Here is a 72089-nt window from a genome sequence, read left to right on the forward strand (position 1 = left end):
CAATAATGTGTGCATTTTCATGAGGGGTCTATCAAGACTGAAATATCCCATCCTTCTCAATTATGTTCCCTCACACAACAGTTCTTAACCCTTAAGTAGTAATTCTGATTTTATTTCCTATTTTATTTTCTGAAACTTACTTGTGCAATATATTATATGTCTTGTCATTAATTTTTGTAATGAAGCCTTGGAAACATTTGTCAGAATAATAAACTTAATCTAGTGTGGAGATGTGCCCCGCGGGTGAGGTTCCCGTGAAGAGGGCGAAGAAGGAAAAGGAATGAAGCTACTCACCATTCCAGCGGTAAGTATTCTTCTTCTTTACTTGCAGGTCCCGGTGGCTGCGGGTAAGTGAGCCAATCAGTGGCCGGACAGGCGAACTAATCCTGGCTCGCCTACGGCCATTTGAACTTTTGGCGCCGTCGCAGGCCAATCAGGGCTCGCGGCAACGGTTAATGACATCAGCGTGCCTGTGGCTTTATAAGCCACTGGGTACCGCCATTTATCTAGAACAGTCCGGCAGCGAAGCAAGATGGACATTGCTGGAGCTGTACCAGAAGAAAAGAAGACGCCGCAAGAGAAGCCCGCTGTAAAGAAGAAAGAAGACGCCGGGAAGTCAAAGAAGAGCTTGCCGGCAGGGAGCCCTTGTAGGGGCTAATAGCGCCCCCACAAAGAAGACAGCGGGGACACAAGCGCCAAAGCGGAGAAGAGGCGCCGTCGGCTGGAGGTTCTGGAAGACCCAAAGATGGCAAGGCAAGCAGAGTTTCCTGTGTGGAGCAGGTGAGTATAAAAATACTCAGTTAGGTCGGGCATAAGGCCTGTGTGCATGTTCCGGGCACTAGGGCAGCTGGCATCATTAGTGGGCACAAGGTCCTGGTGCAGTTATGGTGTAGGTAGAGTTTATTTGGGCACTAGGCCCTATAGATAGAGTCGGGGCACCAGGCCATTAGAAGCGTAGTGGGCACAAGAACCCCTGTTAGGAGATTAACACAGTGCACTAGGCCCCTAGGTGCCGTGTGGCATGAGAGAGTGAATCTCAGGCAAAAGGCCTGAGGTAACAGTTGAGCAGAAGGCTCCTGTGACCGTTCTGCATATCTGGCTTGTAAGCTAGTTGGTGCAAGTGCCTTCCATTCTCAGTCTAACACAGACAATAGTAAAGTGTTACTGAAATAGTGTTGTAATATTGCATTATGTATTGTGTATGCCTGTGCTGTAGAAGTTTCTTTCCAGGTCCAAGACGTCAGTCCCCCATTAAAGGTAGGCGCTTGATTCCTTACTGTACTCCTGTAATTCTCTGTGTCTGTGGGGACAAGGGGTTAGTTAGAGCACACACAGTTAGGGTAGGACACATGGTAGTTTTCCCGTCCCGTAGGTCTCTGGAGTTATGCAGGATTCCTGAGGCAGTGATTGGGCACCTCACTGGCAGTGCAGCACATCTTTTTGAGTTCCAAGGGTGCGTCCTGTGGTTCAAAGTGGGTGTCCATGTCTGAGTTCTGGCTGGGTCCCTGACGGTTCCAGATTGGGACGGTGTTACCACTCAGGTGAATGCAACTGACTCAAGTTCCGTTAGTGGCCCCTGACGGTATCTGAGCGGATGTTGCCACCCCGGTGGTGCGTTGTTCCAATGAGCCCGGTCGGGCAGGTGGCAACTGGTTCTTGGGATTCTGTGAGTGACCCAGTAGTGAGAAGACAGTCTTATCGGTACGACCTGGGTGCGGGTTAGGGTCAGCCCCTGGAGTAGAAGGCGAACACCGGCTGGTGTTCCCCATAGGTAAAGGTATGAGGCTTAGAGAGTACACCCCACCCAGTACCTAGCAAAGTTGCATTACCCGACCAATAGTTGTTGTAGGGTCAGGGCGCCTGTTGTTAGCAAGTGTCAGTTGTGTCGAAGGTACATTCTCGCCTCACGTGTGGAGTAGAGGGAAGCCATGTTGTATGCTGTCTTCCAAAGGTGACGAAGATGAGCAGGAGAGCGGGTACCGGAAGTTGGGGGGCCAGGGGAGTATAGCTCTCTTGATTCCTACTTCTGGTTAGGCCCTCAGCAAGGAGTTAGTAGAGGCGGGACTGTTCCCGGTCACAAATACTCATAGTCCCACACCCTTGGCCACAGCAAAACGAGGTGGCGGCAGGCAAGGAGCAGTGTATCTACTCCTTGCCGTAGCCTCGGATAGTTCTTCCTGGTAGACATGGGTCTCAACTTCTCTTTCTTCCTTAGGTGGAAGTGGAGTGATCTGATAGAGGTTCAGTTGCTGGACTGCTAGAATAGGGAAGATAGTGGTCCCTCGGGATTGGGGTCCAGGAGTCAGATCTTCAATAAACACAGTGCTGATACGGAGAATGGCTGGGGAGAAGCAGAAGTGGACAGTAGGTGGTCATTGTTTGGAAGGTAAGACATTTGTGTGCGTCTGTCCTGTTCCCTTGCAGGATTTACACTAGTGTGTTCTCTGTGATTCTTTGCGAACTTACGAAGCCCAGGGAGGTTAATACTACATGTGTATGTGATTTGAGTGTGAAACATTAACAAGTGGTTTTGATGAGCGCTAGGATAATAAATCCTTTGTGGTGGCAATAAAAGGTGTATTCATTGCTAAATGACTAAGGTGTTGCCAGTCACGGCCAGCTGTTCAGATTGCTGTATCTGGGACAGGCTGGATGTTCGTGACAAGCTCTTAGATCGGTAGTGGTATATATTAATACATGTCACATAGTAATGTCATGATACTGTCACGCGCCGGTCCCGTAGATAGGTGCCGGCATTGTGACTTTTTCCCTATGAACTATGTTTTGGACTTGTTCCCACTCAGAGACATGACTTTCATACAGGTGCTGCTGGTTGTGTGATCAGGACCTCCTCCTTGATTCTCATTGGTCCTGAGTACTATTTAACTAAACATGACCTTTTGGTGATTGCCTGTTCTTCGTGTTACTCAGATTGCCTGGCTCCTGGTTACCATTACCTGTTCCTCTGTTTGGGCCTCCTGAGTCTATTGTTGCTGTGACCTGCCAGCTGGACTTACCTAATTCATCGTTGCACTTGGTACCTGTAGTTCTACGCTGTGCCCAGAGTTTGCTGCTGCTGTTACCTGCTAGCTGGACTTCCGCTTATGACATCTTCGCATCTGGTACCTGTAGTTCTACTATGTCGAATCTACTATCATGGATGTCTGCTGATTGAACTTTTGCTTTTACATCTATGCACCTGGTACCTGTAGTCCTCTGTGGTCAGTGGAACTTTACCGCTGTCAAGTTACAGATTGGAAACATCTTCCGTGAGTTGATCGCTGCATATTCAAGTTGATTCTATGCACCTGTGCTGTATGTTCAAGCTGGCTCCCGTTAAAGACTCTCCTGTAATTCTGCTCGCTATTCTACTGTGACTGTGTTCCATAGCGAGCTTGCTATTAAGTTTAGTACTATTGAACTTCTTCTTGTTAACTTTGCTATATATTAAGATATCTCTGTGTTGGATCGTTGCTGGTGGATATTAGCCTTACGGGGCGGCACGCGGCTGGGATTCTTTGCTTTTCTATTACTTCTAAGTAACGGACTGTTTAAGGGCCCTCTGCTCTATTTGATCATATTGGGATTGATATATATTGTCCAAGAATTATCGTGATACCAGTGACCACCTGCTATGTGGAATATACCATCTTCATGTCTGGACTATTTGCTATTTCATCCCATAACAGTTGCTCAGAGTTACTAACAAACTGAAGTATATATGGTGAATTGCATTCTGTTTGTATTCCATTGCCGTGTGTGCTTTCCATGTTATATATATTCTTCCATTGCTATTATACCAGCAGCATATATACCTGTTATGTCATCAAGCAATATATCCTTCAATTTTATCATCTCTCCAGTGTCTTATTGCTACTGATATTCAGCCTGAGTGTTGCCTCCACTATCCTCTGTCACTTTTGAGGTAGATCATTATCGACAGAGGCAAGGGATCATTAAAAAAACTACTCAAATCGTGAGAGTAAGAACAGGTCTCAATGTCTGATCCCACGGTGGAGTTCTCTGCAAGAGATATGCTACAATATCTTATTGCTCGAGTTGAGCAACAGGACAACACACAGCGTCAGTTGCTACAAAGTTTTCAGACACTTGCTGGTCGTTTGGATACACTTCAAGTAATTCAACCAACAATACAAGTTCTTCCTCCTGAGCAATCGTCAGGACATCAGGCCTCCCTTGTGACTTCCTCAACACTCAGATTACCCACTCCGGCCATGTTTGATGGGGACCCAAAATTTTGTCGTGGCTTTCTTAATCAGTGTTCAATTCAGTTTGAGATTCAACAACAGAATTTTCCTATTGATAGGTCTAAAGTTGCATTTGTTGTCTCTCTACTAAATGACCAAGCCTTAGCCTGGGCTTCCCCACTGTGGGAGAGGGGTGATCCACTCCTTTTTGATTATGCCTCCTTTTTGTTGACTTTTCGTCAGATTTTTGATGAACCTGGGCGGCTCTCCTCTGCCTCCACGGCTATACTTCGTTTACGTCAAGGGAAACATTCTGTGGCTCAATATGTCATTAAATTTCGTTATCTTCTGAATTGTCATGGAATGATGAAGCTTTGGTGGCTGCATTCTGGCAGGAGCTATCTGATCGTGTTAAAGATGTTTTGGCTTCCCATGAACTTCCTACCTCCTTGGAGGCCATCATTTCATTATGTAACAAAGTGGACTTACGTTTCAGAGAAAGAACTGTGGAGAAAGAGGTGGTTCGTCGCCAAAGTTATAGACCAACTTTATACTCTGTATCGCATTCTTCAATATCTGATGAGCCTATGCAAATTGGGAGATCTTGTTTGACTCTAGAGGAACGTCATAGGAGACGTCGTGACAAGTTATGTATTTATTGTGGTGACGCAGGTCACTTTTTGAATTCTTGTGGTAAGAGATCGGGAAACGCCAAACCCTAATCTGTTCTGGGGAGGTCAGATTGGGGCCTAAAAAAGTCTCCTCATCTACTGCTTGTATTCTTCCTGTGTCCTTGTTGGATAATTCAATGACTTATACCACTCAAGCTTTATTAGACTCTGGTGCGGCTGGAAACTTTATTTCTCAGACTTTAGTTGATAAATGGTCAATTCCATTTGTTTACTTTAAGACCCCAATGTCCATTACAGCCATTGATGGATCGCAGCTTCCTCAAGGAATAATTCGCACTCGGACCAAGTCGATTTTTCTGCATGTTGGTGTTTTACATTCTGAAAAAATTTCTTTTTTGATTTTGCCTTGTACTACTTCTCCAATTATTTTGGGCCTTCCCTGGCTCCAATTACATTCTCCGCAATTGGATTGGAAGACTGCTGAGGTTCTATCTTGGGGTTCTCATTGCCATTCTGGATGTTTAACTAAGGTGAAACCACTTCGTTCTTCTGAAATTGCTATGTCTTTGGAATCTTCTGCACTACCTCTTCAATATCAATCATTTGCTGACATCTTTGATAAAGTTTGTGCAGAGATCCTTCCACCTCATCGTCCATGGGATTGCCCTATAGAATTCTTGCCTCATAAAATTCCACCTAGAGGTCGAGTTTATCCTCTCTCTCAACCAGAGACTGAAGCCATGCCTGTCTATGTTAAAGAAAATCTACAAAGAGGCTTTATTAGACCATCGGTCTCTCCAGCTGGGGCCGGTTTCTTTTTTGTGAAGAAGAAAGACGATTTGCTTCGTCCTTGCATTGACTATCGTGGACTTAATTTAATAACTATTAAGAATCGTTACCCGTTACCCTATTCCATTGATCACTAAATTATTTGATCGAATTAAAGGTGCTAAAATCTTTACCAAACTGGACCTCAGAGGGTCTTATAATTTAATTCGTATTCGGTCTGGAGATGAGTGGAAAACCTCTTTTAATACCCGTGATGGCCATTATGAATATTTGGTAATGCCCTTTGGACTTTCTAATGCTCCTGCAGTGTTTCAAAGTTTTATTAATGAGATATTTCGAGAATTTTTGTATTCTTATGTCGTTGTATATTTGGACGATATCCTCATTTCTTCTGAAACCTTGGACATTCATAGGAGACATGTGGCTGAAGTTTTGACTTGATTTCGCAGCAATCATCTTTATTGTAAGCTGGAGAAATGTTCCTTTGAAGCAGCTTCTATGCCCTTTTTAGGATTCATTATCTCCGGTTCAGGCCTTCAAATGGACCCAGAAAAGGTTCAATCTATTTTAAATTGGCCACTTCCAACTACTCTCAAAACTATTCAACGTTTTTTGGGCTTTGCAAATTATTACAGACAGTTCATTTTGAACTATTCTAGTATTGTGGCTCTCATTACAGCTGACTAGTAAAGGAGCAAATTCGAAAAAATGGCCAGAAGAGGCTTTAAAGGCTTTTTTCTATCTCAAGGAAGCCTTCTCCTCAGCACCTATTCTTCAGCAACCAAATTTGTCTTTGCCTTTTTTCGTGGAGGTGGATGCATCGGCGGTTGGAGTTGGAGCAGTTCTTTCCCAGCGATCATCTACCAATCGTTTGTTGCCTTGTGCTTTTTTTTCTCTGAGATTTTTTCCAGCAGAACAGAATTATGCGATAGGAGATAAAGAGTTATTGGCAATGAAGTTAGCATTAGCTGAGTGGCGATATTTGTTGGAGGGAGCTCAACATGTGGTGATTATTTTTATGGATCATAAGAATCTTTTGTATTTACAGACGGCACAGTGTCTTAACCCTCGTCAGGCTCGATGGTCCCTCTTTTTCTCTCGTTTTAATCTTCATGTCACCTTTAAACCAGGACATTTAAATAAAAAAGTGGATGCTTTGTCTCGAGCTTTTGATACGTCATCTGATTTGGATTCATTTACTAGTCATTCCATCTTGGATCCCAAGTGTTTGCAAGTGTCTACAGTTTCTCCATCTACTCCTCCTGGCAAGTCTTTTGTTCCTAAAACACTCCGGAAAAGACTATTGCATTGGTATCATGCTTCTAAATTTTCTGGTCATGCAGGATTTTTGAAGACTTATGAACTGATCTCTCGCTCCTATTGGTGGCCAACTCTTCGTACTGATGTTAAAGAGTTTGTGGCTGCTTGTGATGTTTGTGCTCAGCATAAATCTTCCCGTTTGGCTCCTATGGGACCGTTACTGCCATTGTCAATTCCTTCTAAACCATGGACTCACATCAGCATGGATTTTATAACTGATCTTCCTACTAGCAAGGGTCATAATACCATCTGGGTTGTGGTAGACCGTTTTTCAAAAATGGCTCATTTTGTTCCAATTGTAGGTCTGCCGCCTTCTTCAGTTTTGGCCCAACATTTTATTCGGGAGATATTCCGGTTACATGGCTGTCCTCAAGAGATCGTTTCGGATAGAGGAGTACAATTTACTTCAAAGTTTTGGCGAGCCTTGTGTAAAGCATTGGGAGTCCAGCTTAACTTCTCTTCAGGATATCATCCGCAATCTAATGGACAGACAGAGAGAGTAAATCAAGATCTTGAGACTTTTGTTTGTATGTTTTCTTCTGCCACACAGGATAATTGGATGGATCTTTTGCATTAGGCAGAGTTTGCTCATAATAATTTATTCCATGAATCTACGGCCTCTACTCCATCTTTTGTCGTGTATGGTTTACATCCTGTGTTGCCTAAGTTTTCAGAATGTTCCTGCTGCTGCGGAAATTCTTCGGAACTTTTCTTCTATCTGGACTCGAGTTACATCTCAGCTCAAGAAAACTTCTATTCGCTATAAAGTTGCAGCAGACAAGAAACGTCGGGCTGTTCCTGCCCTCAAGGTGGGGGATAGAGTTTGCTTGTCTACTCGAAACATTCGTCTGAAAGTTCCTTCAATGAAATTTGCTCCTAGATTTATTGGTCCTTATAAAATTTTGAAGATTATTAATCCAGTTTCTTTCAAATTAAGGCTTCCTTCATCACTGCATATTTCCAATTCATTTCATGTATCATTGTTGAAGTCAGTGGTCATTAATCGTTTTGCATCTGCTACATCTTCTTCAGTTTTGCCAGAATTTTCTCAACAAAAGGACTTTGAAATTACTCAGATTCTGGATTCTAGGAAGGTTCGAGGAACAATTAAGTACTTAGTGGACTGGAAGGGGTTTGGCCCTGAAGAGCGTTCTTGGGTGAATGCCTCTTATATTAATGCCCCGGCACTTTCGCGGAAGTTTCATATTAAGTTTCCTCGGAAAATCATCACTAAGTGTCCAGTGGCCACTTTTAAAAAGGGGTGTACTGTCACGCGCCGCTCCCGTAGATAGGTGCCGGCATTGTGACTTTTTCCCTATGAACTATGTTTTGGACTTGTTCCCACTCAGAAACACTACTTTCATACAGGTGCTGCTGGTTGTGTGATCAGGACCTCCTCCCTGATTCTCATTGGTCCTGAGTACTATTTAAACTACCCATGACCTTTTGGTCATTGCCTGTTCTTCGTGTTACTCAGATTGCTTGGCTCCTGGTTACAATTACCTGTTCCTCTGTTTGGGCCTCCTGAGTCTATTGTTGCTGTGACCTGCCAGCTGGACTTACCTAATTCATCGTTGCACTTGGTACCTGTAGTTCTACGCTGTGCCCAGAGTTTGCTGCTGCTGTTACCTGCTAGCTGAACTTCCGCTTATGACATCTTCGCATCTGGTACCTGTAGTTCTACTATGTCGAATCTACTATCATGGATGTCTGCTGATTGAACTTTTGCTTTTACATCTATGCACCTGGTACCTGTAGTCCTCTGTGGTCAGTGGAACCTTACCACTGTCAAGTTACAGATTGGAAACATCTTCTGTGAGTTGATCGCTGCATATTCAAGTTGATTCTATGCACCTGTGCTGTATGTTCAAGCTGGCTCCCGTTAAAGACTCTCCTGTAATTCTGCTCGCTATTCTACTGTGACTGTGTTCCATAGCGAGCTTGCTATTAAGTTTAGTACTATTGAACTTCTTCTTGTTAACTTTGCTATATATTAAGATATCTCTGTGTTGGATCGTTGCTGGTGGATATTAGCCTTACGGGGCGGCACGCGGCTGGGATTCTTTGCTTTTCTATTACTTCTAAGTAACGGACTGTTTAAGGGCCCTCTGCTCTATTTGATCATATTGGGATTGATATATATTGTCCAAGAATTATCGTGATACCAGTGACCACCTGCTATGTGGAATATACCATCTTCATGTCTTGACTATTTGCTATTTCATCCCATAACAGTTGCTCAGAGTTACTAACAAACTGAAGTATATATGGTGAATTGCATTCTGTTTGTATTCCATTGCCGTGTGTGCTTTCCATGTTATATATATTCTTCCATTGCTATTATACCATCAGCATATATACCTGTTATGTCATCAAGCAATATATCCTTCAATTTTATCATCTCTCCAGTGTCTTATTGCTACTGATATTCAGCCTGAGTGTTGCCTCCACTATCCTCTGTCACTTTTGAGGTAGATCATTATCGACAGAGGCAAGGGATCATTAAAAAAAACGACTCAAATCGTGACAGATACTCAATTCCAATCGATTTTGTTTAATCAAAATGATAATTTACCAACGAAAGCATAGCTCAGATAACCAGTAGGTTCATTGTGATGTCATGAAAGTTGTATTTTTATGAAATGTCTATTATAGGATGTGCTTGGCAAAATAAGGATATAGTAAATGTAGAAATCTATGAAGTTTGAGCATTTATAAATGTACTCCTGGGTTTGTGGGGCATCTCAGAATGTTTGAACTTTGTAAAATTACCAGAAATGTACTTTCAGCAGTTTCCAAGTACCCTTCCTTTAAAGGCCCTTGCTTTATATTATTGTCAGTATACATGTGCACATAAACCAATGTATTAAAAAAAATTGAAATATTTGACATTTGAAATTGTCACGAGCCGTAGCGGTACGCCACATCCTGGCGTGATCTAGCAGCCGGGCGCGTGCTCTAGTTTCTATGCTCTGTTTTTATTCTTTGGGATTATCCTTGTGGCATAGATGTAGGAGGGTGTAGGGACATCCTCCAACTCCAGGGGAGCTCTCATATGATTTAAACTGGTTCATTTATATTTTTATATATGCTTCCTTGTTTATGTTATTACCTATGCCAGTTCTAGCTAGTATTAATTAGCAGCCTCCTGAGGCTGATTGTCAGCCCTTTTCTCCTCTGTCCTGATTGGCTCTTAGTACTATTTAAGGCAGTGAGGTCTGAGCCTCACTGCCGGTTATAGCATCCAGTTCCCTGTCTGCTAACTTGCTCTTGTGCTGTTTGCTGTATACCTCCTGGATTGAACTTCTCTGTATGACCCCTGCGTGTACCTTGGACCTTGCCTGCTTGCCTGTGACCCTGATTCATTTGCCTGTACCTTGGACCCCGCTGTGTTGCTATTGACCCCGACCTTTGGTGTGTTACCTGATTATTCTGCTTGCTAGTGACCTCTGACCTCTGCTTTTGTCAGACCATCCACTGCCATCTACGCTGCCTCCTGGCCTGCCGCTACGGTTTTGTATTACAAACTTACACTACATCTGGAGTTAAGTCCTGGGGCATCTGAGTACCGGTGAGCGTATAAAGCTCTATTTGAAAAGCGGCTGCTAAAGGTGAAGACCTTCATCTACTAGTTCTGTGAGTTTGTGAACAGACTGTCAGCGTAACAGAAATAAGGAGAGCTACAATGTCCAATTGATGTCAGGAAGTATAAATCTACTGTAAAATGTAAAGGAGTGTGATATAAGCAGCATAGTGGGAGAAATATTGAAACATTTTAGTTAATGATAGTTAGTAGGCTATGCTTAGTGCTGATGTCCATTCTTATGAAAGTCTCACCTTCAAATCTGCAATTATTGCATACATCAGATGTACAAGTTGGACAAATACTTATTTCAAAGGAAGGATGTAGCTGTGCATATGCAAGCCAGAAATAATGCTGAGCCAAGTTTGTTTTGCTCTTTGGAAAATTACCCCCAAATATTTTATAGCCGCTTATTTTATGCAAACAAGTAAAAAAAGGAATGAATTACTGAAAAAGAAAAGCCACCAACAAGCTATGAGGAAGTCATTAGCGAAGTTTCATCTTCAACAGGGGCTGTTGTTGTGAGGATATGGGATTCTTTAGATCACTCAAAACTATACCAGGTTCAGATTTAATACTATTTTATTAGTACTGAAGGTGTACTTTAACACAACACAGCAAAATGGCAACTCTCCAAAAATACACTATATGATAGCCATGTGAGCAACAACATCCTGCAAAAGGGAGTTCAGTGTCTGGGTATATGATGGCAAGGTTCTTGGTAGCATCTCTTAACACATGGTGCGGCCCTCCTGTGATTTACCGCTAATAACAAACCCATGTCTGCGGACCTGGGATGTCAGCTCACACACAGCAGTGTCCCCACAGGCACTCCATACTTAACAAAACTTAGATTCCTGCTTAATACCCCTAACACGAGTTCCTCAAACTGTGCTGATAAGTGTCCCCCCACTTGCATCAGATGTTCTTCACTCAAGCTCTCTTTATCTAGAGCTTATTTAATGCATAAGATTAACTTCTTCCCTTTATGTCTCTCTCACCTTCCCCAGCAAATGCACAAAATCACTTCAATACACACAATATAAAATATGTTGTACAGTTAAATAATAACATAGCATTTTTTAAATAACATTCACATATCACAGAGTTTTGCACGGTTATCTAATTTAGACCTTGTCCAAGACAATAAAATAAGAGACTGCTCACAATAGCCTAATTAACATATAACTAGATGTGCAAAGAATTTGCTTGCCCTAGAGGTAGCTGTATACAATAGCCTAGTACACTATTGCAATATCTTTTGTCTGCTGACCTGGCCTTCAAAGCTTAATCTTATTACATTTCTCTGTCCACACAGTGATACATTTGCAATAGATCAACCTATGTTACAGGTTACAATCTTAATACAATGGTGTCTTGCTCATAGACAGTCCATGCGTCTAGACTATATCTACTTGCAGATTGCAAAGAACACATTTTATTATTTAAACTATAACAGATGACTAATACTACATAAGTATTAAATACATATTGTCAAGTACATAACTGTGTTAATAATAAAATAGGTTTACCTTACAAATGTATCACAACACTGCCATACTGTATATACACAATGTATAGCAACATTCACAACTCAACTTTAAAACACTTTATAAAACCACATAAAACAACTGGATAAAATTGTTAATCTGACCCTTGGTTTCCTCACACTTGTTATCATATTGTCCTTTTCTTATGGAATTACCTGCATGTGTCACCCACCCCACCTGACAATTGACATGGGGAAGACTACAGGATTGTAGTACAGCGCATTTTGTTCAGTCAAAATTGCAAAAGATTTATTATATAGTGTATAAAGCGGTGCATACCCCATTCCACATGTTAGGACATATATTTTGCTCAAAACTGTTTATATTTTGGTTCATGGCTGAAATGTGTATATCTACAAAGTTAAAAACTATCATATAAAAGTACTGCTTTTTATAACATGTCAACCTCCCCTTCATTAATTTGTAATTTTCAAATATTTAGCTTTCACCACTTCTCACCTTAGTTTACTGTTTATTTTAGCTTGAAACAAAAAGGTTGACTTATATATGAAGTGTCATCAGTTTGCATTTTAAGTTTTTAATCACATTGTTTAACTGAACATATTAAAATTAGTAGATGACTATAGATTTCCTGTTAAAACTGGAGGTGTAAAAAGGCTCTGTAGATTCGTTATATAGTGAAAATACTTTGAAATGTGTATAATCTCCACACCTTCTAACTCATTAGAATATCCAAGCCCACAAAATCATTTTTTAGACATGTTATTTATAGAAGAGTATTGAAGATTTTCAAAATTGACAAGGTTAATGACAACCATATAAACCAACAAATATACAAACCCATGCAGGGGGTCAATAACACCATAGTAAAACATATAGCACTATATTTAAACATCCTATGTAATAAAAAATATTGGAATGTATTGGAATGTAACATGACAGATAGAAAAGGTTATGATTTTTATGATCACAATATGCTTCCAATTTTCTACAAGACCATGGGATTTCTGTCAAATAGTTACTCTGTCATGCACCAGTTTCTTTACTTAATAATGTGGATACAAAGTCTTTGGTACAAGGATTCAATTTAAAAGATTTTCCCCTTTCCATTATGCTAAGAATGGCCCATATTAGTGTTATTTTATATATTGATATTACATTCACATTTGACTATATTGGTTAATGTTGTTCCAGGATTATTATTTCTACCTTAGGGCCATATATAATAGTATAGATCTGCTGCTATGAATCTACATTTGTTACACCAATCATCATTCATAATACGAAGTAAATGTTAATTTAAATAACATTTTCATATAAACTATTATTTTGAAAGCATTGTTCTCTCTTGTGTGTCTTGAATAAATTATTTAATTGTGTGGAGAGCAAAAATTTACCTGGCAGTCAAACGTAGGTCAATTGTATCCACTCAGCTTTATGGGTCCCTAAGTAAGCAGACTATAGCATACCCTAACCCAATCAGAAGATCTTCTTTGATGGGTATTGGAAAATATATGTGGATACTTGTGTCATTAATATGTCTACCTTCCCTTTAGATTTTAAGCTCCTTTGAGCAGGGCCCTCTCTCCTCCTGTTTCTACCACTTTAAACTTTGCTCGCCAACTACTCTGCCCACCTCCTTCTTGGGCTTTTTGCCCACTGACTCCACTAGTGATTTTCAACAAGGGGGTCCTTCTGGCCAAGAAGAAATGAAGACTGCAATCAACAAGGGGGGCATTTTGCCCAAGAAGAAGAGAAGACATTTCAAGCAGGGACTTTGAATGTACAAATTCTTTTTGGACTTTTCAAGCTGCACTTTGGGAATTAGAAATGTATTTTGGACTTGATCAAGCCAGACCGCCCAGGGGTGTAGGAAAAACCCTAGTGCTTTCAACACTGGGCTGGTTGTCCTAAGAGGGGGGGCCAGCTCATTTTTTTCAGCAGAACTCACTCCCTAGGTAATCCAGCCCAGCACTGAACAGCCTGGGGTTGGTTGTCATTATGGCAGGGGGACCCCTGCCACGTGTTCCCCTGCTATAGTGCCCCCATCCCCAGCTGGTTTGCCTAATGCTGATTATGTGAAAATCGGGGGGACCCCATGCAAAATTTTCCCCCGATTTTCACGTAACCAGCAGTAGGCTGGCAGCACTACGATTAATAGTGAATAGAAGGGGGACCCCACGCTTTTTTTTTTTAACTGTGCTCTACCGATACCTCCAGCTGTACAGACAGGACAGTATAACAGTGATGTGCTTACTAATCTCTAGATAAGGACAACACGGGAGGGATAGCTAAACATGGGAGTGTTTTACATCGCAGCAAAGCGCCAGAGATGATCAGAAATTTTGAAGATCAGGGTAAAAATTGCAGCTTAATACATTTGAGAAATTTTGGACTATCACTATCACCCGCGATTTGCAGCGTTTTTAAGACGCTGAAAAAAATCGGGCCTTGATACATTTGCCTCCTGGTATCTTGCTGTTACCGGACACATGACAAAATCTCCACCAGCATGGTGGGGCTCTAGGTATCAGTCTCCTAATGCTAGCTACACACTGGAGCATTTTCTTCTGATAATTGGGCAAGTCAGCCGACATGCGACGGAAGTCGGGTTGGTGTGTATAGTGGCACGATGGTCGAAAGTTGTTCCAAAGTGTCGATTGTCTGCTCATTTGGTTAGTCATACTGTTTAATATTTTCCGACCAATCACCGACCGATCATATAGTGTGTATGCACTCATGCTCACGATCTCCATAGAGTTTACAGAGTCGTGTTCTTTTCAGCTGTTGCCAGCTATGAATGTCCCAGTGAATAAATGTAGAGAGTACTGTAGAAGGAAGTACTCATTTGTTTATTCTGAGACAGAATGTTTCATTTCAGAGTCACAGAAGCTAACGAAATTCGTTAGGAGATGTGGATAGCTATAACAAGGGGGTTTTAAGTAGTGTGACAATGTAACAATAATAAATGAATGAATATTATGCTGTCATTCTCTGAAGACTGAAGGACCAGATGAAGGACCAGATGAGCACAGATCTGAAGATAAATATTGCTAGTGTGTGTGCATGATCGAACTTTCAGTTGTAGGTACAATTGTTTGAGATAACACATCGGTCGGAAAATTCTTCAGTGTGTACCTAGCCTAACTCTTGCTTGTGCACCAATTTTACCAATGGAACAACAGCCCCCTTCTCAAGACACAGGAGAGCGATTATCATTGGGTCTGCTGCTAGAGCACAGAAACTCAAACCCAGTCAGCCCTACATTTTCCAAGAAATCAATCCTCAGGAAATCCACACCCACCAGCCACACTTAGACTGGCTTCTTATTTGCATGGTCAAATTTCCACTTTCTTTTTCTCTCTCCCAGGCACACCAGGGGGTCCTTTTTAAACATTGGTGGGTGCTAGACCAGGGGGTTGGAGTGGGAGTGGAGATGAGCCAACTTTCCCCAGTGGCTCCCCTGCTTTGTCCCTACCACAATGTCTGGGCCAGTCCTGTGGAAGACAATGGGTGATCCTTGGCTTTCTCCACCTCCAGATCTTAGATAGCAGCCAGTCCCTCCTGAAATTAATCTCTTCCACGCTTTTGGTACACGTCAGGACTTCTAGCTTCTTCACTACCTTCGTACTCCCCCATGTATCCACAATAAGCCCTCCCCCCATATTCACCAGGTGAAATATAAGAACTGGTTCTAGGGTGACAGTCCATGTAATGCTGTAAATTGACTCGGGGCTGGACTCCTGTATGTCGTCCTCTTTCATGGGGTATCCTCTTCCTCCCATCTGGAGAGCCTGTCTCCATTGGTATGGTCCATATCCTTTTAATGAGAGATGAAAAAGTTATACCCTTGAAATGCAAGATCCCAGGGCAACAACCGTCCAATCTCCCCTGATAATGTTTACAACTTTTATCTCACAGAACACAGACTCCTGGTCCACACAATAGCAAGGCATTCTTTATTTATAATTGTATAGGCCATTTCTCTCCCAACCAGTTTTCATGACAGGTATACCACTAGACATTCTTGCCCATCTTCTCCCACTTCACTGAGGTCAGCACCATTAAACTTCTTCTAAAGTATGAGGCTGCTAGGACTGGTGACTGGGCCATGCCTGTTTTTAAAGTAGTCAGGGCTTCATGGCAGGTGTGAGTCCACTCAGTCTACCTACTATACTTCTTTCAAGTCAAGTCAGTTAGAAGTATGATGATGGTACTATACTGGGGCACACATTTTCAGTAATACCCTAAGAGCCCTAGGAATGCTCGCACCTGATTCTGGTTGGTGAATGGGGCCATTGAGCTATGATTTCAACTTTGGAAAGATCCAGATGAATAGAGCTCTCTCTAACTCGCTATCCCAGATATTGTACCTCTGCCACCCCCATATAACATTTGTCAGAGCGTATGGTCAGGACCTTAGTTACTTGTACAATGTGCTCCCCTCATGTTTGTCTAGATAGAGCTGAGCAACCAGCTAGGAGGTCATCAACCACTCTCTGAAATGTGGCAGGGGCGTTCTTCATCCCATGGGGCATGGTTGTCCATTCAAATGAGCCAAGTGGGTTGATGAAAGCTGATCTCTCCTGAGCCATGCTGGTAAGGGGTATTTGTCAATATCCTTTGCTCATATCTAACATGGACACAACTTGGCAAAGCCCAACCGGTCCAATAACTCATCTATGCGGGCCATGGGGTAAGCGCATTTGGTGGTTGCCTAATTTTCTTCCTGTAGCCCACGCAGAAGCTAGTTATCCAGTGTTCTTTTAGCAGCACAGCACTCCTGCTGCCCAGGGGCTTTTAGAATTTACAATCATCCCTAAGGCTAACATCTCCTCAATCTTGGTCCTCACTTGTAACAGCACTACGGGAGTCGTCTGCTATGATTTTGACCTCCCCATGGTGAATGGCCAGCTGAGTAAAGCCGGACTAGCCAGTGAAGTGAGCCGTCTATTCCTCCAACACCTTTCTCATCCCCTGGTTCTGTCCCTCATCTAGCTGTTCCCCAATGGGTACTGCTTACACCCTTCTATTACTATTGTTACGTCTCACTGGAGACAACTACCAACCGGTATTGGCACTGCCCTTCCCAGGGCGCCGAGTCTAACGGACCCCCCGGTCTTCTCCAAGAGAACCGCCGCAAGGCGGGATGGTTTTAGCTGCTGGAGGCCCGCAGATCGAGGCCCCTAGGTTAGCCCACCGGCACGGTAGAGAGATAGTAGTAAGGTGAACGATTCTGGGAACACAGTAAAAGGCCTCGTCTAGCCGGATATTAAACAGCTTAAGTGTAAGAAGTAGGAAGCCAGACGTACCTTGCTGTCTAGTAGAGAGGCACGAGGAGACAAACACGAGAGGAGTCAGGAACTGTAGCCAGTTCGGTACACAGAATGTCAGCCAGTGCGTGTTGCCAGGGATTCAGCAGATCCAGGGTTAATCAGAAAAGCCGGGTCGGTACACAGAAAGTCAGTCAGTGCGTGTTACCAGGGATTCAGCAGATGTAGGGATAAATAGACAAGCCGGGTCAGTACACAGAAAGTCAGCCAGTGGGTGTTGCCAGGGATTCAGCAGATGCAGGGTTAAATAGACAACCCAGGTCGGTACACAGAAAGTCCACCAGTGCGTGTTGCCAGGGATTCAACAGATGCAGGGTTAATCAGACAAGCCTGGTCGGTACACAGAAAGTCAGCCAGTATTCACAGGGAGAAGTGCACAGGGAAAGCACAGGAATCAGGAGTAGCCAGACGCTAAGTACACTTGTTGCTCTGACACAGGAGAGTGTCAGAGTGAAGACTAAATAGTGGGGAAGTTAGAATTCCCCGCCTCTCAGGTCACGTTATCAGACAGACCTAACAACGATTTGCTACCCCCAGCACGTCAAGCAAGGGGTCTAGCTTGGCAGCTACCTGTTGGTCCACATAGCCTTTTAACCAGTCAATGTGGAAATTTCTTAATTTTTTTCCTTTCATTGTCTAAAGCTGCCATGTAATTTACAGGACCTGACTGTCTCTTCACTGTGTATGGACCATCCCAGGTTTCCTGCAACTTATTCTTATGGACTGGGAAGAATACCATGACCTTTTGCACTGGTAACAACTCCCTATCTTGGTCATGGGCGTCATACCATTCTTTTTTCTGGTCTCCGCCCCTTTTAAATTCTCCAGCACCAAGTGCATCACCCTCCTCAGCCTACCTTTCCTCCACATATGTTAATACTGGCTTTCCCGGGGGCCCTTCCCAGCTTTCCCTTACCAGATCTGAAGGTCCACATACTTTCTGGCCATGGAGCAGTTTGAATGAGGAGTAGCCGGTGGACTCCTGGGACAACTCCTGATAAGCAAACAGGAATAGCTGCAGGGCCCTTTCCCAATCTCTTCCATCAGAATGCAAATAGGTAGGTGTTTCAAGGTGCCATTAAACCTCTCACAGGCCATTGGTCTTAGAATAGTAAGGGGTGGTCTGGGGGGGTTTAGTACCTCATTTTTCCCACAGAGTCTGGAAAGATCCCTTTAGAATTGAGTTCACTGGTCTGTGACATCTCCTGAAGGTATCCAATTCGGCTGAAGATATCCACCAGTTCCTGAACTACATGCTGTGCATCTATGGATGACAGCAATCCCATCTCAGGATACCTAGTGGAAAAATCTACCAAGGTCAGGATAAACTTCTTTCTAGTGTGACTGTGAATCACTAATGGTCCTTCAATATCTATGGCTACCAAGTAACCACCATGACGGGAAGAAGTTGCAAAGTTTTCTAGGGCCTTTCCTTATGCTCTGACATGTGTCACAAGAGGCTTTATACAGTTTTACTTCTTGGGAGACCATAAGAAGTTTCTTAGCATATGGCCCAGAGTTTGCAAGTGCCAAAATGCAGTGTGGCAGGGATATCATGGGCCATGGCTGGTAACTGTACCTGCTAGGGCCTAAACTCCATCCCTGGACCCTGATCTCCCGTGGGCAGGACAAGCCCTTGTCCCACACAATTTCCACAGAGGACCGCGGCAGCAAAATCCATAATGACTTGCGGTGGTTCTAGATGAAGAGTGGGGGATCATTTAGACTCCACGCCTCAGGAAGGCCTGCACCAATCGTGATTGCTAACTGCTTTCAGTGACCATAATAGCCTGGTTCAAATCTCTTATCTAATTTTCCTGCAATAGGTGATCCCACTGTAGCTGCCACCAAATGTAGGACTGCATGTCCTAGTGGGTTCTTTGAAATCACCTAGACAGATTGTTGCAACCAAAATGCAGTTTATTCCGTAGATAGCAATACAGACATGTAGCTATACAACCACCAGACAAATGTGATTCTTTGTATGTACAGCATACACATGTGAAGGAAGTGCAGTTCGTGGTCACTAATCCACTATTCACCAATACAGTTGCAAGACACAGGTTATATCCCCTTCAATATTTCCACAGTGGTGGGCGGATTAGGGACGGTAGCCAGATTGTGATAGGTAGGAAAATTATAAGACGTAACCCTAAGTGTCCTCCCCCAATGGAAGTTGGGGAATGTTGGCTCTCTGTGAAAAAAGTGCCTAGGAACCTAATCCAGGTTACTGTATAACAATGATCTTGTTGACTAACCATTAAATGTTGACAGTATCTGCATAGGCTAGTTGTTAAACACAGACCTATTATTCTCTTTTATCCCTGATTAAACACTGCACCTGGCTACTGTTATGAGACCAGTGGTCAATCAATCCTCAAGAGGTGGGTGGAATCACAAAAACCCACAAATTCTGCCAAACTCCAAGCATTGATTAGGCAAGAATGGGTGGCCATCAGTCAGTATGTGGTCCAGAAGTTGATTGACAGCATGCCAGGTCGAATTGCAGAGGTCTTCAAAAAGAAGGGTCAACACTGCAAATATTGACTCTTTGCATAAACTTAATGTAATTGTCAATAAAAGTCTTTGACACTTACGAAATGCTTGTAATTTTACTTCAGTATACCATAGCAATATCTGACAAAAAGGTCTAAAAGCACTGAAGCAGCAAACTTTGTGAAAACCAATACTTATGTCATTCTCAAAACTTTTGACCATGACTGTACATGTTTTTCTCTCAGCCCCTTCAATGTATGAGGCCTCTCCATTTCATCATCCTGCCACATTCTGTGGTAATTTCTCACTCAAATCTGTTCCAGTTCACTAGTATTCTGTCTGTGATGCTGCATTTTGTCCCCTCATGACAGCAGGCCGCGGTCCAGATCCCCAGATTGGAAGGGGGATCCCAGGATGTCACTCTCACACCACACCGGTTCTTTTCCCCTCACACCATCCTTATGCTGCTAAGCAACACTCATGGTGTGTGTCCTCTGGGTCCTAGTGCTGGGCCACACACTCAATCACTGGGTTGTGCGAATAACAACACCAGAGGATGTGTTACAAATAAAATATGAAAAATCGGTGTGACAGTTATAACCTATGGAAAACACTTTGCATCTATTTGTATGTTTGTGTCTGCCACTTGCAATCCTATTGAGGTGTTATTGATATTCAATATTGGTTTTTATTACGCTTTGTAGAAGGTTACTTTAATGTTTTTAATTTATTTTTGTTCAAATAAAAATGATCTTGCTAAATGGCACTGCAACATAGAATGTTTAGCAGTTTTTTTTTTTTATTGGAAAAGGGTGATTCTATTCAAAAGAAAATCTGTGAGTTACATAATACATTTGTACTGTGCAATACAAATAGATTTTGTTGCCATGAACAATGCACTATGGCTAAGGTTTAGAAGAAGGATCTGTGCTTTCCCATAACAGACAATTCAGCTGTGAATAGCTCAAGATATTCAAGTTAATTGCAAACAACAACAACAAAACACATTGTTATAGTGAGCCATTAATAATGAACTAAAACAAAAAATCCACAGCATACCACTTTTAAACTAGATTTATTTACAATCCTAGTCATACAAAGCATGATTAATTAATTATCATAGCGCTTTATTTTTTATGTTTCAATTCACTTAATTCAAGAAAAATTGAGTGATAAATATAAAAAATGGTTTAAATATACTAATCGCCATATGGAACCTATAAATCTTTGTGTACTTGCTAGCAGGTATCACAAGTTTGAGAACATAGTTTTCTCAAAGAAACACATTTTCTAGCTGTAATAATGCCTGAGGTAGGACATACTTTTTAGCTTGAAATATGAATTACTGTCTAATTAGAGATTAATCAGTTGGGAAACACCAATGTGTTAAGGAAAAAATTAGAGTTGCTATCTCCAATTACAAACAACTTTTCAATTTTTTTGAGAAATGCTTAATGGGTCATGCCAGGTTTGTACAGCAATAGAGAGACATTACATGAAAAATATTGTTGAAAGGTTCGAAAAACTTGGAGAAAAAGGATTAATATGTGTTGTATGGAAAATGTTATAATTATTATACTGATGGGTTTGCTAGTTCTCCTATTAAAATTATCAAATTATACTCACTTACATTCCCATTACATTTTCCATACCACCACTTCTAAATTTAAATTTTCACTTCTATCACTGTGTGTATGTGTATATATATATATATATATATATATATATATAAAATGTATAGTGACTGAGTCACTGGGTTGATACTGGATGGCAGGTATAGGAGGGAGATTTCAACAGAGTTTGCTCAGCTTCAGGAAAAGCTGGTAAGGGTCCTTGGTGTTTTCTATGGAGAGAGCAGGGTGAGCTCAATACATAAGGCTCAGTCCGGGTCTTCTGGCCTCCCTGTCTCCCTGCAGGCAAAACAGAAGTTGCACCTGGGGAGGTGCTGTTAAAATGCAGCTAGACTGGACACTCTGTCTCTGAGACTTCGGGAGGAGGTTGGATGCCTTCGGAGAGATTCTATTAGTGGTGAGCAAATATCTTTGAGTTTGGTATATTACTGAGACACAAGGTCCCACACTTGAGAGAGGGTGTTGCTGAATGTATAGTTAGTGCTGGACAAGCAAGGCTTTTATTTTATGTTTTATTTGAATATGCTTAATAAAATTAGCTGAGGTCAGTTATATCGAACTTCCGGGACTTCCGTGAGTCATTGCTGTTGTTCACTGCCATCTACCCCAGGAGGATGGTACATACTGCACCCATTAGTTCACTATATATATATATATATATATATATATATATATATATATATATATAAATTGAAAATTTAAAGTACAATATAAAAGTCTTTATAAACACTTCCCATGTGCAGGCGGCTGCCAGTCGTCCATAAACCAAGAGGTGTAATGTGGAACAAATCTGGAAATGGAGGAAACGAGAGGACAAGGCGCACAATAGTGTAGTATTATAGTATAAAAGTTATTATAGGACCAAGACAGGTCCAGAATAAAATTCTTATCACCAGAGAGATAAACCAATGGTCTTAAGTGCAATGAAGTAAATCAAATATCACACCAACCTCTCTTATGTGTGAATATGCGTACCAGAATAAAGATCTTTAAGGCTTATCTTTTAAAAAGGGGACGAGATCACAACGAGAGAATTATAGACATGTAAGCCTGACATCAATAGTGGGGAAACTACTGGAAGGTATTTTAAGGGGCAATATTCAGGATTACTTGGTACGCAATAAAATTATTAGTGGGAATCAACATGGATTTGTGAGGGATAGGTCATGTCAAACTAATCTAATTAGTTTCTACGAGGAAGTTAGTGGGAACTTAGACCAGGGCAGGACAGTAGATGTGGTCTACTTAGATTTTGCAAAGGCCTTTGATACAGTACCACACAAGAGGTTGGTTTACAAAAAAAGGGAACTGGGTCTAGGAATCAAAATTTGTACGTGGATCGAAAACTGGTTAGAGAATAGGGAACAGAGAGTTGTGATAAATGAAACATTTTCTAATTGGTCAAAAGTCTTGAGTGGAGTACCTCAAGGTTCCGTGCTGGGACCACTCCTTTTTAATATATTTATTAATGACCTTGGTGATGGTTTAGAGAGTAAAGTTTCTATTTTTGCAGATGACACTAAACTCTGTAAGGTAATAAAATCAGAGCAAGATGTAGCTTCTCTACAGAGGGATTTAAATAAACTGGAGGATTGGGCGGCCAAATGGAATATGAGCTTTAACACAGATAAATGTAAGGTTATGCATTCAGGGATCAAAAACAAGAACTCAATCTATAAATTAAATGGAATTAATTTAGGAGAATCTATATTGGAAAAGGATTTGGGAGTGCTAGTAGACAGTAGACTTAGCAAAAAATGCTCGATGTCAAGCAGCAGCTGCAAGGGCAAACAAAGTATAGATGCAAGGGAAGACAGTGTAATTTTGCCACTGTATAAATCGTTGGTAAGACCTCATCTTGAATATGCAGTACAGTTCTGGGCACCACTCTATAAAAAAGATAATTTGGAACTAGAAAGGGTTCAGAGAAGGGCGACAAAATTGATAAAGGGTATGGAGTCATTAAGTTATGAGGAAAGGTTAGCCAGTTTAGGCATGTTTACTTTAGAAAAGAGGCGTCTAAGGGGAGATATGATTACTATGTACAAATACATTAGGGGTTAATACAGAAAGCTTTCATGGGAACTTTTTACCCCAAGGACCATACACAGGACACGTGGTCATCCCCTAAGGTTAGAGGAGAGGAAATTTCACAACCAGCAAAGGAAGGGGTTCTTTACAGTAAGGGCAGTCAAGATATGGAATTCATTGCCAGGGAAGGTTGTGATGGCAGATTCAATAGATATGTTTAAGAAAGGGTTAGACAAATTTTTAGTTGAAAGGTGTATCCAGGGATACGACCGTTAATTTAAAATGAAGGATAGTAGTGGATATAGGGTAAAAATAGGACTGCAATATTGAGTCTGGGGGGATTTTCACAATTGAAACAGATTGGCGGTTGCTTACTCTGGTTTAATTTCAAATATGTTGAACTTGATGGACTGGTGTCTTTTTTCAACCTCATCAACTATGTTTATCTGGTTAAATATCCAAGGAAAACAGGTCACAAGCTTTCCAAGTTCCAGCAGATAGTCAGATGTCTCAGAAATGAAGCAGAATGAAAACCACAGATGTAATATCAACAAAGTACAATTTATTATATGCACATAAGCCACTCACATATAAAGTAGCGAATGATCAGCTTGGCTGGAACAGCAAACAGGGAGTACAGATGATATGAACAATCCAGGATAAAATATCACAGCAAAAGTAACTTCTCAACGTGTTTCATCTGTAATAAAACCAGACTTCATCAGGAAAATAAGAATAAAGTGATGCCATAACCCCCATCTCTTAATATAGTGCGCCGTGCCATTTTGCACGTGCGCACTTGTGATCGGAAACCGGAAATGGTCATATTACGGATACGTATCCAAGCCAACTAGCTGACTCCTTTGCACATGTGCTAGAAATAAAAGTAAATTACTTCAACAACAAGTAGCGCTTGCGCAATAACGGCAATAGGCTGATTATACTGCGCAAGCGCCACAGTGTGTGCGTGAATAACGGAACAGTTCTCCTTGAACCATATTATAAAAGGAGAGGAGATACCATCAGATAACAAGAATGGACTAAGCCATCCAATAAAAATAATCATTATGACACATAATATATATATGTGTACATATATATATATATGGTTTGGCTAAGCCCTGTAAATGTATATGTTCAGACAGTGTGTGTGTATGTGTGTGCATATACACACACACACATATATATATATATATATATATATATATATATATTAGAGATGCTCACTGACCCCGTGTATTTTGGTTTTGGTTTTGGATCTGGATTACCGTTGTGTTTTGGTTTTGGTTTTGGTTTTGCCAAACCGCCCTTGCGTGTTTTGGTTTTGGTTTTGTTTGGTTTTGTTTTGCTATTTTTGAAAAAATATCATTTTTTTGGTCTAAAATAACCTAATTTAGTGCTCCACCATTTTCTTGGATAAGTGAGGTAATTCTAAAGCTAATAAATTATGAAAAAACAGTTTAATCCCTGGAAGGCCGTCTTTAATTCTAACACTTGCCTGCATATTATACAGACAAACCTGGTTGTCTTCCCCCTCCATCTTTGATTATTGGCAATGTAGCCATCGTCTTTGGGTGTATATTACACCCTCCACTTGTAGTTGAATAGAAAAAAAGCAGCCTGCATAGACTGTAGAATTAGAAAGTAAAAATAAATGGACCAAGGTAGTTTGGTGGCTATCTATGCCCCCCTCCCTCCACTTGTAGTTGAATAGAAAAAAAGCAGCCTGCATAGACTGTAGAATTAGAATGTAAAAATAAATGGACCAAGGTAGTTTGGTATCTGTCTGCATCAGACCCCCTCTCCACTAGGAGTAAAACAGAAAACTATTCAGCCATTATAGAGTCTAGAACGGCGGTTCCCAAACTGTGCGCGGCGGCTCCCAGAGGTGCCGCGGCGCTGTCACTGGAGTGCCGCGGGCCACACATAGAAAAAAGAAAGAAAACAGGAACTTACCAATCAGCCGGGCGCCGGGACCCAGCAGACTCCTCTCTCCCGCAGATGTCACTGAATATCAACGTCAGTAACAAGCTGCTGCGGGAGAGAGGAGGCTGCTGGATCCCGGCGCCCGACGGATTAGTAAGTTCCTGTTTTCTTTCTTTTTTCTATAGCTGGCGCCTGGTGCGGGGCAGAGGAGGGGAACAGAGGGCAGAGGAGGGGGACAGAGGGCATAGGAGGGGCAGAGGGCATAGGAGGGGAACAGAGGGCAGAGGAGGGGGACAAAGAGCAGAGGAGGTGGACAGAGGGCAGAGGAGGGGGATAGCGTGACAGAGGGCAGAGGAGGGGACAGAGGGCAGAGGAGGGGGACAGAGAGCAGAGGAAGGGGATAGAGAGCAGAGAAGGGGGACAGAGGACAGAGGAGGGGGACAGAGGACAGAGGAGGGGGACAGAGGACAGAGGTGGGGGACAGAGAGCAGAGGAGGGGGACAGAGGGCAGAGGAGGGGGACAGCGTGACAGAGGGCAGAGGAGGGGGACAGCGTGACAGAGGGCAGAGGAGGGGACAGCGTGACAGTGCAGAGGGGGCAACCTGACAGAGGGCAGTGTGTCTGGATGCAGAGGGGGCAGTGTGCCTGGATGCAGAGGGGGCAGAGTGTCTGGATGCAGAGGGGCATTTTTGCATACAACTAAATAAGTATTTCTGTCGTGACCTAAATACTTATTACAATTTTTTGACCCAACTACTTCTAAAACAGGACTGCTCAGTAATTATTTTGGAGACTCTAAGGGTGCCACGAACTGAAAAAGTTTGGGAACCACTGGTCTAGAATATAAATAGAAATTGAAAAAGGCAATTTGGTATCTGTCTGCATCATAATCATCAACATCATCATTAGTGCCCTCGACGCCTACACAAATCTCCCCCTCATTCTCTTCTATTTCCAAAGTGGCATCCTCAATTTGTGTATTACCGGCTACACTTGGGCTGTTCAGGCACACATCAGCAGAACTGCTGAAAGGGTCCCTCTTTATGGATACACTAACAGAATGCTCACGATTAGACATCCCACTGTTGGATGGACTCTCCACAGGGATTGGTGTCATTTGTGATTCAGAGCAAACACATCCTCCCATTCTAGGTTACAGGATTTTTTCCGGCCTGCACCCACTTTGTGGAATTCCCTCCCACGCACAATAAGACTTTCCTCTAGTCTTCAAACCTTCAAGCGTTCACTGAAAACCCACCTCTTCAGACAAGGTTATGATATTCCTCAACCACCATCTTAATTTCCCTAGACTACCCTATTACCATCCTCTACACAGCTAACGCAAGACAACAACCCTCTGACCAACATTGTAACACACACAGCCCACTCAATACTTTTACCTTTATTTTGTAGCTGGTCCATTGTGCAATATGATGTAGCACATGTCCCCCTTGTGTTTCTAACTCCCATTGTCCTATAGACTGAAGCTTGCGAGCAGGGTTCTTTTACCTCTCTGTCTGTATGTATTACCAAGTATTGTTTTTTCAATGTTTGTTCCCATTTGTAAAGCGCTACGGAATTTGCTGGCGCTATATAAATAAATGTTGATGATTATCCTGTAATGCCTTACTGTTATCTTGCAGCTCGCGCTTTGACGCGTAACAGTAGTTGTGCACCACTTGTAGGCTCGGTAACATTTTTTGATCTGCCACTAATAGACAAAGGTGAAGGCCTCATTCTCACTTAGCCACTGCGTGTGTAGAATGGCATGTTGGCAATTTTTTTTTTATCGGCACTTAACTTTTCCTCAGTTACACTTCTCTTTCGCTTCAACACAGTAAATTTTTTTGGGTGTGTGTTTTTTTGAGTGATTTCAAAAGACTGTGTAGTTTGACATCGCCTTGCCCAGATGACGTACTGGGAACACTACCATCAGGACTGGTGACAGAACCTGGTTGCTGATTCTGCTCATATGTGGACTGCTTTGAACCCATTATGAGCCCAAAGCACTTGTAGTGCTACAAATTGTTTTAGATACTGCTGACAAGTATGACTTTTGACAGCCAGAAAAATTAATGCAAAAGAATGGGGGACACCCCAAAAGCACATGGGAGTGCTAAATATTATTTTTTTAGACTGCTGACAAACAGGACTTTGACAGCCAGAAATATTAATGCAAAAGAATGGGGACACCCCAAAAGCACTTGGGCATGCTAAATATTATTTTTTTAGACTGCTGACAAATAGGACTTTTGACAGCCAGAAAAATTAAAGCAAAATAATGGGGAACACCCCCCAAAAGCACTTGGAGTGCCAGAAACTGCACAAAAAAACCTCCTCTATCCTCCTCTTACTGCTGTAACAACTGGTATTAAGATTACAATGGTATTGCATACAAACAAAAATGTGTCCAATACTGCTCTGTCCCTATGCTGATATAGCCAGTGTGACCTAACCCTGCTTTCTCCCTCTGTCAAATGGCGGTGGATTGCTGTGGAGGCTGGAATTTATGCTTTTCAAATCTCGCGAGAACCAAGCTCAGAAAAACTAATACGTCACAATGACGTTTTGCCTCGATTTCGAATCCGAATGGGCGGGAGAGTACCGAGCGTGCTCGGCTCAGTACTCGGATAGACTAAATTCGGTAGGATTCGGATCTCGGGGAACCGAGCCCGCCCATCTCTAATATATATATATATATATATATATATATATATATATATATATATGAATTTTTGCCCGTTCATTCTGTAGGACATTTATGAGATTTATGATGTCAGGTACTGATGTTGGATGAGAAGGCCTGGCTTGCAGTCTCCGTTCCAGTTTATCCCAAACGTGTTCGATGGGTGTCTTTGTAGACCTTGATTAGTGCACTGGAGCACACTCATGTTGGAATAGAAAAGGGCCTTCCCCCAAAGTTTTGCCACAAAGTTGGAAGCATAGCATTGTTCAAAATTACTTGGTATGCTGAAAGAATAAGATTGCCCTTCACTGGAGATATGGGGCCTAGCCCAAACCCTGAAAAACAGCCCCATACCATTAACCCTCCTTCATCAAACTTCAAAGTTGGCATAATGCATTCAAGCAGGTAACGTTCTCCCGGCATCTGACAAACCCAGACTCACCCCTCTGACTGCCAAACAGAGAAGCATGATACGTCACTCCACAGAACATGTTTCCATTTGTCCACAGTCCAGTGTCGGTGTGTGTAGTGAACATAGGGTGCTTACAGTTATAAGTATTAACCAATAACATAATTGTGGGGAATAAGGCCTGAACATAACTGCAGTATAAATATTGTATATCAAATGAATCCACTGACAACTTGATGTACTAAGGTGCAAAATATGAAGCCATAGGGTCTGGTGTGTGTGTCACTCACCGGACTGTGAGTGCTACTTCTCGTGTGTTTAGGAACCGTGGCCGTCCACCATCCTGAGGGTCTGCGCATGTGCAGCCCTTTCAAACCTTCAGTACATGTTCCTTTTAGTTAATTGGCTGATCAGGCAACACTCCCTATTTAAAGCACCTGAGGTCAATACCTCGTGGCCTGATCTTGGAGTCTCATTCCCCATGAGCCTCTGAAGGTGTTCCTGTGTTCCTGGTGTGTTCAGCTCCTGCTGATTCCTGTTGTTCGTTTGTGGTTTCCAGACCACTTCAACTCTCCTGTGTTTCATCGTTACTGCACCAGCTGATTCCTATCCGCTGCCTCCATGCTTCTACGGTTTCCAGATCACTTCAACTCTCCTGAGTTTCATCGTGACTGCACCAGCTGATTCCTATCCGCTGCCTCCGTGTATCTACAGTATCCTGCTCACTTCAACTCTCCCGTGTTTCATCGTGACTGCACCAGCTGATTCCTATCCGCTGCCTCCGTGTATCTACAGTATCCTGCTCACTTCAACTCTCCCGTGTTTCATCGTGACTGCACCAGCTGATTCCTATCCGCTGCCTCCGTGTATCTACAGTATCCTGCTCACCTCAACTCTCCCGTGTTTCATCGTGACTGCACCAGCTGATTCCTATCCGCTGCCTCCGTGTATCTACAGTATCCTGCTCACCTCAACTCTCCCGTGTTTCATCGTGACTGCACCAGCTGATTCCTATCCGCTGCCTCCGTGTATCTGCAGTGCCCTGCTCATCGCAACCCTCCAGTACTCCTCGTGTCTGCAGCCAGCTGATCCGCTCTCCGTGCTTCTACAGTGTCTCCGCTTGTGTCAACTCGCCTGTCTGCATTGGATCAACGCTCCGCTGCTTTCATCTCGGCTAGACCATCTCTACTCTTCAGGGTTCTCCAGGTGTCCAGTTCTATATACTACTGCTTCCTGAGTATTGTTTCCATCCCTGCTGGTCTATCTACCTGTGCGCTGCACCTACTTGATTACCGCTTCCACCCTCCTGGGACTTCGTATCCTGCCGGCCTCCAGCCGTTCAGGTATCCCTGCACTTCTGTCTGACAGCCTGCTCTCCTGAACCACGGTATGCATTCTTCTCATTGACTGTGCTGGTGTATTGCATATCTTGCTGGACTGAGTTGTTCTCCTCTGGAGTTTCCTATCCGCTGAGACTATTGCCATCATTTGATTGTGTTACCTTTTAGCCTGGATAGTTCTTGTGACTTTGTATAATTGTGCAGTGCTGTTCAGTTATTACTATTTTTGTGCATATCATCGTGGGATCAAGTTCAGTGTGCCCGTGTATACTCTGCATTGCATTTACCTCCCCATGCTCCTCCTCACATATATATTTCAGTGGTACAACTTGCTAGAGGCAGACCACTGTTCCCTGTTTCCTGAGTCACCAGTTTCCTGTATCTTTTCACATAGCAGTGGTACAACTTGCTAACGCAGACCACTGACTTCCCGGATACCTTCACCTGGATTCCATTCCTTTACCTAGACAGCGGTACCACTTGCTAGATGCAGACCGCTGACTCTCATCACCTCCTCGTTACTTCTGGACATTCCTCCTCACTATAGCAGTGGTACAACTTGCTATCCGCAGACCACTGACTACCCTCATGTTTCCTTGTCCATCCAGTTCCTCGTGTACAATTATCTATATATTACCAGTGCTGCTAGTCATAGACTTTCCACGAGCATTCTCTTACCATCTGCTGTCTCCTGTTCCGTTATCACCCCGCTACCAGAGTACCATATTACCACCTATACTGCTCTGGTAAGTCCATCATCTGGTGATACCTGGGTAAAGACTCCTAGTGCCCGTGACAGTAAGATCAGGCCATGACAGACCCAGATTCGGAACCTACAGCTAAAGAGATGCTGCAGCATCTGGTCACCTGTATGGAGCAACAGGATGCTCGCCAACAGCTGTTGTTACAATGTTACCAGGCGTTAGCCTCCCAAGGAACATCTGGACAGAATATCACAGCTAATGCTGATGCTCCTGTGCTTTCCTCCGTTTCCCCAGTGCCATCCCAGGTGTCTACGGCTTCCACGCTTCACCTGCCTACTCCGTCAAAGTATGATGGAGACCCCAAAACTTGTAGGGGTTTTCTCAATCAATGTTCTGTTCATTTTGAGCTCCAACCTCAAAATTTCTCTACTCATTGTTCCAGAGTGGCCTATCTTATTTCATTGTTTTCTGGACAAGCTCTCGCATGGGCTTCCCCTCTGTGGGAAAGAAACGATCCATTTTTACAGGATAGTGCCAAATTTATTTCTACGTTCCGAAGTGTATTCGATGAACCAGGTCGTGTCATCTCGACTGCATCCAGCATTATCCGTTTACGTCAAGGTTCTCGTACAGTAGGCCAGTACGTCATTCAATTTAGGATATTAGCCTCTGAACTTCAGTGGAACACTGAAGCGTTAATTGCCGCCTTCTGGCAGGGGCTCTCCGATAAAATTAAAGATGCTCTGACTACTCAAGAACTACCTACTTCTTTAAAGGATTTGATTTCTCTTTGTCATCGTGTAAACATGAGATTTCGTAAGAGGGAGTCTGAAAAAACAACTTCAGTTAAAGCACTTCTTCGCTCAACCTCTCAACTTCGTCCAGCTTCATCTCCTGTAATACCCATGGAGATAGGACGCTCCAAATTATCTACTGAAGAGAGGAACCGAAGAGTAAAAAATAGACTTTGTATCTATTGTGCTGATTCCACGCATATCATCAATTCTTGTCCCAGGAAATGCCGGGCTCTAACCAATACTGGGGAGATAAGGTTAGGGTTCCTGGAGTCCTCTCCTTGTTCTACGAAATTAAAAGTGTGTACTTTTGATGTTTCAGTTTCCTTTGCTACCAAATCCTTTAAGTCCCAAGCACTTATTGACTCTGGAGCTGCGGGAAATTTTATTTCTGAATCCCTCATGAATCAATGGTCCCTACCAGTGATTACTTTAAAGACACCTATTACTGTGACTGCTATTGATGGATCACGTCTTATCAATGGTCTCATCACCCAGAGTACGTCTCCAGTAACTCTTCAGATTGGTGTGCTACATCAAGAAGAAATTTCGTTTTTAATTCTTCCTGTTACTACAAGTCCGATTGTTTTAGGCCTTCCATGGCTTCAACGTCACTCTCCCCAGATTGATTGGCACACTTCTCAAGTTACGTCTTGGGGAGCTGAATGTCATCATCGTTGTCTCTCTCAAGTTGTTCCATTCAAAATACAGCAGTCATCTATTTCACCGGGTCCACCAGGTCTCCCTCCACAGGATCCTTCATCTACAGATCTGTGCGATAAGGTTCAGTCTGAACGCCTTCCTCCTCATCGGGCGTTCGTGACGTCCTCGGACGTTGAAGTTGGATCTCAGGAGTCATCTTCAAAAAGTCAACTGCTTGTGGTTTACGGTCACCATCCGTCTTTTCCGGAATTTCCTGCCCTCCCTCCCACCCAAGTTCCTGCTGTAGAGACTGTTTGCCAAACCTTCAAAAATATTTGGTCTCAGGTCAAAACCTGTTTAAAGAAAACATCTGCCAAATATAAGTCTTTTGCAGATAAAAAGAGGCGGGCTATTCCACCACTGAAAATTGGAGATCGTGTTTGGTTATCTACCAAAAATATTCGTTTGAAGGTCCCATCTATGAAATTCGCTCCTCGTTTTATTGGTCCATATATGATCATTCAAGTGATCAATCCAGTTTGTTTCAAACTTCTACTTCCTAAGAATCTTCGTATTTCCAACGCCTTCCATGTGTCCTTGCTCAAACCTCTCATCATCAACCGTTTCTCGGTCCCTCCTTCAGCACCTCGGCCAGTTCAAATTCATCAGGAGGAAGACTTTGAGATTACTCATATATTCGATACAAAAATTTCGCGAGAAGTTCTTCGTTACCTCGTTCATTGGAAGGGCTTTGGTCCTGAGGAGCGTTCATGGATCAAAGCTGAAGATCTCAATGCTCCAACTCTTCTTAAGAAGTTTTATTCCAAATTTCTGGACAAACCCGGTTCCAGGTGTTCTGTGCCCACCTTTAAAAGGGGGGATACTGTCACTCACCGGACTGTGAGTGCTACTTCTCGTGTGTTTAGGAACCGTGGCCATCCACCATCCTGAGGGTCTGCGCATGTGCAGCCCTTTCAAACCTTCAGTACATGTTCCTTTTAGTTAATTGGCTGATCAGGCAACACTCCCTATTTAAAGCACCTGAGGTCAATACCTCGTGGCCTGATCTTGGAGTCTCATTCCCCATGAGCCTCTGAAGGTGTTCCTGTGTTCCTGGTGTGTTCAGCTCCTGCTGATTCCTGTTGTTCGTTTGTGGTTTCCAGACCACTTCAACTCTCCTGTGTTTCATCGTTACTGCACCAGCTGATTCCTATCCGCTGCCTCCGTGCTTCTACGGTTTCCAGATCACTTCAACGCTCCTGAGTTTCATCGTGACTGCACCAGCTGATTCCTATCTGCTGCCTCCGTGTATCTACAGTATCCTGCTCACTTCAACTCTCCCGTGTTTCATCGTGACTGCGCCAGCTGATTCCTATCCGCTGCCTCCGTGTATCTACAGTATCCTGCTCACTTCAACTCTCCCGTGTTTCATCGTGACTGCACCAGCTGATTCCTATCCGCTGCCTCCGTGTATCTACAGTATCCTGCTCACCTCAACTCTCCCGTGTTTCATCGTGACTGCACCAGCTGATTCCTATCCGCTGCCTCCGTGTATCTGCAGTGCCCTGCTCATCGCAACCCTCCAGTACTCCTCGTGTCTGCAGCCAGCTGATCCGCTCTCCGTGCTTCTACAGTGTCTCCGCTTGTGTCAACTCGCCTGTCTGCATTGGATCAACGCTCCACTGCTTTCATCTCGGCTAGACCATCTCTACTCTTCAGGGTTCTCCAGGTGTCCAGTTCTATATACTACTGCTTCCTGAGTATTGTTTCCATCCCTGCTGGTCTACCTACCTGTGCGCTGCACCTACTTGATTACCGCTTCCACCCTCCTGGGACTTCGTATCCTGCTGGCCTCCAGCCGTTCAGGTATCTCTGCACTTCTGTCTGACAGCCTGCTCTCCTGAACCACGGTATGCATACTTCTCATTGACTGTGCTGGTGTATTGCATATCTTGCTGGACTGAGTTGTTCTCCTCTGGAGTTTCCTATCCGCTGAGACTATTGCCATCATTTGACTGTGTTACCTTTTAGCCTGGATAGTTCTTGTGACTTTGTATAATTGTGCAGTGCTGTTCAGTTATTACTATTTTTGTGCATATCATCGTGGGATCAAGTTCAGTGTGCCCGTGTATACTCTGCATTGCATTTACCTCCCCGTTCTCCTCCTCACATATATATTTCAGGGGTACAACTTGCTAGAGGCAGACCACTGTTCCCTGTTTCCTGAGTCACCAGTTTCCTGTATTCTTTCACATAGCAGTGGTACAACTTGCTAACACAGACCACTGACTTCCCGGATACCTTCACCTGGATTCCATTCCTTCACCTAGACAGCGGTACCACTTGCTAGAGGCAGACCGCTGACTCTCATCACCTCCTCGTTACTTCTGGACATTCCTCCTCACTATAGCAGTGGTACAACTTGCTATCCGCAGACCACTGACTACCCTCATGTTTCCTTGTCCATCCAGTTCCTCGTGTACAATTATCTATATATTACCAGTGCTGCTAGTCATAGACTTTCCACGAGCATTCTCTTACCATCTGCTGTCTCCTGTTCCGTTATCACCCCGCTACCAGAGTACCATATTACCACCTATACTGCTCTGGTAAGTCCATCATCTGGTGATACCTGGGTAAAGACTCCTAGTGCCCGTGACAGTGTGTTTACTTGGTGGCTCTGCCCACCTCTGTTTTAAAAGATTACAGGTCCACATTTAGGGGAAGCTGAGCAGCTTCAAAGACCCCCTGGGGTGAGTTACATCCTGACATAGGAGAGTTTTTTGACACCTAAAGAGATGTGGGACAAACGGGAGGGAGCCATTCCTAGCAGGAGTCTCACACAAAGAGACATGAGCTGTGTGACCATGGCCTGCAATATTATATAAAGGCAAATCTAATTCATTTTTAAAAAATGCCACTTAAAATCAATATAATTAGCGATCAAACACATATTCATAAATAACCCGATGAATGGCAGCCCATATGTCAAATAAAGCTGTCTGCAAGGCAGAAAAGGGGAGGGACTCAATTTCAGTTTACCTGATTCACTGGATCTATGTGGTTTGGTATCTATCAATTCGTAAATTTATATTGAATTTATTGATAATAAAATTGGGTCTGTGTGACACTCCACATGAAAGATAGGTCACATAGCAGAATTGGGTATTAAATCAGGGAACATGCAAATTGTGGTTGTAAACAGTGTCACAGACCGCAACTCCATGGAGGTGGGGATAGATGTCTTTAAAAAGCTGAGTCCAGTTACAAGAATTTGTCAGCTCTTGGGGATCAATCTAATTGAAGGACTGTCCATTTCTTCAGTTTGCCCCAGGCATACAGATTATCAGACGTAAATTTATGCCCTGTACATTTATCCCATTTGTTTTTATAATTGTTAAGCAGTTTTTAATTTATATTTCTATTGTTTATTAATTGTTTTAATATTGTATTGTATGTGATTACTCCCCACGTATGAGTGCAATATTACTCTTCTGTGTTTTTGTCACAATATTGAGCAGCTTAGAAGGAAGAAATGCGAACAAACACATATCATATACCATAACACAAATGAATTACACAAACAGCCTGTAACAGATTCTGGATACTATATTACTAATCTTGATTAGCACTGGCTTACCTGAGGTGCGGAGTCTAACGATCTCCCCGGTGTTCACCAAGAACCGCCGCAAGGCGGGGTGGGCTTCGCTGCCAGGAGTCGCAGGTCGCAGTCCCCAGGTTCGCCTCAAGATGTAGTACAGCGGAGTGAAGCGGTGGTAGCGGAGTCAAACAAGCCGGTTCGGTACACAGGAATGGAGTCAGGCAGAATCAGAAGGCAACTCGGAGTCAACAAGCCAGGTTCGGTACACGGGTCACAAGAATAGGAGAATGGTCAGCAAGCCGGGTCGGTACACAGGGATAGGAGAGCCAGGGAAGTCAAACAGGCAGAGATCAGCACACAGGAAGACACAGGAAACTGGAAGACACTGCAATCCACGAAGAGCAGGAGCCAGGAACAGGTAAGTGTTGCTCTGACACTCAGCGAGTGTCAGAGTGAGGTTTTTATACTGAAGGGGAATCAAAATCCCCGCCTCTAGGGTTGTGGTCATGTGACCGCCTCCGGGTGCGGTCACATGGTCCTGAATGCGGAAGTGCGGCTGGAAGGAGCGGCGGGGATCAGGTAAGTCCGTGACACAGCCAGAGAGGGCAATCCACAATCAGCCAATCAGAAGTCAACAAATGATAAGCACCATCATTATCGGTGCATATTTTGAACTAGCCTCCATCAGCCACAAGTGATACGCCTCCTGACAGGCATATATGCGTCTATGTCCAGGTCTTACTGAATTGCATTTATGATTACATGTCTTACTTTACTCAGCCTACAATTGCACACACCTCCCCTCTCCTGGAACGCCTCTCTATACATAAGGAGTCGTAAGTGTATATGTCTAAGTCTGCATACAGACAGAAGTGTAAGTCTTTTTTGTCCACATGTAAATACATATTTTGTTAAGAAAAAGAAGCATGCATTCAATTCTACATTAGACATTGGAGGTTTTGCTTTCCTCTGTATTAATATAATTAGAATTTATGAAATGTTGAAATTGATGGATCTCTGTTTTTAATCAACTTTGCTAACCATGTATCTATATAACTATATAATTGGGGATGATAAGCATCTTTATGAATTTTGGAGATGATGGACTGTATAGATATTTAATATTAAAAAATTGAAAATTTAAACCTATTGTCTAAATCATTTCAGTGTGCACATTACAAAATTTCAAGATATAATCAATGTCCGTAAGCAGCAGTCTCTTCTTTAAATATATCATCAAATGAACTCAAGTTTTAAAGTGTAAATATAATTTGTATTGTGAAATAGATAAGTGACAACAAGATTACTCAGGAGTGCTATATGATGGAGTGCATTGTTGTACTTTCAATCATGACTACTAAGACTAGTTAACGTATATTCATATGGGTATTTCTTGCATATGACGTATCTGTCTTTGATTGTAGCTTAATGAGACCATGACATATTTTTATTTTGTGGGAAACCATAACAATGTTTGTTTTTCTTTTTAGTTTGTGTGGTCCTTTTTTTTTTCTTTTTATCTTAGTTACACACCTTTTATCTGTTACTTTTTAGTAACCTAGGGCCTGATTCATTAAAGATCTTAACTTAAGAAACTTCTTATTTCAGTCTCCTGGACAAAACCATGCTACAATGCAAGGGGTGCAAATTAGTATTCTGTTTTGCACATAAGTTAAATACTGACTGTTTTTTCCATGTAGCACACAAATATCAACTTTAAATTTCAGTGTACAAATAAACTATCAAGTATATGTGTGCTACATAAAAAACGGTCAATATTTAACTTATGTGCAAAACAGAATACTAATTTGCACCCTTTGCATTGTAACATGGTTTTGTCCAGGAGACTGAAATAAGAAGTTTCTTAAGTTAAGATCCTTAAAGAATCAGGCCCCTAGTGCTTCGAAATCTTATCAATTTTATCTTATCATCTTATCATGCTGTACTTAGAAGTTATTAGAGATGAGCGAAATCGCAGTAAAATTTTTGCGTAAGTCAATTTTCACAACACAAGAGACCGTTTTTCAAAGGTACAATAAAACATAGAAACATCAGAATAGGACCTTTTGCAGACATCATTTATGATAGCCATGAGAGAAAATGATTGGGTCTAGGAAGCAAAAGTGGGGTTACTTTCTCTTCAAGATTCCAATAGTTACATTAATGTGGTTAGTAGTTACATTAATGAGGTTAGTGACAGATAGGGCTGTATTGTGGTGGTAGGCCTTGCTTTGTGATGAACAAGTTGCAACATTTTTATATAGAAATACACAAGATTTATATTAATTTATGAAGTTGGTGGTTTTCAAAAAAGGAATGTACAACAATTCTAGTGAAATATAATTACCTATACTTTCTTTCTTTACCTTCTTTGAAACTTTCAGCTGCTTTATTTGGTTGATTGTCAAACAGGAATCATGTTTTCTAGTTTAGTACATTATTTGAATGACTTTTTATGTGCTGGTTCTACAGAAGTGAAGGGACAGAAGTTACTTACCCTATTTTGTAGTTTGTCAAATGAGAGGCAAAAAGGTTTTGCATTTTCTTTGTAGAGTAAAAACTTCCAAATGTTTGAAGTCTTAAGTAATAGGAAGTGAGTATCTTTGTATTTTAATTTTGAGCTTAATGGTTGTGTGGATATTAGAACTATTTTATGATAAAGCAATTGATGGAGGGATATAGAACAGGGAGGGATGAAGGAGTTGACAGTCCAGCAGCTAAACCTGAGAAGCATAACTAACCTCATCCTGCTTCTGGAAAGGATACTATCATGGAAAGTGTAAGGCTAAGAGAAAACAATAAAACAATGCCCTATAGTTTAATGTCTGTATGTTCTCTATTGCCTACAGGCTTACAAACAAGTTCCAATAGAGTTCCAAATTCAATAGATAAAAAAACAAAGATTACTTAAATGACAAATCGCTACTGAAAGACAAAAAACATAGGTCTGGATTTTATTTCAGTGTGACATGTATAGTATGTGCACAAAAGTTCAGTTGGAAGTGTTGTATAAATATAGCAGGAGACATCCTAGAGCACTTTTATTCAGCTACCGAAAATTATTGCTTTAGAAATAATATATTTTCAGTTTGTTCTCCATAATTCTGAGAGCTAATAACTTGTGCAGAACCAAAATGTGCTAGTACTGTTCCTAATGTTCCTAATGTCTATTATTTTCACAGAATGCCAAACCAGCTTTGCGCTAAATAAAGCTCTACATATTATTATTTTTCTTTTTTTAACATCTATAGGTTCATTACATTTTTAGTGTTTCGGGGTGAAGGGAATGCAGAAATAAAAAAAAGTGGTAAGGGAAAAAGCAGGGGTACAGAGTGGGGAGGAGATAACATTATATATCTAACCACATAGCATTCAACAAAGTACATGTCTTTCAGATCTAGCTACTTAGGGGATTGGAAGTTATTACAACAGATAGGTCTTGGCTGAATTAAGAGTGGAGGGGGACCAGGACCACAAGAGAGGGGCATGATCGGATCATGTAACTGGGAATATAGACCCAGATTTTGAGTGTTGGAGGGACCATTTCTCTGGAAGTATCAAATCTATTCTAGAGTAAGTATTGTGTACATGTGAGTGGTATGTAATTTTTTTTCCCCTAGTGCGAACACCTGCCAAGCATCATATAGATCATACGCTGCAATTAATTTACAAAATGAAAGAGAGAGACCACTGGAGTCAGAGGGTGCTGTGGTGGTTGGAGGGTAGGTTTTATCTATTTGCGGGTCCAACACTAAGATAAAGCCATCCATCTAAATCTGAATACCCATACAAATTTTTTGGATTTCCCTTAGTACTGCTTTCAAGAAAGGTATTTGCCTGGATTTGAGTGTATAAAGAGAAACCAACATAACCGGTTTGTTATCTAGTTAGCATGTTAAGACTAGATATTGGTCTTGTTTATCTTCCAATTTTTGGTGTAGTGTAAAAGAGACATTGGATCCAATTAGGATAGCTACTCCATTGCGTTTGAGGATGTTGTTGGCCGAATAATATGTGGGGTTATGTTGAACCCTAAGTTTGGGGGTGCCCTAGAACAAAAATGAGTCTATTGGAGTGCCACAAAATCTGGTCTGTGTTTAAAGAATTTCGCAAGCTCTAAGAGTCACTTGTTTGGGGAGTTAAGGTCTCGTACATATAGAAAGAGTATTTTAACCATAGGAGTCGGGATGTACAAGTGTTGAGGCCCCTTCAGAGGGATATTGATGATTTTTAGTGGGTTGTTGAAGGGGTGGTAGGTGTATAACTTCAGTTAAAAAATGAATATCTGCTCTTGGGGTATGGGAGGGAATGGGGGAATGGAAGTAGAGAGAGGAAAAGGAAAAAAAATAAAAATGAACCCAGTACTTGGGTTAGAATATTGGCCGAATTAGGAGGGAAGCAGCAAAATGAGTAATATGTGGGGGCGTGAAGCCTGTATTGGAGGCGCCCCCCACCCATGTCAAAAAGTAGGAAGGTAGATCTATGAAGGCAACTTGGATAAGACCGAAATGGAAAGACAAGATGTGGGTCTAGAAATTCAATCTCTAATAAACAACCAAATAGACCCTAAGGATGATGAAAAATATGCCAACACCTGAAATGTTGAAGATGTTTAAAGAGTATAAAATAGAACTCTATATATTTAAATTTTAAGTTGGTGTTTGTATGAAAATAGGTAGCATCAATTAAACATTGGCATCCAGACCAGGCACCAACATGACCATTGGTGCCAGGCCAGGCAGGAGTGGGAGTGGCATCTCAATACAGTGAGCCTGTGCGTCACAAATCTAACCAAATCCCCATCCGTCTGACCCTCAGCCCCCAGGGCCATGAAGTCCAACCAGGAGTGTTTTGTGGTATGCACATGGTCCAAAGGCCTAAGTCAAAGAGTAACTTGTGTATCCTCATAAAATTTGGCTGGAGATCACAAGGAGAGTTCCCACGATGTATTCTAGCATGAGTTGTTCCTGTAATTGGTGAGCAATATTGGAAGAAGTCAACATCAACCCAGAACTATATCAAGTGGGCCCCACAGTCAACCATTCAGTTAGTATTCGAGCTTGAGGTTGGGTGGAGTGAAGAGTGCAGGTAATATCCCAGCTCTTCAGCAGTTGAACATCTTCTTCATGGGTAAGAATGACATGCGTGGAGTTATTTCTCTGAACAATAAGTTTTACTGGAAACCCCCATCTATATGGGATATCGTTGTCTTGGAGTGCTGTTGTAACTGCCTGGAATGATTGTCTCTTCATCATCATCATCATCATCATTTATTTATATAGCGCCACTGATTCCGCAGCACTGTACAGAGAACGCATTAACATCAGTTCCTGCCCCATTGGGCCTTACAGTCTAAATTCCCTTTCATACACACACAGACAGAGAGAGTGACTAGGGTCAATTTTGATAGCAGCCAATTAACCTACTAGTATGTTTTTTGGAGTGTGGGAGGAAACCGGAGCACCCAGAGGAAACCCACGCAAACACAGGGAGGACATACAAACTCCACACAGATAAGGCCATGGTCAGGAATACTCATGACCCCAGCGCTGTGAGGCAGAAGTGCTAACCGCATAGCCACCGTGCTGCCAAACTTGAGGATGGTTGCTGCAGAGAAGTCTAGGTATAGTTGGATATCAGCCAAGACAGTTCAGTTCTATGCAGCTCGAGCTGATCTTTGGAGCTGTTCTTTGATATGGAAAAAGTGCATCCAGAGTAGTGTGTCCATTTGTAATGAGCCTAAATATGTTCTTGGTTGAGGTAAACGGTAGACTCTGTCAATAGGGAGGTCTCTGTCCGAACTGAAGGTAGTAACTTATGAAACAGTGATAGGACATAAGAGTGTAAATCTGCATTGACCACGGATTCCGGTATAACTCTGATTTTAACATTATTGCACATGGAGCGATCTTCCTAATATGCCATTTTGTCTTTAAGGGAGTTCAGTTCCTGGCGTAGGACGTCATGATCGTCTATCAGGGTATTATGAGATGTCACAACATCTCCCATTTTTTGGTCCAGATGGTTAGTGCGTTCCCCTATTTTCTCTATTTCACCTTTAAGTTCACAGAGAACTGACTTCATTGTTGTGGTCAGTTCTGTATTTTGAGCAGTGAGAATCTGTTGCATTGTTCCGACCGTGAGAGGGGCGTTGGGGTTGAGAAGTGTTAATGAGGAGGAAGGGGACGCCATAGGGTCAAACCATATAGAGGTCCTAAACTCCACTGACACAGGGGACTCTAAAGAGGAGGAGACATTTTTTGCCTTGCCTTATGTAAAGGGTTTAAAATAGTTGACACTAGGTATGGATTTTGTACCTTTAAGCCTCCTAGGATCCATCTCAACAGCCTCCAGAGGTAGTTTGAGTCAAAGTGGTATTACTACAGGTGTGGCAGAAATCTGTATCCAGTTACCGGTGTAAATTGGAAATGATGTTAAATAGATATGCGTGGAGACCGCATCAGAGGTGTCACTTGTTAGGCATCTTCAGATTGGAACACCACGACTCCTTCAGACTATGATAGGCTCAATACATAGTTTTGCTAAGAGCAGCTGTGGAGCGCAACTGTGGGCGGTAGAAGAAGTGAGCGTGGTCCACCCTGCAACTGTCCAGAATCCGTCAACGGAAACTGTAAGTGACCAGGAGTACTCAAGGTGAAATGAACTGGTGGCTGCACATTAATATTTTGGTGAATATAATTGCAAGCTCCTATTATTTAGATTACAGCAATGAGTGGAGTATTATTGTTCAGCCACTAGGTGGCACTCTGAGAATGCAGCTGTGCTGCAAAAGTACTTCACATGTAGTTTAATTACAAGAGCTAAAGCAGTGATTTTCCCCAATCTCAGGGGGCCGCTATCATGTCTGTCAGCCAGGTAGAGTTGTCAGAGCCAGAAGTGAAGCAGGTTAATGGCAGCAGTAACTTCCGGTATCACTGATCTATGGAGAAAGCAGGGATACCTGTGTATTCAATCACAGTAGGGGCACTGTTTCACAGGTCTCCTCATGAGGGAGGTATAAACAAGTGGGCAGAGAGACAGCCGAAAGTTCACTTACTTGAGGTCGGGTAGGGCCCCAGACCAGATAGCTGGTAGATTTACTGTGCTGTATAGCAAGGCATGCGGAATGGTATGTATTTTCCCAAAGTTTGTGTTGGTCTCTCCGGGTCTAAATCTCGATGATGGTAGACAGAGCCATCGCCAGTCGGTGTACAGAGGCCACTGCATGCAGGTCCCATCACCTCTAGAGCCTGTCCAGAAGCGTGTTTGGTCTGAGTGTCACCACCAAGCGAAATATCTCAAATCCATCAAAAGGGCCCCGTCATAGGTTCGACTGCGAAAAACAGCAGCGTCTCCGCAGCAGCCACCAGCTCCAGACACGCGCTGGGTGCATCCGACGGCCTTCAGGTAGAACGTATCTCTATTGCGATGAAATCTCCACATTGATCTAGAGTGTTGAGCATATTACTCAGAGGGATTGGAAGTAGTCTCTGGCACAAGAGCAGGGGGTCCACAATCCAGACAGGTACTGGCTATATCGTGTTTGTGGGGTTATTGCCAATTTGAGTACAAACCAAGCTCGTGGTGATTAGAGCTATGAGCAGTAACGTCCGGCCATATTGGCTGCCAAGCCACGCCCTGCTACATATTAAATCATTCCTTTTGCAATATGATATGGCAGGTGTTATTTAACAAACAAGGACAGTTAATGATTCAGAAATACTACCATTGCCCATCTGTGAGTGAATTACATGCAGTGTTGTTATTGTTTGGGACATCAAATTGGTCAATTTCAGCCTAATTTAGTCTACTACAACAATTAGTACCATTTAATCTATGACTATTAAACTGTCTTATAAAATTGCCATTTAGGTGGCCATAAATATTTGTCTCAGATCTGGCCGAGGGTGAGACAGAAGGACCAAATCTCAAAGAGCGCAATTTTCCAGTTGACCAATGACTGTCAATTGGAGGCTGTCATGAACATTGAGAACTTCTAGTTATTTATGAGGGTTAACCCATCACATAAGTGTGGGGAATAAGGCCTAAATCATAACTGCAGTGTAAATATGGTATATCAAATGAATCCATTGATAAGTTGAGCTACTAAAGTGGAAAATGTGAAGTCAGAAAGTCTGTTGTGTGTGTATTCATTGACTCTGCACATCCCAGTGTTAGAAGATAGCATTGTCACATATAGCAGCTTCTAAGGGCCTCTGTTGGGAGATATAGCCTGGTCTTGGATGGAGTTTTGACACCTGAATAGACTTTTAGAAACCACTCAGCATGGTGTCTGGCTCAAAGAGATCATGTGCTGACTTGGCTATAGTATACAGACATGAATAATTTAGTTTTAAAATATGCCCCTTAAAATCAATAAAAGTAGTGATCAACCACAAATTCCTCAATATCATGATGAAGGGCAGCTCATATGCCAAATTAAGAATGCTGCCACATAGAGAAGCTGAGGAAATGAGTATAAGCTCAATTTATACCCTATATCTAGGCCTGTTTGGTATCAATAGATGGGTAGACTCATAGGGGATCTATTAATAATAAAATTGGGTCTGTGTGACGCTCCACAGAAAAGTTAGGTCACATAGTAGAATTGGGTAATAAATCAGGAAATATGCAAATGGTGATTGAAATAAGTGTCACAGACCACAACTCCTGGATGTGGGGACAGATGTGGAAGTGTCTTTCAAAAGATGAGACCAGTTATCAACAAGTAGTCTGTCTTTTGGGAAAATCAATCCACATTGATAAGCTCTCCATCTTCCTAGCCAATTTCCCGTGGCACAGATTTTACAACTCATGTAAGTTATACTCTGAATGTAACCCCTTTTATTTTTAAACTGTTTTGCTTGTGTATGTCATATCCATTGTTTATTAATATATATATATATATATATATATATATATATATATATATATATATATTTATTCGGTACTCGGATCCCCTAAGTTCGGGTGTGTTCGGTTCTCAAGGAACCGAGCCTGAGCATCTCTCATGTGTGTATATATATGGCTAAACTAATTAAACAGTGCACATTTTCTAAAAGTTCCAATTCCCACTTTATAATTTAATGAATAATTTAGAGGTTATTTATACAGATAATATTATAGTAAAAGTATTTATGGTTCAGGTCCTCTAAAATATGTAGAGTTTGGTCTCATATTAATCAATATTTCACCAGTGGTAACCTTGTTTCAGCAGAGTAGTTATGAGCAATATGAGATTAATACTCAAAAGCACTTTTTATGGGTCAGTTGAAACCGGTTCTTCGGCGGGAAGAAATGTATTCAACAGCTCGAGAGAGCTGCCCCCTCCTTTGGGAGAAGATCAAATGAACTGACCTATGACTTGCAGTCTACTGTAACATCGTAATTCCTGGACCACTGAAGAACTCTCAATGATATCTGTGTATATATTGTGACATCATCAGTGTTCTTTCTAAACTTAACAGCAGATAAGTAGCCTCTGATTCAGGAGAGGCCTCTCTCTGCCAATAACATCAGGATTGACGGACTGTTCCTGGATCCAGGGCTGCGCATCGTATGTATTGGTTGTACCTTGTATTATTATTGTGTTCTGTTTAATTTTGCTATTAAATCTCTTTTGTGCTTTGGAACCACATTAATCGCACTGGACAACATTTGTTGGTAGCGACAATACGGACATCACAATTTATATATCTATCTATTTATATATAAAGCCACAAAGCTGCAACCAGCATCAGGCTAAGACAGGTGGGTCTGGAAACACTATAATCAGTCTCACAATAAGTGTGATGCCTCCATTCACTTACACATATGCAGCTACTAATACTGCTTCTCATTCACATAAAACACAGAAGTGACGACACCTCTGGTTCGAACATGTGCAGTAGCATCATTCGGACGGCCGCATCATTTCCCCACTTTCTGTCCCAATACACCACCTGGGATACAGGAGGTGGAGCGCAGCACTCCTTACCAACAATATTTTCACTATGTTTTCCTAGTGCACACCGGCCAGGAGTACCATTGCTTGTCAGAATTGGAGTGATACTTTCTAGGTGCGAGGAAATAATTGATTGTTCAAATCACCATTGCTGCAGGACCAGGCCGGATGCAGTGTAACATGGCTCTTGCTGAAAATGTAACTGAGTGAGGTTTGTTTAGCTTATTTATTGTCAGGATTTTGAACAGAGGTTGGGATAGAAAAAGTGCAGACTGAGCCATTCCAAAACATCTGAGCCTATTTTCACTGTTTGTTTTGACATAATTTAACTTTCCAGACACTTAAGTAATCTGCATCACAGATCAGCACTGCGAGGGCTTGGGTGATTAACTTATTGGGATTGGTTCCAGGTGCCTTTATAAAGTTGTCAGCAGTACACTCACTTTGCTAACTATAGCAATAGCTTGATTAGGCACTGTGCTCTGTATCGGTTTTGTTGCCTGTTGGATATTGACCCTGCTATCACTGTATGTGATATACCACAGTCAAAGCCATTCTGAAGGTTACTATGCCTCTTGCATAGTGTGCATGGCTCCTTAACCAGTTCCCTAGCGTCTCTGCTCTCTTTTCTTCCCTCCCAGTTCCAAAACTCAGACCAACCAGATCAGCATCTCAGTGAGGGAAAATAAATTGATGAGTCCTGCACAGTCAGGAATTGTGAATAGGGTGAATGAGAGGTGCGCACCTCGCTCCGTCCGAGATTTCAGCTGCGGAGACGCTGAGACCAAGTCAGGAACTTTCTCCAGGTGGATACTCAGAACTGCAAGTATATTGCTAATACCCACCTTTTGATGACTGTATCATACAGTTGGAGTATATATGTTCCTAACAGAGCTATCGGGCACTTCATCTCGGCTTACCGATAATATTATTACCCTACTGGACATTTGTACTCTTTTGCGGCAGACATTTATCTGGGAACAACGCTGTATATGTGTTTATCACACAAGTGGTCATATAGGTTCAATTACAGTAATTGATAATGAGTTAAATACTCACCATATATGTATGTATATTATCTGATATTGGTGATTATATGTATTAGGTTTTACTTTGTTTATTAAAATTGGTTTTATGTATTTTTGCATCTATTTTTTTGCAATCGTTGTGGATATTATGTCCAATTGAGAATTCTTAATGGATATCCCTTGTATCATATGACCCCTTGGATGCCTCTTATTTGCGCTGTCATATCTGTATTGTCTAGTTCTATAATAGGGGAGTGACACTATCCCAAGACTAGCAGCGTTTTTGAGACATCACATTGAGGTCTTTTATATTTATCTTTAGCACCTGGTATTTTAGTATTCATTAATTTTTATTTCTAAATGTACTGTTTTTTTCTGGGGGAACTGCACTTTATTCAAAAGGATTGCCTCATATTTGGAACCTGAATTGTCTATCCCCCCGGATTTCCCTCCTCCCTTCCAACAAATTAATCCACTTTTGCTTGTTTCCTGGTTGTTACTACATTATGCTTTTCCACTTTAGGTTTACCATTTTACCATTTTTATCATTTATTGGATGCCATTATTGCATTCATATTAATTTGACTTATCTGTTATAGTCGTGTTCATTATTGCTTTGTAACTATTTAATACTGTTTATTTTCCAATATTTCCATATGTTATGCATTATTCATTCCCATTGCCCAGTTCAACCTAATTTAATTTTAGATTGTTACTATAACAAGGGCCAGATTAGTGACCTTCCACTCTTGTCCTTTTAAATTGGTCTGCATGGAAACTCAAATCATATTAGCAGTTCACACAATACAAAAGGCATTTAACATCCTGGTCGATTATAAGCAGAATCATATACCTCCATTCTATCACTTACTCATTTTTATACACCTGCCTTCTTCGCCCTCGCTATTCCATTTATTTACACCATATTCCCACACACCATTATATGTATGCTGTTTTCACGTTTCCCACAGGTTTATCAATCCGCATCCCTGCAGCTGATTCTGATGAGCCAAAGGCAATATATCCTCTGGTCAATCGCTTAAATTATGACTGCTCGAGACTGAAGGGATACACAAAGACATTAGGGATAGATGGAGAGACAGAGGAAAATGTGAAATGGATGAGAGAAAGCAGGTGGACATAGAGGAGTATTCTTGTATTATTTCATTTGTCTTTGTGTTTTGTTACATAATGTTAAAAACATCTATACTTAATTCAAGCCATCAAATTTTCGATAACTTCAGTGTGTAAATTTGTGTGTGTGTGTTAATTTAGAAAAGAAATGTAGAAAGAAAGAGTTACATGTGATGGCAAGAATGTCTCAGACTGCTTTTAGTTGCCTACTTAAGCAGGTCATATAGGCATCGGTCAAGTTACTAAATTGCCATTTGATGAGGACTCCCTTTTGTGGATGAAAGAGCAATTTTATAACATAAATAATTTTCCGCATATCATAAGCATATGGGCAGTGAGTGAATGCTACATACAAAATGATTGCATATTTCGTAACCACAAATATTAGTATTCCATCAATGTACAGGAAATATTTGATGCACCTCTCCTTAGCTTGGTTGGCAATTATCCAGGAGGTAACCATGACTTCATTATGCGGAAATTGAATATGGCAATGATTATTTGAGAGGCAAAGTGAAGATATGTAGCTATTAGGTACGTGTGTAGTTTACTCGTTCACACAGTCCATGTTGTCTGTATCATGTTTTTGGCTACAATGAGGACCTGTATGTATTATACTACGTACAAATGCATTGCCATAACATTGTTTCTTATATGGAATCAAAGTTTTATCTCCTAACAATTGAGCTGCATTAGGAAGAAAACACAACAAAATTTATCACATCAAAAGACACAAATAAAGCACAAAGAGCAGTAACATATATTGTAAAAATATGGGTTTGATTTGCATCATTTTACATCTGAGCGAGTACATATGGACTGCTTGCACAAAAGCCTATCTTCCAGTTTTATTACATGTTCTGTGTAACCCTTGATTATGGGCAATACAGTTATTCATTTCATTGCCTTTAACAATTACAAATTGGAGAATACACAATTTCCTGGCCTCCATCCTGATCCCTCTGGATAAACAGGAAGTCATCAACTTCTAAGGCCCTTGCACCATCACTAATGCTTGTAAGGGGTTAAAATGAGGAGTTGCTATTCATAAACTGGGTTAAGAATTTAGTTAACCAATTCTGGCCACTATTGTTCAATTCTGGACAGACTTGGTGATACCAGCCAACCAGGAGAGAGCTACATGTGGGGAGAATTCTAATCCCTGCCCATCACCACCCTATCTTTCCATCCCAGACAATCCTGAACCAATCTGATCTACAATAAGACTAACCATACAGGGTGGGATTTTCACTGTGGGAAATTTGAAGACTTTAAAAGAGCCTGCAGGGGGTCTAGTGTGTGTTCTGTGATTTCCAGATGTTGGTGTAGAGTTTTGTCTTTCACCAGTTCCATTGTGATTCCTGTGTCTGATCCTGTGCCTGACCCGCAATCATTCCACATATTTTATTACCACAAATCTCTACTCCACCTGCAGTTGCTTGTGGATCTGTTCACCTGGTGGGCCTGCAGGAGCATCACATTGATAAAGTGCAGTTGCTGAGCACATCAAGAGATTAAGGAGTACCATGGATATATTAACAAATAACTTTGATGTGAGTTTTGTGTTTACCATTGCAATATCACAAGGTCAACTTGAATAAGAGTTTGTATTATCTGCCATGATAATTATAAGAACAGTTTGGCTGGGAAATCATTGTTCAGAGGGATCCGGAAAGTGCAAAGACTAAAATACCCCGGTAATTGCTTCAGGACCACTACACTCGGTTACAGCCTGACCGGAGTGTAGAACTTTATGCAGGGATATAAATCTTAGAGAATGGTCGAGGTTTTGGAACTTTACACAGGTTTTAACAGCCACTGGACCACGGGACTATCCAAACCATTTTCTGGCCTGTCTAGAACCCAGGGACAGTTCTGTTTATCACTGCTATTTTAGTTAATAACACTGTAAGGTTGACTGTAATTAGGAGTGTGGTGAGAAATTGGGGTTTGTTTTAAAGTATATGGGCCTGATTCATTAAGGAAAGTTAAGCAAAAGTATACAAGTAAGGCAAAACCATGTTGCATTGGAGGGGGAGGCAAATTTAAAACGTGATGGCAGATTTATAGTTGGGGTAGGGCATGTCCAAGATCAACTTTAAATTTCAGTGTACAAATAAGCTATCAAGAATTTGTGTGTTACGTGAAAAAACAGCCAGTATTTTCTTTATGTGCAAAATAAAATAAACTCATTTTTACCCCTTGCATTGCAACATGGTTTTGTCCAGAAAACTTAAATAATAAAACTTACTCAATTTTTTGCTTAACTTTACTTAATGAATCAGGTCTTATATCTTTAGTGGTTATTGTTTGCATTAGATCTTCATCTTTTGTAATAAAGTTAATATTACATCATCTTCTCTCTTTGATTGTGTGTCCCTGACCCCTAAATACCAGTACACTGTCAAGGTCTCTACCCGAACATCCTGGTAGCATCACAATTATTTAAGAAGTTGTTTAACATCTATTATGCCAGCTGTGCTAAATGTCAGTGTGCCAAGCAAGGACTTGTATGCTTTTGCATGTTGCATACATATAAAGTGCTACATTTGTCTTTTGAAAGAATGCTAATTTATATTGTGAACCAATTCACCAATTAAATTAAAAATGAAGTGCTTAAGTGTAAGCACTTACCCTCCTGGTCACGGCATGTTAGGGTCTTGTATAAATACTGCACATTGCACCTTTGTCTTAAAATATGCTTATTCTAATTGCAGGAGAGAGTACTTACCATTTGCAACCATGGCTCCTCACTTCTCTATTACACCCACCCTCAGACCACAAATTGGCATGCAATTTGGCACATGTGTCCACCAGAATATAGAAAGAGTCTTTGGCTTGCGCAGAGGGCATTTTAATTGTCTTGACCTCTTAGGTCGAGTCCTCGTTTATGTACCAAAAGTTGTGTGTTACATAATTGCTCTATGTGCCATATTTTAAACCTTGCCATTCTGAAGGAAGTACCTAAAAAGGAAAAGGCTGTTTTAGTAGAGAAACTGTTTAACACTGATCCTGATCCTGGAAGCATGGAAGATGGGCCTAGGGATAATGTTATTCATACTTTAGCTGAAAGTATACCCTAAAATTGTCTAGAAGGAAAAGTGTATTTACATTATACTAAATACTTATTCCTGGAGTCCAACCATGGTAGAATATGTAGCAATGCAAGAGTTACCTGGCTAAGGGTGAGATGAGCAGCAGAGGGTGCAGCGGCTGAAAAACCAAGTGGCTCTTGCAGTCACCATATAGGAAGAGTAGCCTCACCACCTGACCCATCAAGAAAAAAATGCAATATAAGTATAATATTTAAAAGAAAATAAAAAGAAAATACCTATGTATCAGTATTTACCTACCGGAGCTTCTGCTTATCTCTCTTGGCACTGAGATGTTTATTGTGCTATATTGCTGCAGCTCTGATTTACAGCAGCTCCTGGAGAATTTGGTGCCCTAGAAATGTCTGGGCATGTGTCGGGGCTGGTGTCTCTGGTGAAGGGGTTTCAAAGTATAGCCATGTGGTGAAGTCTGTTCTTCCTCCACATCTAAGTAAATAAGAGAAACAATTAAATATTATTAAAGTTACCGTTTACATCTGTAATATGTACTACATAGTGCTAGATATGTGGCTTTGAAAAGTCAATAATATATTTTTGGTCCTAAATTATAACAAACATGAAAAACCAAATATCCAAATAGAGTATAGGACATTAAAGAGAATATAAAACCTATAACAGTCAGATAGGGACAAGTTAAGATCATTTATGATGCTGCTTCCCTGGATGTCGCAATTAAATTTAGCTCTATATGAGCTTGTCATTTTCTCCTAAAGATGACCAAGGGTGATGATGTGGAAGCCTACATATTAATTTTTGAGTGTCCAAGGAATCACAAAAGGTGTACTTTGGTCTAAGCATGACCAATGCCAAGGACTATGATAAATTAAAAGCCAAAATTCTGACTCATTTAGAAGTTAACTTGTTCATCGCTGAGGATACCAGGTGGATGAAACAACCTGCTCTCAGAAGCATAACCTAATTCATCTCAATAAGAAGTGGGTACAACCCGAGACATTATCAGGGCCACCATGGAAAGGGTCATTATGGATGGTATCTGCAGTTCCTGATTGCTGTTTGTTGCAAATGGGTAAGGCACAGGGACCCTCAAACCATAGATCAGCTTATAAAGATGGTGGAGAGATATGTCGGGAAACTGATAAATACACCCCACCGGCCCTGAGTTTTTCAACAGCGATCTCTGCTGAGTTCCGGTAAGACTGTTCCTGCAGGAAAAGGTGCTAGGCGATGGAATAAACTCAAATTTCCAGAGACTGTGGGCTTGGCACCTGGAGATGGGCCAGTTATGCCAAGAAGGTTCCCGCCGTGTACAGAACTTGATAAAAATGTGATTAGATGGTTTATATGTGATGACCATATTGCTGCTAATTGTCCACTTACCTCTGAAACTATGCTATGTGGTATTGCATATGTGCATTGCAGAGTATCTTTTTTTGCCAAATGAACCTGCAATGAAGACCGACAGGCTGAGCTAGACAAAAAAATGTTTGTAATTAATGTAGAAGGCAAACTGGTAAAGGCTCTGCTAGATTCTGGTAGTATGGTTTTCTGGTTACTCCTGTAAGAGCCGGTTTAGTGAGCCCTTTAAGCATCATGGGCAAAACTATGTTGGTAATCTGTATACATGGGGATTACTCGCCAATATGTTACCACTGATGTGAACATAGGAACACAGTGTGTAGTTTGCAGGGCATCTAAGGGTAGAAAAAAATCTCAGAATTTTGCTGTAATTTTTCAGGCCAGTGGTTGGTAAAGATATATCTGACTGCTGTGCATCCTGCCCTGAGTGTCAATACCAGGCTCCCAGGCCTCATTGTAAAAGTCAGCTTGTCCCAGTACTCATTGTTAAGGTATACCAACTGGTGAAAAGAAAGTCAAAATAAATCTAACATTTAAAGTTTATAAAAACCATTGAAAGATAGAGTAGGTCTGTCAGCTACCCTGGTCCCTCCAGTAACTGCTAGTCCTTTGGTTCCAGAAGGAACAATAGCCAAAAACCTCTCAACCACTCAACAGTATGACGCTAAAGAGTTTCAGGCAAAAAATAGAGGTTTGTTTAGAGCAGTGGTGAGGAACCTGTGGCCTTAAGGCCACATGCGGCCTTCTAGGTCCATAAGTGCAGCTTTTTGACTGAATCCAAATTTTACAAAACAAATGCTTTTATTTATATTAATACATTTTCATTCCTCTTTTAAATTTTATTTAATTCTTAAAATGAATGTATTTAAATTAATAAAGAGTAAAATATGTTTTAACAAAATAACCCACCCAGATTGACCGCCACAATTAAACATTAGTAAGACATAAGTGCTAAATTAAGGTCCTGCTACACTCATGATTTAGTTCTAATGCGACTTTAAAATGTCTGATAACTTCCCCGACTGATTGACGCCACTACAGCATGAGGCTGGTTGCCGAGAGTTAAGAACAGCAGTTCCAGGCAAAAATTATTCTTAATTTTGCACTTTGTGCGCATGATCAGTTGAAGCTGACACCAAAATAGTAAATGGATAGTAAGGCACAAAGTAAACATTTCTGATATTCATACGCATGTGAATGATTTTTGCACGTCATTGGTGTGATCTTTTTAAAATAACATTCATTTCAACAACTGTAAATGACAGTATAACTGTTTTTCATATGAAACTGTCAAATTACGAGTTATTGGTTGTGTACGATGCTATGGGAGAGGGGGTTCATGACGTCCGGTCAATATTGAAATTTTAATACCCCGTTTATGAACGGGTGTATTTGTTAAAAAAAGGTCAATATCGACAAGTTGTTATGTACCTCTATCGAAGTCAGCAAATTGGATAATGTCATTTCAATTAATATCCAGCAAACTTGGTTGTCTTTGTCTGAAATTATGTGTAGAGCACTCTACGGCGTGGAGAAGCGTATCCAGCCGCGACACGTGGCAATAACAGGTTTTACACTTTTACACACATTCACACAAACGTACACATTTGTAATTAGTGCACATTAATTGTAGTTGCAACACATAGTTATTTATGTCGAAATGTAGTAGTATTTATGTTTAATATTATAGGTTATATACATGTTAGTGAAATCAAAGGTTCAGGTTGCAGGAAATATGTCATGTTTAGTATCATTTTAACTCCTTATTCATCCGCAGTTGTCCGGTTCATTCGCGGAAGGAATCGCACATTACATACTCTAGTTAGCGATGTTAGGGAATAAATGTTTAAAATGATGCTGCCTGTATAATGTAAATAGACTAGTTCAAACCGGATTCTTGGCAGGAAAATCAGAGTGCATCCCCTGGAGAGCTGACCCCCTCCTTTGGATATTTTTGTTTGAACTGGCCTATGACCTGCAGTACACTGGACCTTCCTAAAGCCTGGACCAATAGAAGAAAGCCACATCATCTGCATTTGTTTTACTGTATTCACTGACTGTATATAAGCAGGGGCTCTGGACTTAGTGGACAGTCTTCTTGACCGCAGCCTTCAGACCTGAATGACTGTACACTGAATCCAGGGCGCTTGCGATAAGTAACGGCTGTACTTGTTTTATTCAGATTTGTTATTCTGCTACTTTTGGCTATTAAATTACTTTGTGCTTTGGAACCACACATCGACAATTGTTATTGGATAGCAATTAGACGTACATAACACCTCCTATCTGCATATGTATATATACAGAATTTGTCTAAGGGAAAGTATTCTCCACTCCCTTCCCCCCACCGATTATATAATTTGAGTTCACCGCTCAGATGCTATTAAGTGGTGCATGAATGCCTGTCGGAAATGGGCACAGACTGAAATTCAAAGCGCGTCGGATGCCAAATGGCGACAGCTTTAAACCTGAAATGGATTTTGTGAATATTTGCACAACCTAACAGTATTTTTTATTCTGTCTGCTTAACAGCCCATCATGTTAGAAGACCAAGAGAACACTGAAGTTAGAAAACAGATTATTTAATGAGGATTTGGAATTGCAAGGTTTTATACTTTTTCCAGGACATAACAGTAGATTTTGGCATGAAGAGTTACCTACTTTGGGCGCTCTTGCGAGCAGAACACAAGGAATAAATATCTTCAACAACTTTCAAGATAAATGTTGTGAAGTAGGACTAAATTTGGTAAATATAGAGACTGTGGGCTTGAGTCATTAAGGAGAGCAAAGTATAAAAAAGAAGTAACTATGCATCTGGGCAAAACTATGTTGCATTGGAGGGGGAGGTAAATTTAAAATATGGGGACAGATTTATTGTTGGGATAGAAAAAGTCCTATATCAACTTTGAATTTCAGTGTATAAATAAAGTTATTAAGTATTTGTGTGCTACATGGAAAAACAGCCAGTATTTAACTTATGTTCAAAATAATGAAGTAATTTGCATCCCATGCATTGTATCATGGTTTGTCCTAGAGAAAGCTTACTCCTTTTTTTTGCTCTGCTCTCTTTAATGACTCAGGCCCTGTATGTACAGATGATGCATCTTGCATGACAGGAAAATATGAAGGGTTTATTACACAGATAAAAAAAAGTATTGTTCTCATTTCTTTTCATTGTATTTTGCATCAACAAAATCTCTGCTAAAGCTAATATTTTAAGTGACAGTTTGCAACAAGTTATAAATATTGTTAACAATATTCGTGCAAATGCAACATGGCATCGTAAGTTTCGTAACATGCTAAGTTGGACGATGAGATATTCAGTGTGGATTTGACAAATCATTCTACAGAGCATGGGCTATCGCAGGGACAGGTGTTAGCCAAACTTTTATCTCTGCGTGAACGGATAATTACATTTTCTGATGAACAAAATCAGAAATTTGAATTATTGAAGATTTCTATAGGAATGCTGCATTTCTCTGTGATACTATGTAAAATCAAAATGATTTAAATATTTCTATGCAGGGTAAAACTAAGTCTATCTATGATAAGTGGCAAACAAATCTAAGCATTTAAAAAAAAGCTATATTTTTCAAAATACTTCTTCAAAAGTTAGCAAAGGTCATTGATAAGCAGGATGATATATGTGAATCATTTAAAGAATATGCAGCTGTTATAGACTTATTGATTGGAGAAAACAATGAAAGATTCACTGAATCATGACATCACACTCAAATTAGCATTTCAGTCTTAACTAGTTGATGTCACCAAGGAACATACAGAACCACAGATGGAATTGATTGAGCTCTCAGTAGATGACATTCTAAAGTCATTATTTGATGCTAAGAAAGATCTAATTGAAGTATGGAAAAATACAGTAGAATATCCACGCCTTCGGCAACATGCCTGAAAAATACTTTATTGCTTTTCAACCACTTATTGCTGTGAATCAACATTCTCCTACCTAACCAAAATCAAGATGCACTTAAGGTCCCAAATGACTGATACCCATCTTCAGGATCAGATGAAACTGTGGACCTCCATGCTGCACCCAAATATTTAAATGCTTTCCAACAAAAAGCAGACACAACAAAGTTAGTTAACTTTAGAATTAACAAATTGTATTCATTTTTTGAAGTTAATAAGTACATAGTAGTTGGATTTTTACTAAATAATGTACATTTTTAAGCATATGTAATTGAAGTTCTTGAAATCGGCCTTATTTGATCACAGCTAAAGTAATGCAGCAATCCATCATGAAAAGTTTCCCTACCACTGGTTTAGAAAAAAGTATTCCGAACACAGGTTGAAACAAGGGGGATGGATACGTGATAGAAGCACTGAGGAAATTGTTGAGGGCAAATATCATCATCATCATCATCATCATCATCATTTATTTATATAGCGCCAACATATTCCGTAGCGCTTTACAATTGGGGACAAACGTAATAAACTAATAAACAAACTGGGTAAAACAGACAAAGAGGTGAGAAGGATATACTGTATGTCCTTGATTTCTGTCTTATGTGTTTTAAAACTCCAGGGAGATTTCTTCGACTGTAGGAAAAGACGATGTACGGGTCCCTGGAGGTTATGAATGGACAGGGAAGGCAGGCTTCATTCATAAGGCCCAATTTGGGTCTTCCAACCTGCTAGTCAGTTGCTGGCTAATCAGAAGTTGCACATGTAACATGCTGTTAAAAAGCTGTGAGGCAGTTTCCTCACTATTTCACTACCTGCTAAACACCCAAGATGCCTGCTCAGATACAATGCAATTTGTTACCAGCAAGTTCTGTAATTATCTATGTGGTGACACTAGGTTCTTCACTTTAGAGAGGATGCTCCTGTTGTATTAGTTAGTAGCCAGCATAGCTAAGACTTTTTGTTTATGTTCTGCTTATTTTCCGGAGCTGCTAAATAAAACCAGATGTGGTTGACAGATGCATGTGAAGTGCATCAGCCAAATGCCCCAGTAGGCAGCACCCCTAACACCTGAAGTTCCGACATTATATATATATATATATATATATATATATATATATATATAAATATATATATATATAATATATAAATATATATATATATATATATATATATATATATATATATATATATATATATATACACACATATTTATATGTATATATATATATATATATATATATATATATTTATATATATATCGTGAAAAGCATTTTAAAAAAAATGCTGCTGACACAGGTTTGCTGAACCACATTGCTGTTTTATGCAGGCTTGTCAGGTTGGGATGTACAGCTACTGTAGTGGTTTCGGCAATCACACCACAAATATTTATAAAGTCATGTGACCCTAATGCTATCTAGGCAGACAGAACGCTCGCTGGATGCCGGCCACTCATTGGCATTGGTCGCACCACCCACAGTACAAGTCCAGCTACTTAAGCTTTGTTAAAGTGTAGCTAAAGTCTAGCCCTACTCAATTTTTGATGAAATATGATTGCTAAAATATTGCCTCATAAAGTATATGGATAATTTACTTATCTAATGTAAAGGATTGGAATGTACTCGTTAACACCCCTTCGTGGTCCTCTATCTGACCAATCTGGCTTCATTTGGAATGTGTTTGTAATTGAATCAGACCCTCTAGCAATGTCAGATAAACAATACGATTTTATGTATGTCTCTTGTTTCCATGTTACCTATAAACAGCTACAGCCTTCCCCTAATGCAAACTGACCATCTAGACATTTGTGTATTTAACACCCTGATTATAACTCAGTCTCCTCTTAGGGAATTAGTCTTTGAACGTAAAGACTTTTGGTGTCGCATCTGCTCTGTTTTTATTTATCAGAATTCTCAGTGTCAACAAGCAACGATTTTTAAAATTGAAACCCTAGACTAAGTGGCTCCTTGTTTTTGTAATGTGACCAGGAATCTACACAGTGCATTTGAAATGGTAATAGGGGACAGAAATCTTTTGATCCTAGAGTATAAAAAGCTGTACCTGAGAACGGACATTACTTATTCTTGTGAAGGCCTCAATACTGACAGTAAGCTGTGTGCTGCTTGCTATTCCTTTGCTATTATATTTCATATTTCTTGTTTACTTTACTGAAATCTCTATTTGAACCTTATTTGACCATCTGGGCATTTGAATTATTTTACCATTATTTTATTTTACTTTTTTAGCTTTCACTCAAGCACTACTCTTGTTGTTCCTTTAATTAATTACACCAGGTGCTCTAGCTGTGTCCCTGTGCATGTGTGTGGTAGTAGAGTGTGCAGACTTAATCCTGTCTGGAGCATGCAGATTCCCAGGAAAACTATTATTCTCATCTTTAACAGTATGTGACAAACTACCCCTATTGCCACAATAATATTATATGCATTAATATATATATATATATATATATATATATTCACACATACACATACACACACACACACTATTTTCATTGAGAGATACAGCATACCCCATATGTAATATGCTCTGCATGTTTACACAGATGTATCTTGCGCTGAACACATATAAGGTGGACGTGAGTACATTTAAAAGTTTGCCTGGTATATGCATTTGTTTCAGACTTGCACGCGTCTTGCTTGCAATGCATCCAATCAGGCCCGGTGCTCCCATTAGGCAACGTTAGGCAGTTGCCTAGGGTGCCGGACTCTGGTGGGCACCACAGAAGTAAAATGCAGTTAGTATTGTACTTTAATATTGTGCGGCGACCGCTGAGCATACCTACCACGGCCCGGTGCAGGTAGGTAGCGGGGAAGTCAGTGGTCTGCGTATAGCAAGTTGTACCACTGCTTATGGTGAGAAGACTTGTCCAGGTGCAGGTAGGTAGCGGGGAAGTCAGTGGTCTGCGTATAGCAAGTTGTACCACTGCTTATGGTGAGAAGACTTGTCCAGGTGCAGGTAGGTAGCGGGGAAGTCAGTGGTCTGCGTATAGCAAGTTGTACCACTGCTTAATAGGTGAGGATGTGTACAAGTGTAGATGAGTGGAAGCATACAAAGATAATAGGATGCAGACACTGAGAGCACAGAGGAACTTGATCCCAATAGGTATGCAGCGTATCCAACAAAGTCTATATAACGGTATGTGTGGCGCTGCTTGGTAGAGACTTGCTCAGCACAGATATGCAGGCCAATAATGGATAATCAATCACAGTTATGCATATAACAACTGAGTAGTACGGTTAATTCCAAACAGGTATGCAGCGTAACAATAACAGTCTATAGCGGGTATGGATACCACTGCTGAGCGTGGAGACTTGTCCTAGTGGATATGCAGCGTAAACATAGAAAGTCAATAACAGATAGGCATACCGCTATTCATCAGAACAGTCTGTCCACAGGGAGATGCAGGAACTGCAGAGACGCTGGACGGCAGAGACGAGTGTAGGAACCACAGGTGAGTAGATCCGGTAATCAGGGTCCAGCTGAGGACACAGGCAGGAAACAGGAGACTGTAGCAGGTATGGAAACCAGCGATGAGAAGCACAGGGAATCCACAGGAAGTGAAGACACTAGTAGTACAAAGGAGATAGTAGCGGGTATGGAAACCAGCGATGAGTAGTTCAGCAATCAGCAGGAAACTGAAGACACTAGTAGAACACAGGGAACACCTTCAGAGACTCACAGGCAATGAGGTAATGCACACAGGTGCCTTAAATAGGGAGTTGCCTGATCAACCAATTTGGATTAAAAGCAACAGTCACAATAGTTCTTGGGAGCTGCGCATGCGCAGTCCATTAGGATGGCGGACGGCTGCGGTTTAGGACAGGTTCCGGCAGGAAGGCTAGGGAGCCACGCACCAGCGCAGAGGCACTCACGGTCCGGTGAGTGACAGTAACCCACTATGGGACCATCCCGGGGGGCAGATTTGCCCCCAGCCCAGCCTGCCCCTGGTCCCTGTTTGGAAAAAGGATAGGTACAGGAAACATGGAAAGCCTAGCAATGAGTGATCCCTCTTGGTCTCACAAAACCAGACTGATGTTAGCCCCGACTTCTAAAATATAGGCCTCTTTCCCATAGCATGCTCTGACAATAAATGAATAGTATTTTCATTTAATAAATAAGCCTAATTCCCTTCCCAAAACCATTCCTTACATTATATGATTAATAGTCGCATTTTTAAAAAGCCCTCCTGTGTCTCACACTGTAGCAAATAACAATCAATGCATGAAAATAAGTACAATTTATGTCCACTGCTTTCAATGGCATGGTTAAACCAATTCATTTTCATTATAACATGAATAATAAAGGATCTTGTACAGCAGTTTTATTGCTTACCTGGTGTAGGCATTATATTCAGTTTTTTTTACACTACCATTGGCCCATCCAGGTTCGTCTACAGCGAAGGGGGAGGACACAACACTGACTATTTTCATCATAAATAATGGGGCGATGCTTTTAATAATGAAGGAATTTTAACACTTATGGTTAGCATTGATGTCTCACATTGCTGGGGTAATGGGTTAGATACCAACTAGTGCCATATCTGTGTGGAGTTCTCCCATAATCCAAAAATATACTGATAGATTATTTGCCACAAGAGTAGAGAAGAGTGGGGCGCACTCACTACCATGGTGGACCAGTACAACATAGCATCCCCTCCAAATACTAGTGTGTATTGTTAGTACATCCCCCCGCCCCAATAAAAGTTTGTACTATTGGAACATCCACTACCTAATAAATGTGTGTAGTATTAGTAATCCCCCACACCAATAGCAGTGTGCAATATTAGTACTCCCCCAACCCAATAGTACTGTGTAGTGTAGTATTAGTACTCCCTCACCCAAATAGTAATGTAGTATAGCGTTAGTACTTCTCCATCCTAATAATAGTATATAACATTAACAACATCCCCCTCCCTCCTAATATTAGTGTATATCATTAGTAAAAGAGAGGACATCTGAGATCTCAGATCTCAGTATTGTTTGAAGGTAGACCAACTTTATAGAATTTCTACACAGGCATTGTTAAAGAGGGTGGGACCATCAGACATTGGTTAATAGGTGTAAGCTAACAGTCAAGGCATTATTCTGATATCATCAACAAACCAACTTGCTACAAAGAGAGAAAATAAGTTTTGGATGTGATTCCTGTAACTTGAGAAAGGAGATGTCCCCAGTGATTCAATTGAATTACTACATACACAGTCTCATTATATTAGAGATGGTCACTGACCCCCGTGTTTTGGTTTTGTATTCGGTTTTGGATCTGGATTACCGTCGTGTTTTGGTTTTGGTTTTGGCTTTGCAAAACCGCCATTGCGTGTTTTGGTTTTGGTTTTGTTTGGTTTTATTTTGCTATTTTGTTGGAAAATCAATGTTTTTGGGCCTAAAATAACCCAATTTAGTGCTCCACCTGTTTCATAGATAAGTAATCTAATTGTAAAGCTAATAAATTATCAAAAAAAACAGTTTAATTCCTGGTAGGTAGGCCTTCATTTATTCTACACACAAAACAGATTGTCTTCCTCTTCATCTATGCATACTGGCAATGCAGCCATCGTCTTTTGATGTATATTACACCCTACAATTATAGTTAAATATGTAAAGAAATGGAAAAAGGCAGTTTGCTTTCTGTCACTATAGGCCCCCCTCCACTTGTTGAAAAAAACAAAAAATTCAGCCGTTATAGACTGTACAATATTAATTAAATTGGACAAAGCTAGTTTGGTTTCTGGCTCTATAGGCCCCCCTCCACTTGTCGAAAATACAAAAAAATTCAGCCGTTATAGACTGTACAATATTAATTGAAGTGAACAAAGCCAGTTTGGTTTCTGGTTCTCTAGGCCCCCCACCACTTGTCGAAAAATACAAAAAAATTCAGCCGTTATAGACTGTACAATATTAATTGAAATGGACAAAGCCAGTTTGGGGTCACTGTGTCTTTGACACCCTACCCTTAAGGAGAAATTGCCCAAACAGCAGCCTTTCAAGACGGTACATGATATGCAAATGCCACAAGTCCCTTTCCTCTTTGGGGGTAGATTGCACCCTACACTTACATAGAAGGTTTTAAAAAGATGTTATCATCATCATCTGGAGCTTCATCCTCACCCTCATCAGTGTGTATGTCATCATCACAGACTATCAATTCATCGCCGCTTGAATCCGACATTAGAGAACAGTCAGTGCTTGGATGTCTTGGATGGTGAAGGCCTTCCTCGTGGAAGATGTAATTCATTTTTATAAACATCATTTTCTCCACATTTTTGGGAAGTAACCTTCTACGGTGAACACTGACTTAGTTCCCTGCTGTGCTGAACACTCGTTCAGAGTACACACTGGAGGGTGGGCAGCTTAAGTATTGCAAAACAAGTTTGTACATGGGTTTCCAAATGGCCTGCTTTTCATCCCAGTAAGGAAAGGGACTGTCTGACATTTCCATATCAACTACCTCTTGAAAGTAATTCTCCACCATCCTTTGCATGTTTATACTCGTATTGGATGGAGTTATGGGCAAAGTGACAAATTTTTGGGAAAAATCCTTCAAACCAGCCAAGATGTTAAATTGTTCTGGTCTGCCCCTGCATCTTCCCTGCTTCTTTTTGGGAAATTTATTTTTTTACGAGCAGCAGCAGCTTGAGAAAGTGAAGGAGGACACGTCGTCAAGCCGCGGCCCAGTTCAGCGGCCAACTTGCTAAGCAATAGCTCCTTGCAAAAGTTCAAATCTCGCTCATTTACAAGTAAACACTCAATGTAGGTCTTAAACCTTGGATCAAGCACAGTGGCCAAAACGTACTGATCCGAGTTCAAGATCTTAATAACTCGAGGATCATTGTGAAGCGAATGAAGTACTTGATCGACAAGGCCAACATACTTTGCTGAATTGCTTGCTTTCAGCTCCTCCTTCATTTTCTCAAGCTGCTTTTTCAATAGTCTAATTAAAGGAATGACTTGGCTCAAATTAGCAGAGTCTGCACTCACCTCACACGTCACAACTTCAAATGGTTTCAGCACCTTGCACAGCACTGAAAGGATTCCCCACTGTGCAAGAGTGAAATACATCCCCCTCCTTTCCCAATGTCATGGCTTGTGCAATATGCTTGGATGGCTTTGCGCTGTTCCTCAATCCTCTGAAGCATGTACAGGGTGGAATTCCACCTAGTTATCACCTCTTGCTTAAGTTGGTTGCAGGGCAAGTAAAACTGCTCTTGGAGCTGCTGTAATCTCCTACATGCTGTGGCTGAATGCCTGAAATGGCCTGAAATTTTACGGGCCACCGAAGCATCTCCTGCACCTCACGGTTATTTTGTAGGAAGCTCTGCACCACCAAGTTGATGGTGTGAGCAAAACAGGGAATGTGTTGGAAATCACCCAGCTGTAATGCTCGCACTATATTGTTGGCGTTATCAGAAATGACATACCCTGGGAAGAGTCCAAGTGGTATAAGCCATGTATCAATCACATCTCTCAGTTTGCGTAATAAATTGTCAGCTGTATGCCTGTTAGTGAAGCCGGTGATACAAAGAGTAGCCTGCATGTGACAAATGTTACGTAGTGGTGTACATGCTGCTGCTGTTCCTGCTGGTGAAAGTGAATGACCAACCCAGTGGGCTGTCACAGTCATATAGTCTTTGGTTTGGCTACTTTCACTTGTCCACATATATGTGGTTAAGTGGACAGTGGGCAGAATGGCATTTTTCAGCGCAATCTCTACATTTTTACACACTTTTTGTTATAGTTGTGGAATTGCTTTATGGGAGAAATGGTGTCGCGATGGAATTCTGTAACGCGGACACAAAACCTCAATTAACTGTGAAAAACCAGCTGCGTTTATTGTGGATATTGGACGCAGATCTAACACTAACATTGCAGCCATGGCGTCTGTGATTCGCTTGGCGACTGGGTGACTGCTGTCATATTTGCTTCCCCTAGCAAATGATTGTTTCACAGTTAATTGCTGAAATGTAGGACTGCTCATTTTCTTGACCTGCCTCTGGGTTGACGATTCACCCCCAGCAGCAGCAACAGCAGCAGCAGCTGCAGTGGGACTAACGCTTTCTTCAGAGGAATCAATAATAGTGCAGGAGTCATCCAACCTTAATAAGTGGGATGCCGGGCTAACTCCGAGCGCTACTGAGGATATTGATGAGTATGGTGTGGTGGGTGTATTTTGTAGCCGTCGGGATGTCGGTGGGCGGAGGGTCTTAGCTGATGATGGAGTGTTTGTAATTTTTTGGGAAGAACTTTCAGCTTTTCCCATCACTTTGCCATAAACTCTCGTTAAATGGCGTAACATAGACGAGGTTCCAAGATGGTTAAGGTCCCTCCCTCGACTGACTGTGGCTTGACATACACTATAAATGGCTGTACAATTGTTGTCTGGATTTGGGTAGAAATAATTCCACACATAAGAAGTGGATTTTTTTGTTTTATGCCCAGGCATGACAATGGCCTTTTTCTTGTCACGTGCCAGAACTGCTGCCACTGGTGCAGAACTTACACAAACAACCTCATCCTCATCAACATCCTCATTAGCGCCCTCGTCGCCTACACAAATCTCCCCCTCATCCTCTTCCAATTCCAAAGTGGCATCCTCAATTTAATGTATCACCGGCTACACTCGGGCTATTAAGGCACACATCAGCAGAATGCTCACGATTAGACATCCCACTGTTGGATGGACTCTCCACAGGGATTGGTGTCATTTGTGAATCAGAGCAAACATTATCCTCTAATTCCTTACTGTTATCTTGCAGCTCAGCTTTGACGCGTAACAGTACTTGTGCACCAATTGTAGGCTCGGTAACTTTTTAAGATCTGCCATTAATAGCCAAAGGTGAAGGCCTCATTCTCTCTTTGCCACTGCTTGTGTAGAATGGCATGTTGGCAATTTTTTTTTTTATCAGCACTTATCTTTTGCTCAGTAACACTTCTTTTTCGCTTCAACACAGTAAAAAAAAATTTTTTGTTTTGTTTTTTGGACTGATTTCGAAACACTGTGTAGTTTGACATCGCCTTGCCCAGATGACGTACTGGGAACACTAACATCAGGACTGGTGACAGAACCTGGTTGCTCATTCTGCTCATATGTGGACTGCTTTGAATCCATTCTCAGCCCAAAGCACTTATAGTGCTAAAAATTATTTGGTAGATACTGCTGACAGATAGTAATTTTGACAGCCAGAAATATTTATGCACAATTATGGGGGACACCCCAAAAGCACTGGGGAGTGCTAAAAATTATTTGGTAGATACTGCTGACAGATAGTAATTTTGACAGCCAGAAATATTTATGCACAATTATGGGGGACACCCCAAAAGCACTGGGGAGTGCTAAAAATTATTTGGTAGATACTGCTGACAGATAGTAATTTTGACAGTCAAAAATATTTAGGCAAAATAAGGGGGGACACCCAAAAAACACTTTGAGTGCCAAATATTGAAAGAAAAAAAAACAACCCTCTATCCTCCTCTCTTCTCTAGCGATTTTTGTTAGCACAATTGGAGTCAGAATATTGTATTCTCTGTCCCTGCTCTAATCAGCCTGTGACTACACCCTGCTCTCTCTCTCTGTCAAATGGCGATGGATTGCTGTGGAGGCGTGTATTTATAAACTTCAAGTATCGCGAGAACCGAGCCCCGAGCCCCGACGACGTCACGATGACGTTCGGCCTCGATTTGGATTCCGAGCAGGCGGGAGTATACCGAGCCTACTCGGCTCGGAACTCGGATACCCAAGCTTCGGGTGGGTTCTTTTCTCGGGGAACCGAGCCCGCCCATCTCTACATTATATACACTATATTGGCAAAATTATTCGGACGCTTGACCATTACACCAACAGGGGTTATAATAACATTGTATTCAAATACATATACTTTAATATTTAGTTGGTCTCCCTTTTGCCAGTGATAATAGCTTCTACTCTTCTTGGAAGGCTTTCCACAAGATGTTTGAGTGTTTCTGTGGGAATTTGCACCCATTCATTCTATAGAGCATTCATGAGGTAAGGCATTCATGTTGGACGAGAAAGCCTGGCTCGCAATCTCCGTTCCAGTTCCTCTCAAAGGTGTTTGATGAGTTTGAAATCAGGGCTCTGTGAGGGCCTGTGAACTTCTTCCCCACCGAACTCCTGTCTTTTTAGTTATTACTTTGTGCACTGGGGCACAGTCATGTTGGAATAGAAAATGGCCTTTCCCAAACTGTTGCCACGAAGTTAGAAGCATAGCATTGTCCAAAATGACATGGTATGCTGAAGCATTAAGATTGCCCTTCACTGGAGATAAGGGGCCTATCTCAAACGCTGAAAAACAGCCCCATACCATTATCCCACCTCCACCAAACTTCACAGTTTGAATAATGCAGTCAGGCAAGTAACGTTCTCTCGGCATCCACCAAACCCAGAATCGCCCGTCTGACTGTCAAACAGAGAAGCATGATTTGTCACTCCACAGAACATGTTTCCACTGCTTCACAGTCCAGAGTCGGTGTGCTTTACACCACTCCATCTAATGCTTGGCATTGGTCTTGGTGATGTAAGGCTTGCATGCAGCTGCTCGGCCCATTCCCTTAAGTTCCCACTGCACAGTTTTTGAGCTTACATTAATGCCAGTGGAAGTTCGGAACTCTACAGCTATGTAATCAGCAGTATGTTGGTGACTTTAACACACCATACGCCTTAGCAGTCAATGACCAGCTCTGTGATTTTACGTGTCCTCCTGCTTCATGGCTGAGTTGCTGTTGTTCCTAAATGCTTCCACTTTCTAATATTACTTACAGTTGACCGTGGAATATTCAGAAGGGATGAAATTTCACAAACCGTATTATTGCAAAGGTGGCATCCTATCACAGTACCACGCTTGAAATCACTGAACACTTTATAATGACCCATTTTGTATCACAAATGTTTGCAAATGGTGACTGCGGGCCTGAGTCATTAAGGAAAGTAAGGCAAAAAAAGGGAGTAAACGTTCTCCTGGACAAACCGTGTTACGATGCAAGGGGTACAAATTAGTATATAATTTTACACATAAGCTAAACTGGCTGTCTTTTCATGTAGCACACAAATAATAGCTTTATTTTTACACTGAAATTTAAAGTTCATCTAGGACATGCTCTATTAAAACTATAAATCTGCCCTCACATTTAAATTTACCTCCCCCTTCAATGTAGCATGGTCTTGTCCAGGTGCACAGTTACTCCTTTTTAATGCTTTGCTCTCCTTAATGCCTCAGGCCCTGCATGGCTAGGTGCTTGATTTTATACACCTCTGGCAACAGATGTGATTGAAACACCTCATTTCAATAATTAACAGGCGTGGCCAAATACTTTTGTCCACTTTACTCATGTCAAAGATTAAAACTTTCCCTGTCTATGCCACACACTAACTTTATATCACCAATTATGCCACCATTAAGCTTTTTTTTTAAGAGCTGTCAAATATATTTAGATCTGACTAGATTGTAAATATAAAGCATATTCTTTGAACCAAGTTGAGGGGGATCTCAGTGTGTTGTGAAAGAACCATGCTGTCAGACTAAGTAATTACTGAACATATTCTGACAGAACTCTACTGTATACTTAGTTAATAGAATAGTGGTTAAAAAAAAGCAATGCACCTTAGCCCATAGTGACAAATTTTTCAGCTTTTAGAAGACAAGTGTCTGACTAATGAAAGCTAACAAGGGATTGAAAATTTTACATAAAGCAACTTACATTTTAGGTTTAATTTTCAATGCATGCAGTTATGTCACCTTAGCACCATACCCCTTTGTGTGTAAAGGTACAAAATCAAAGTACTGTATCTCCTAGCAACCAATGCATTTGTTTTTATTTTCTAAACTGAACTAGAAACATGAGGAAGTTTCCCAGCTGCGCTACTTTTCTGCAGCTTAAAACTCATTCAAATGAGCAAAACTACATTTAGGCCGTATCATTTGTAGGTAGTAGTATTCGCAAAACACTGCTGTTCCCCTTTTTTTTACCCTTCCTTATTTGTTTCCAGTCTGAAAAAGATTTTTAAAAAAACAAGATGCAGGATAGTGCAGTGTTTTATTCTATAAATTTCCAAGTTAAAAAGAAACAAAATGTACATTTAAAAATTTTCAATGTATGCAAACCTTAATCTTTCATTCCGAAACAGCTTTGTACACAACATTTCCAGGTGATATCTCCTGGCAAAAGAATATCAATTCCAGTTCAAACCTCTCAGGCCAGTGCACATATGCTATTAACATGTTTACTTCATGTGACTTCATCATGGGTACAGGGGGGGCCCTAAGAGGCTAGAGTGGCAACGCTGGATCCTTACCCAAATTTTGCCGTGGCGCCCATTGATGTACTGTTCTTCCCTTGATACAGAGCATTATATTCATCAGAGGAAGACATTAGTTATGCTGGAATGCATGCATGTTCTGGGCAGTATAATCCCACATGGGGCACATTAACACATTTATAGGTATCTAGCATCAAGGCATACAAAACAGCAGTGTAATATAGGAGTTTACAGTGACTAGTAGTTAAGCAAAGAAACAATGATTGAATTACAAACTGTTATTAGACCTAGCTGGTACTGGACAAATTTTACAGGGGGTAATAGCCCAGAAAATGTAATCAAATTTGGAAATATATAAAATCAGTGTAATTAATTCACAGTATCAGAAGGAACCTTAATCTTATCACATTACCTTAAGTCTCCCAGCAGCTTTTAAAGACTAACAATAACAGGGAAAAGCTAATAAGCTGACATTAAATCACTTGAGCACATGGTGCAAGATAATATAGAGGCTCATTTTCCTGACTACTACACAAATAAGATAAGCTTGAATTCAGCATAAAACAATTAATCTTGTAACAGACTTTGTGTCCTTGGATATCCCTGAGCAAGGTATTGCATGCCAACTTAGGCTAATTAACAGGTGCCCTCTGGTTTGTTTATAAACCATATATGAGGTTTTATTCTCAGTACTTCTCTTTTTTATGTGATGAAAAAAATATATTTGTATGTATTGCTGACTTTGTCAAGTATTCACCTAAGAATTCTGCAGTGCAATAGAGGTAGTCCTAACTGTAGTACTTGTATACTAAAAGCTGTTCTATGATTATAATATTGTACCTAACTCCTACGTGCATCCACTTAGAGGTGTACAAGTGGTGCATTGAAGATATTTCGATGTTAGAAATATATTAACAAGTAGCCCCTGATGGAAATGAAACTGTAGCAGATGTTACAGTAATACTGATGTGTATGACTATAAAAACCACAGAACTCTGAATGCAACTGTGTAACTATAGTAGGAGATATTTTATTATGTTAGAAAACAATCACAGCACAAAATCTGATGATGTAAATAAACTTAAATAGTTCATACACATGTTCATACTTATATAATATTTGTGTGTGCATATATAGGACCTCATTTAGATTTGGACGCAAAGTCCGTTGTAGGCGCATCCAACAAAAAACACTATCATGCATGTGCAGAAAGCACCAAATCCGCCTGCATCTTGGACACTTGCGCCTAAAACAAACTTTGCATCCGACTCTAAATGAGGTCCATAGTTTGTGTGTCCTATTTTCTTGCTCTACCTTAAACCAACCTCAGTTTATTGCTTTAGGATTTGCCAACTACTATAGTTAAAATTGCATAGAAAACACAATTAGAAAAAAACACATTAATTTATTGAAAGGTTTATGTTGATTGCAAATTTCCAGACCATTAAGAAAAGATAGTTATCCTGTCATAATGTAATGATGAAAGGCACCATCCTGAAGAAGCATTAATAACAGGGGGGAAATCAGTTAATGGTTCTTCTGATATTGTTGGCCAGATTCATCTTTGACCATAAGTCCCGTTTTGTGCCATATTTTGCATGACGTAGCTCTTCGCATTCTCATCATCATTATCATCCCCATTTATTTATATAGCGCCACTGATTCCGCAGCGCTGTACAGAGACCTCATTCACATCAGTCCCTGCCCCATTGGAACTTACAGTCTAAATTCCCTAACATACACACACAGACAGACTTTAAACCAACATTCCCAAGCACATGCAGGTGATTCAAGTTCAGCCATATGAAGAAGTACACTTGTTTTCAAATATAAGGTGTGCACCTGCTCCAGGGCAGATGTTACTGATGGATGATAGTGATGACTAAACACGGAGTTCACTCTCACAATCTAAGGTGATTGACAATTGCACACCTGACACCCATCTCAGAAAATAACATTATAAGATCATGGCAGGTGGATGCGATTGTGCTACTTTATTTTCAAAAATCTGCTTACTGGTTCCTTAAAAGAGGTAGGTGAAACTTTCATATGTGCATCTCAGTAGCAGCAAAAGTATTTTTTATCTTTCTTAAACATTGCATACGTTAGCATGTGAGACTGTTTTAAATTACTGACCTTTTTAAAAATTCAGTTCATTGTGAGGATTAAAAAATAGACCTAATGAATTGATAATTCAAATCTTATTTCAAATGTTTATACATAGTTGCCTACATTAGGCAATGCAGTTTTAGGTTTTAAATGTTAGGAGTGTGTTGCCTATGTGATGCAGTTTATATATAATTGCATAGATTATCATGGGAAGCATGCTTAGTGGTTAGCACTTTTGCCTCAAAGCACTGGGGTCATGAGTTCAATTTCCAACCATGGCTTTATCTGTATGCAGTTTGCATGTTCACCTCATGTGTGTGTGGGTTTCCTCCCTCACTCCAAAAACATGCAGGCAGGGACAGTGTGCTGCCCGGCTGCTCTGATTGTGTTTTAAACACAATCAGAGCAGCCGGGCAGAACACTGTCCCTGCCTGTCACGGCTGGACGGACCTGCACATACTGTGCAGCCGTCGGCAGCAAGTGTCTGCTAGGGGGGGCGCTCGCCCCGAGCGCCCCCCCCCTGGATCCGCCACTGCACACAAGACACTGCAAAAACCTTAATGCATGCACTTATCTCCCGCATTGACTATTGCAATTCTCTCCTTACCGGTCTTCACCAAAACAGACTCAAACCCCTACAATCTATTTTGCACGCAGCGGAAAAATTGATTTGCCTTGCAAATCGCTATTCCTCTGCTGAATCACTCTTTGTCTCTATACTGGTTGCCTGTTTTCTACAGAATCCAATATAAAATACTTTTACTAACCTACAAGGCCATTAGCAAAGCTGCACCAACATACATCTCCTCTCTTGTCTCAAAATATCTCCCAACTTGGCAACTCCGTTCTACACAAGATCTGCGTCTCTCATCCACCCTCATTACATCCTCCCATTCCCAGTTACAGGATGTTTTTTGGGCTGCACCCACTCTATGGAATTCTCTCCTTCGCACAATAAGACTCTCCTCTGGTCTACAAACTTTCAAGCGTTCTCTGAAAACCCACCTCTTCAGACAAGCTTATAATATTCCTCAACCAACCTCTTAACCTCACTACATTACCCTACTACCGTCACAATTTCACACAAGACAACTACCCCCTGACCAACATTGTTGTGTAACAGGATCATTTAGCTTATGAGTCCCTTTTACCTTTGCAGTCTGGCTGGGCCGAAATGCAAAATGTAGACTTAACCTCATGTATCAAACACCCAATGTCACATAGATTGTAAGCTTGCGAGCAGGGCCTTCTCACCTCTTTGTCTGTTTTACCCAGTTTATTTATTAGTTTACTGTGTTTGTCCCCATTTGTAAAGCGTACTAAATATGTTGGCGGTATACAAATAAATGATGATGATGATGGTCCATTTAATAATATCCCAGTGTAAGTAATGTGGCTTGTAAAAACATTCATTGGACAAAGTACAGGGCCTGCTATGTAATAGTGATGTTTCAGTAACAGTATGCGATCTTTAGGATACTGAAGTTTTAATTAAATCTCTTAGTTCATATGCAAGTGGTGTTGAGGTGTTTGTATTTGGACAATCGTGGAGTAGTGCTCCATGAGTGGTATTTAATTATTAACATTAAAATCTAAGATA

This window comes from Mixophyes fleayi, chromosome 4 (assembly GCF_038048845.1).
Source record: "Mixophyes fleayi isolate aMixFle1 chromosome 4, aMixFle1.hap1, whole genome shotgun sequence".
NCBI classification, from domain to species: Eukaryota; Metazoa; Chordata; class Amphibia; order Anura; family Limnodynastidae; genus Mixophyes; species Mixophyes fleayi.